The sequence below is a fragment of the Schistocerca gregaria genome, chromosome 2 (assembly GCF_023897955.1).
Source record: "Schistocerca gregaria isolate iqSchGreg1 chromosome 2, iqSchGreg1.2, whole genome shotgun sequence".
In the NCBI taxonomy this organism is placed as follows: Eukaryota; Metazoa; Arthropoda; class Insecta; order Orthoptera; family Acrididae; genus Schistocerca; species Schistocerca gregaria.
Genome location: NC_064921.1, coordinates 567358970 through 567419917, shown reverse-complemented (window position 1 = coordinate 567419917; position 60948 = coordinate 567358970). Strand labels below are relative to the sequence as shown.

The window sequence follows — 60948 nt, the reverse complement described above, 5'->3', positions numbered from 1 at the left end:
TAATTTCTCTGGTGTTTTCGAAATTTGCTCTTAACTATATATCCGCTAACTGCTAATTACTTTCTTTGCTTCTTGCGAGATATTGAGTCCGTGAGGTCTTTCACTGCAAAAACGCTGCTCAAAATACTTTGTGACATAAACAGGTAAACAGTATACTACTTAAATATTAGGCTAGGTTAGTGCAGGTAGTTTCATAAGTGAATTAAGGGTTTCGTATTGAGTTTCATTTCTCAATTACGAAGTACGTACTGTGTGAATCGCATATATTTTTACTAGAAATTTCAGTTTGGTAAGCTTTTGTACAAATGTCATCATGTGTTTAATAATATAGTAATAATGCAGATTCCAAAATATTTTATTGCCAATATTAAAATCCTTACAATGCTTCAAGAAATAATATGTAATCTAAAGAACAAGATCGAATAGTCCATGATGTTGAGCGATGTCGCTGTAGAAGTTATTATCATGTAGGAATGCTTTAAGCAATTTTGGCCTGAAAATAAAAAAATAGTATTTTAAAAAGTCATCGATGTAATTAAACAGTTCTACATTTACTTGAAACCTTGGAAGTTTCATTACAGGTGACGTATTAGCAAAATTAAGTATATAATAAACGTATATGCTGTACTGGAACGACAAGATAAAACTCGTACCAGCACACAAAAATCCGACAGGACCAACATCCTATATATCTTCACAACCAAAAATCGCACATGCTTTATACTGCTCCGTTGAGCACTACTTTAATGGGAGAAATTACATTTAATGGAAAAAGATTTAAATAATCTGTGCCTTTCCTATTTACTCCTACTTCTTTGTTGTAAATCAATTCCATAAATCGACTACTGTTTCAAGATTCCACTCTGTCGGCCATACAGCATTATATTGTCATAAGAAAGGAGCTACATGTGGGATGCATTTATCGTAAACCTTTCAACGGCTATACGGAAAGAGGTTTTCATCAAGAAGGTTGGTGTATCAAACATAGGATTAATCAGAAATATATTCTAACAGCAAACAATGCTACAACAACACTCTTACATTATGGAAGGCACATGGAATTTCCTAATTCTGAATATGGTATGGAAATTATAAAATATGAAAATGGAAATCCTAAGGATGGGTCTAGATTATATGAGGGTCAATGAAGTGATATGGAAGGAAAACAAGAATATCTGGTAAGACGAATACAGAGTAATATCAACAGCTGAAAGTGGCGTAATGGGATTGCTAACAGGAAGATAAAGCATTATTGTGAAAAGTTCAGTTATTGAATAATTCTGATCAGAATACACAATCAACCAATGCCAACAATTACAGTTCAATTACATGCCCATATCTCAGTTATAAGATATTGCGTCTGTAAGCACTGTAAACGTTCACTACACATTTTTAACATCTTTGGAAATGAAATTTTCGATACCATGATTTGCAATTGGATCTCTACCCTAAACTAGTCATTGAATGAATGTTGTTGTTATGTTGTTGTGGTCTTCAGTCCAGATCCTGGTTTGATGCAGCTCTCCATGCTACTCTATCCTGTGCCAGCTTCTTCATCTCCCAGTACCTACTGCAACTTACGTCCTTCTGAATCTGCTTAGTGTATTCATCTCTTGGTCTCCATCTACGATTTTTACCCTCCACACTGCCCTCCAATACTAAATTCGTGATCCCTTGATGCCTCAGAACATGTCCTACTAACCGATCCCTTCTTCTGGTCAAGTTGTGCCAAACTTCTCTTCTCCCCAACCCTATTCAACACTTCCTCATTAGTTATGTGATCTACCCATCTAATCTTAAGCATTCTTCTGTAGCACCACATTTCGAAAGCTTCTATTCTCTTCTTGTCCAAACTATTTATCGTCCATGTTTCACTTCCATACATGGCTACACTCCATACAAATACTTTCAGAAATGACTTCCTGACACTTAAATCTATACTCGATGTTAACAAATTTCTCTTCTTCAGAAACTCTTTCCTTGCCATTGCCAGTCTAGATTTTATATCCCCTCTACTTCGACCATCATCAGTTATTTTGCTCCCCAAATAGCAAAACTCCTTTACTACTTTGTCTCCGACTTAATTCGACTACAGTCCATTATCCTCGTTTTGCTTTTGTTGATGTTCAGGTTATATCCTCCTTTCAAGACACTGTCCATTCCGTTCAACTGCTCTTCCAAGTCCTTTGCTGTCTCTGACAGAATTACAATGTCATCGACGAATCTCAAAGTTTTTATTTCTTCTCCATGGATTTTAATACCTACTCCGAATTTTTCTTTTGTTTCCTTTACCGCTTGCTCAATATACAGATTGAATAACATCGGGGAGAGGCTACAACCCTGTCTTACTCCCTTCCCAACCACTGCTTCTCTTTCATGTCCCTCGACTCTTATAACTGCCATCTGGTTTCTGTACAAATTGTAAATAGCTTTTCGCTCCCTGTATTTTACCCCTGCCACCTTTAGAATTTGAAAGAGAGTATTCCAGTGAACATTGTAAAAAGCATTTTCTAAGTCTACAAATGCTAGGAACGTGGGTCTGCCTTTCCTTAATCTTTCCTCTAAGATAAGTCGTAAGGTCAGTATTGCCTCACATGGGTTCCATTATTTCTACGGAATCCAAACTGATCTTCCCCGAGATCGGCTTCTACTAGTTTTTCCATTCGTCTGTAAAGAATTCGGATCAGTATTTTGCAGCTGTTCTTATTAAAGTGATTGGTCGGTAATTTTCACATCTGTCAACACCTGCTTTCTTTGGGATTGGAATTATTATATTCTGCTTGAAGTCTGAGGGTATTTCGCCTGTCTCATACATCTTGCTCACCAGATGGTTGAATTTTGTCAGGACTGGTTCTCCCAAGGCTGTCAGTAGTTCTAATGGAATGTTGTCTACTCCCGGAGCCGTGTTTCGACTTAGATCTTTCAGTGCTCTGTCAAACTCTTACGCAATATCGTATCTCCCATTTCATCTTCATCTACATCCTCTACCATTTCCATAATATCATCCTCAAGTACATCGCCCTTGTATGGACCCTCTATATACTCCTTCCACCTTTCTGCTTTCCCTTCTTTGCTTAGAACTGGGTTTCCATCTGAGCTCTTGATGTTCATACGAGTGATTCTCTTATCTCCAAAGGTCTCTTTAATTTTCCTGTAGGCAGTATCTATCTTACCCCTAGTGAGATAAGCCTCTACATTTTTACAGTTGTCCTCTAGCCATCCCTGCTTAGCCATTTTGCACTTCCTGTTGATCTCATTTTTGAGACATTCCTTTTTGCCTGCTTCAGTTACTGCGTTTCTATATTTTCTCCTTTCATCAATTAAATTCAATATTTCTTCTGTTACCCAAGGATTTCTACTAGCCCTCGTCTTTTTACCTACTAGATCCTCCGCTCCCTTCACTACCTCATCCCTCAAAGCTACCCATTCTTCTTCTACTGTATTTCCTTCCCCCATTCCTGTCAGTTGTTCCTTTATGCTCTCCCTGAAACTCTGTACAACCTCTGGTTCTTTCAGTTTATCGAGGTCCCATCTCCTTAAATTCCCACCTTTTTGCAGTTTCTTCAGTTTTAATATGCAGGTCATAACCAATAGATTGTGGTAGAATCCACATCTGCCCCTGGATATGTCTTACAATTTAAAACCTGGTTCCTAAATCTCTGTCTTACCATTTTATAATCTATCTGATACCTTTTAGTATCTCCAGGGTTCTTCCATGTATACAACCTTCTTTCATGGTTCTTAAACCAAGTGTTAGCTATGATTAAGTTGTGCTCTGTGCAAAATTCTACGAGTCGCCTCCCTCTTTCATTTCTTAGCCCCAATCCATATTCACCTACTACGTTTCCTTCTCTCCCTGTTCCTGCACTCGAATTCCAGTCGCCCATGACTATTGAATTTTCGTCTTCCTACACTATCTGAATAATTTCTTTTATTTCATGATACATTTCTTCAATTTCTTCGTCATCTGCAGAACTAGTTGGCATATAAACTTGTACTACTGTAGTAGGTGTGGGCTTCGTATCTATCTTGGCCACAATAATGCGTTCACTATGCTGTTTGTAGTAGCTTACCCGCGTTCCTATTTTCCTATTCATTATTAAACCTACTCCTGCATTACACCTATTTGATTTTGTGTTTATAACCCTGTAGTCACCTGACCAGAGGTCTTGTTCCTCCTGCCACAGGACTTCACTAATTACCACTATATCTAACTTTAACCTATCCATTTCCCTTTTTAAATTTTCTAACCTACCTGCCCGATTAAGGGATCTGACATTCCACGCTCCGATCAGTAGAACGCCAGTTTTCTTTCTCCTGATAACGACATCCTCTTGAGTAGTCCCCGCCCGGAGATCCGAATGGGGGACTATTTTACCTCCGGAATATTTTACCCAAGAGGACTCCATCATCATTCAATCATACAGTAAAGCTGCATGCCCTCGGGAAAAATTACGGCCGTAGTTTCCCCTTGCTTTCAGCCGTTCGCAGTACCAACACAGCAAGGCCGTCTTGGATATTATTACAAGGCCACATCAGTCAATCGTCCCGATTGTTGCCCTTGCAACTACCGAAAAGGCTGCTGCCCCTCTTCAGGAACCACACGTTTGTCTGGCTTCTCAACAGATACCCCTCCGTTGTGGTTGTACCTACGGTACGGCTATTGTATCGCTGAGGCACGCAAGCCTCCCCACCAACGGCAACGTCCATGGTTCGAGGGGGGATTGAATGAATAGAAGGTAAAAATTTGCAACTTTTACTGGTCTTCCTTCTATTAAAAAAATAAAGTCTAATCAAAGTATATGACGGTACAGAACGTATAATGCAGTACTTAAACAAAGATGAGAGTCTAATTGCTGCTCTGTATTAGTGGAAGGTACAGCAGACAGGAGAGAATGGGCTTGATAGTGGGAACGAGACAGGAGAAACGCTAATAGACTTCTGCAACAGCCAGTAATAGCAAATATGCTGTTGGAAATCAAGAATGAAATATTCTTGGGAAAGTCCAGAGGTACAACATACTTACGAGATGAGACAGAGGAACTGTAAGAAAAAGAAAGGCACTCGACCACAATCTAGAAACAACGAAGAGTGAAACTTATGAGAATTATCGGGAAGAACCAAATTGGAATTAATTGGTTCTCCAAGGCTAAAGGAACTGCGATAGTAAATCCTAGACAGAGATTTCAGTTGACGAGAAATGGACATCTCTAAAAAGAGAAATTACAGAAGATGGATAGATATACATTGACGGAAAGAAACAGCAACACCAGTTGTGAGACATAAATAAAAGTGGGTGGGCGTATTTATACATCTGAAAGATGATCTCTGTTCAGCTATCGTGCCACTCTCATAAGAGCTACTCTAGTAGCGCTGCTATGAGGACGGAAATCAGCGTTAGTTATCTTCAGACTGGATGTGGCGTGTCGGTGTTACTCAACATCTCATAGAGTTCGAACGATGGCGTGTAACAGGGTTGAAAGAAACTGTATGTTCCTTCTGTATTATTGCAGAAAGGCTTGACAGAAAGCAGCCACGGTATGTGATTGCTGGCAGTGACAGTCACAAGAAACTACGGTCGCAAAACACGGTCGAGACAGAGTGGAGGTCTGTTGTGTTTCATATTGAAAGTTGGTTCTACCTCTGTGCAAGTGATGCGGTATGTTGGTTAGAAGGAGGCCAGTTTGGGGTCTGAAACCATACTGTCTGCTTGTTACACACTGGACCTATGCCCCGTTCTTGGGTGCGATTTCGTATGACAGAAGAAACACTCTTCTGTTATCCCAAGCACGCAGACTGAACTCGGTGCAGGAAAAATGTTATTGTTCAACCTGTTGTGCTGCCGTTTACGAACAGCCGAATATATCCCGTCCATATGTCACTACTGTAACCCAACACGCTCTACAGAGTGTCATACACTAATGGCCATTAAAAGAGCTACACCACGAAGATGACGTGCTACAGACGCGAAATTTACCCGACAGGAGGAGATGGTGAGATATGCACATGATTAGCTTTTCAGAGAATTAACACAACGTTGCCGCCGGTGGCGACATCTACAACGTGCTGACATGAAGAAAGTTTCCAACCGATTTCTCATATACAAGCAGCAGTTGACCGTCGTTGCCTGGTGAAACGTTGTTGTGATGCCTCGTGTAAGGAGAAGAAATGCATACCCTCACGTTTCCGACTGTGGTAAAGGTCGGATTGTAGCATATCGCGATTGCGGTTTATCGTATCGCGACATTGCTGCTCGCGTTGGTCGAGATCCAATGACTGTTAGCAGAATATGGAATCGGTGGGTTCAGGAGGGTAATACGGAACGCCGTGCTGGATCCCAACGGCATCGTATCACTAGCACTCGAGATGACAGGCATCTTATCCGCATGCCTGTAACGGATCGTGCAGCCACGTCTCGATCCCTGAGTCAACACATGGGGACGTTTGCAAGACAACAACCGTTTGCACCAACTGTTCGACGACGCTTGCAGCACCATGGACTATCAGCTGGGAGACCGTGGCTGCGATTACTCTTGACGCTGCATCACAGACAGGAGCGCTTGCGATGGTGTACTCAACGACGAACCTGGGTGGACGAATGGCAAAACGTAATTTTTTCGGATGAATCCAGGTTCTGTTTACAGCATCATGATGGTCGCATCCGTGTTTGGCGACATTGCTGTGAACGCACATTGGAAGCGTGTATTCGTCATCGCCATACCGACGTATCACCTGTCGTGATGGTATGGGGTGCCATTGGTTACACGTCTCGGTCACCTTCTGTTCACATTGACGGCACTTTCAACAGTGGTCGTTACATTTCAGATGTGTTACGACTCGTGACTCTACCCTTCATTCACCCTGCGAAACCCTACATTTCAGCAGGATAATGCACGACCGCATGTTGCAGGTCCTGTACGTGCGTTTATGGATACAGAAAATGTTTGACTGCTGCCCTGGCCATCACATTCTCCAGATCTCTCACAAATTGAAAACGTCTGGTAAATGGTGGCCGAGCAATACAACAGTCGCTACTCTTCATGAACTATCGTATTGTGTTGAAGATGCATGGGCAGCTGTACCTGTACACGCCATCCAAGCTCTGTTTGACTCAAGGACTAGGCTAATCAAGGCCGTTATTACGGCCAGACGTGGTTGTTCTGGGTACTGATTTATGAGGATCTATGCACCCAAATTGCGTGAAAATTTTATCACATGTTAGTTCTAATATAATATATTTGTCCAACGAATACCGGTTTATCATCTGCATTTCTTCTTGGTGTATCAATTTTAATGGCCAGTAGTGTACGTTGCCTTGGTCTCATCCATCACCAGACCTGTCTCCAGTCGACCTCATAGGGAGCATCATCGGACGACAAGTACAGCGTCGTCCACAGTCAGCAGTAACTGTCCCTGTACTGACCTAATAAGTGCAACAGTCATGGAATTCCATCACCTGCACAACACAATGCATGCACAATTACATGCTCACATTCTGGCGGTTACACAAGTTATTAATGTACCATCATTTCACACTTGCAATGGCTTATCTTGCATATCAACCTACGATCTTGCAATGTTAATATTTACATGCGTTACCTGGTACAGGTATTCCCGAAATTTCGATACACTACATTAATTATTTTTTGTGTTACAATTTTTTCCGTAAGTGTATTTGCAGGAAGGTAACTGTGCTGTGACCTTGAGTTATCAGAAGAAACCTGTTGATCGACGAAAGAAGGAAATGCAAAAATAGTTCGGGAAAATACAAGAATAGCGCACGACAAATCACTTAGAAATGAAATAAATTAGAAGTGCCGGGAAGCCCAGGCAATGTGTCAGCAGGAAAAAATGAGAATAAATCGAAAAACAAATCGTTGTCGGGAGTACAGCTTCAGCATACATAAAAGTCAAAATAGTATTAAATGAAATTAAAAGCAAAGACGTCAACATTAAGAGTGCAATAGGAATTCCCCTGTTTAAGGCAGAGTGAGCGAATAGGTGGAAAGAACAACCGGAAGACCTCTCGAGAGAGACAGAAACTCTCTGATGACGAGGTAGAAGAATAATTGAGTGAATATATGGTGGAAAAGGTGTTATGGTATCAGAGAGTATGTGACAAAGCTTTGGAACAACTGCAATCAAATAATGCGGAAGGCAAGGATTATATTACACCATACGTAGGATTTGTCGACGGTAAAAAGAATCAGACATTGTAAAATGGTGCTACATGTACGAAATTCTGAGGAAAATACATGTAAGTTAAACGGAGAAATGGGTAATACTCAATAAGAACAAGAACCAGTGTTCATTCAGTGTATATATCAAAGAAGCAATGACGGAAAAGTTAGAGAGATTAAGGAGTACACTTAAAATTCATGGTGAAAAGATAACCACTGGTATCCACTTATGTCATTGCTGTCCTCTATGAAAGTAAAGAAGAAGTGCACGACCTGTTGAAAGTAATGGACAATCTAATGAGAAAACGCTATGGACTGAGAGTAAATCGAAGAAAGACGAAAGTCATGGGAAAAATTAACAATGGCAACAGCGAAAACCTAACATTAGAACTGGGGGCCTTGAAGCAGACGAAGTGAAGAGATTCAGCTATCTCGGAAGCAAAATGGCACTTGACGAACAAAGCAAAGAGGAGATAAAAACCATAATATCACAGGGCAATAGGGAATTAATGGTAAAAAAAAGTGTTTTACTATCAAACATCGGCCTTAACTCGAAGCAGAAATTTATGGGTACGTTTGGAGCACAACAATGTAAGGAAGTGAATCATGGACTGTGGAATAATCGTAAAAAAATTAAGCGGTCCAAATGTGATGCTGCAGGGGAATATTGAAAATTGGTCGAACTGATCAGAAAAGAAACGAGGAAATTCTCCACGGATGTAATGAGGAGAGGAACTTGTGGAAAACATTGACAAGAAAGAGGAACAGGATGACAGAATATGTGTCAAGACATTAGGGAATAACCTCCAGGATACTAGAGGGAGCTCAACAGGGGAAGACAGAGACTGGAATGCTACTCTGAACTGAAGAGGTTGGCGTAGGAGAGGATTTCGTGATGGGCTCATTAAACTAGTCAGAACGCTAATGAGTAAAAAGGTCATATGTGCTTTGTTCCTGTAAAACACAGTCAATAGCGCTATAGTAAAGGCGCTGTAAAATTTTTGCAATGAAATTATTTGTAAAATAAATCAATATCGTTCTTGCTTCAAGTCTTAGAAATAACTCATCCAATGCTTCTGAACTCCGTCACGTATAAGGTCCATCATAGTTTCATCAAAACGTACCTGAGAGAAAATGTGTACTATAAACTAAGTCCCACATCTTCCAAACTACCTTAATGTCTTATCTGTTTCCAAAATACTTGACTGACGTACGAATATGTGTCTAGACTTAAGGAAACGTTTTTGATTTTTAGTTTCCAAAATCTTTCTAGTCACAGAAATAACATCTTCCAGAAGCAGTACTGAGGTGTCTGTTTGCCTTACAACATATGTGCTTGCTAGAGCTGTTGAACTTACTCCTGTGTGGATGGCAACCACGCCGTCATCGGCAGACGTGAGGATCTCGATGTAGGCCGTACCGTCACCATTGACGGTGATGGTGGAGCCGGTGCAGCTGTTTCCGTTCACATTACCAGATATGACGTCACAGTATTTACCACCCGGCAGACCAGTCTGTCAGAAAAAAGGTATGTATTACAGTCTATGGCATGGTTTTGGCATGGGAAAAAAGCGAGTAATAAGGGAGACAAACCTGGAGAGTCTGCTTCAGGTCGGAGTTAGCTTCGTTGTTAATGGCAATGAACCCGGTGTTTCCTCGAGAGAAGGCTATCTGATATCCGCCGTTGTCCCACCAGTTCGCCTTATCAGTCACTGCGAACATTTTTGGGAAATCTTATATTCTCTGGATTTATCATAAACTTGGTACTTCTTCTTACTGTGCATATAAAAAACGTAAACAATCATACTCTTCACTATGCTACAAGGTGCGTATAGACAAGCTACACGGCACGTGCAGTGAAATATTTAGCATTTGTTAGTAAAAACCTAACGGCTTCAAAAACAAAATGGTGAAGTTATCTCTTGAAAGAACAAACCAGATCTAATTACTACATGATAAAATCTGAAAACATGCAGCACACTATAGCAGTTAGTTACTGCGGTAGTATTCAATTTGGAAGGTAACGTCATCTACAAAGATTTCTAAGACGATAAGGAATGTAGGCTGTTTGTTACGTAATAATGAACTGATGATATTCGGCACTCAGATATACGATATTCGCATACTGTGAAGTATTACCACTTAATCTGAGACAGAAGGACATTAATGAACCGTAGAAAGAAAGTAATATCTTATTATCCACTCTGTGACTTACGCATCGTAATACAAATATAAAATTAGCCCTCACAGATTAAAAGAAAATTCACATGCATAATAATTCACTCTACAACCAAATACATATATTTTTATTGCAGTAGTTAAAATTATATGGACGCCGTGAAACGAACCGTAGAAATTGCTCCAACATGCAAAGTCATTGTGTTCATATTCAGCGACTGCGACAGTGTCTCATTTTGAATAATTTACCGTAGATTTTGCTGCCGGCATTCCGCAGAGCCACTTTTCGGAAGTTGTCCTTATATGTATAACTTCGACTAACTTGTATACAGGGTATGAGCAGTTGTTTTGAATGCAAACCATTGTTTGTATGAACATCACATAAACGTTTTATCGTTAGTGGCGTTGTGGTTTGAAATAAGTGTAAAACGCACACATAGGTACTTTATCCTATTTAAATAGTATAATTGTGAAAACAACTTCTACTTCACCCTCTACCTGAGCGAATCTTATCACTGATAACCTTTCACTTCGAAACTTAATCGCACTTCTGAATTTTTATTTCATTATCGTCATTACTGCTTCTACGTGTAAGTTGAACAATTTAGGGAAAAAAGCCAGAAACACGTCTTACACACTTTTTAATCCGAGAACTTCTCTCTTAACCTTCGATTCTTCGGTCTTGGTCCTTGTACATATTTTCTATTAGCATTCCCCTCCATCTTAATCTATTTTCCTGACCCGCACAGATAGCCGGACCCAGATAGCCGGAAGCATTAACGTGCCGCTTCCAGGACGAAGGTAGGTGAACATGACCTGCACCGAATCCGTCTCGCGGATTAACGACGATGGGTGGTGAGCCAGCTAGCCTGATTGTGATGTTTAAATGTTCCTCACATACCCTTCGGTAAATACCGGTGTAATACCTACGTCCCGCCTCAGATACACGATATGGGAATATGTGGCAAATGTTTCCATAGTTGCACATCAGATTTACTCTAGACGCTGACAGTTGGGGTACACAGATTCCGCCCTGGGTTGGTGAGGGAGGGGGGAGGGAGGGGGGGTTAATAATGTACCGACGATCACAGATGTTAAGTCCAGTTAAACCCATAATTAACATCGCCTATTTTCCTTAGTATTCCAAACATCCAGTTCCCTTATTGAGTTGTCGAATGCTTTTTCTAGTCCGGCAGTATTATGAAAATGTATTGATTTTTCTTGAGTCTTTTGTCCGTTATGAGACGAAACGTCAGAACCACATCTCTGTAGTCTTTAGCTTCCCTAAAATCCAATTAATGGTCTGTTAACAAATACTTAATTTTATTTTCCATTCATCTGTACAATATTTTTGTTACCAGCTTGGATGCATGAAGAGTTAAGCTGCTTGGACGATTGTTCTCACATTCAGCTTTATCTAAGCTTGTTTTCTTCGGGATTGTGAGGGTGATGTTCATAAGCAGGTCCGACAGCGTGTCATCAGTCTCAGATTTTCTACACTGACATGAATAATTGTTTTGTTTACTCATCTCTTACTAATGTGAGGAATTCCTTTGGGATGTTATCTGCCACGTTTGACTTCAGGTTACCTATGTTCTGTCAAACTGTAACTTTAATAGTGGTTGTTGTATCTTTTCCATTGCGACATCAATTTCTTCTTCTATGACATCACCAAAACAAATAATCTCTGGACTTGCCACATTATCTCTGCTCTTTAAGTGAAATTGCATACTGAAGATTGGCATACATCTGACAATTTGATATGAAGGATTGCCTGACCACGCCTGAAAGAAATAACTCAGTTTCCCATTTTTGACGTCGCTTTGGTGCACCTGACATTGTTTGAAAAACCATTAAGCACTTTTACCCGTTCCTGATGCAAATGAAAAGACCGTACACAGGGGTTTTTATTGTAGTCTTTTGCCCGAAGTCTGAGTTTGCCCCTCACTGCTCTAGTCTTCCCTGGGCTCATTCCTCTCCAGTTCGAAATATCTATTGCAGTCTATCCCTGTCATATGAATCTGAATATTTTATTCAAGCCTTGGTCATTGGCAACAATGTTTACTTCCGATACGTAACTTAATTTCCAAACTCACGAATGCTTGATACGTATCAACGATCATCTCTTTTAATTAAGTTTAGCCATAAATTTATTATTTTCACATTTCGATTCAGTACTTCTTTATCAAATACTTGATCCATCCACCTAATCTATAGCTTTCTTCATTCTTCTTCAACGCCATGTTCCAGTTGCTTCATTTCTACTCTTGCATGTATTATTTATCTTCCATATTACACAACCGTACGAGGTTACTTGCGAGGCAAATAACTCCAGAAATAACTCGTTATATTTAAATAAATATTCTACGTCAACAAATGACCAGAATTTCTTTTGTTGCTTTTCCCAGTCTGCATTATATCTTATTTCCTTCGACCATCGACAGTTACTCATACCTTTCTCCGTTTGGTCATTTTGTTGACAGGGAACCTGCATCATTAATAATATTTCATGAAGCGTTGATTAACGAATCTGTCAACAGCTACAGTACGTATGTTTGGCGACTAGTTTCGTATCAGCAATTTCATTTTGAAGCCTGCACTGAGGCTGCACTGAAAGTGTTAACAACAAACATCAGAACGGCAAGAGATGCATTATAAAATGTTAGCATACCGACTGTCACAATCCACATGTGCCTCTTAGTTTGATTTTGACTTGGTAAGATTCCACTTCGTCTCCCTGAAGTTTAACTCACTTTCCAAATTGCTCCTTGGTTTCCTTTACTGTTTGCTCACTGAACAGATCCAGCAACATCAAGGCGAGTATACAAACCTGTCTTACTGCCTTCTCAACTACCGCTTCTCTTTTGTGTCAGTCAATAATTATAACTTCTGTCTCCTCTCTGTGCAATTTTCAGATACTTTATCACTCCCTTTATTTCATCCCTCTTACCTTCAGAATTTCATAGAGTTTCTGCAACCAACATCGTCGAAAGCTTATTCTATATCTAAAAATGTTATTGCAGGAAATTAGCTTTCCATCAGTCTATCTTCTAAGATAAGTCATAGTGTCAGCATTGCCTCTCCATGTCCGCTTTTATCGGTCACTCCATTCTCCCACAGTGCGTGCTAGTATTTTGCAACGATTACTTATAAAACTGATAATTCGCTGCAATTTCATACTTATCAGTAGCTACTTTTTTGGAACTGGTACACAGAATGCACGTGTCTGCGATTTTAGAACGTCGCAGAAGTTAGCGTTAAGGACCAACGTGAGAAACGAATTTTTTGTTTAAAAAATGTCGGTGCCAGATGGGCGGCTTCCAAATTAGTCAGACAGACAAACTGTGATTCTATGTTCGTTACAACGCTAATCATGATAGAAGCATTAATTCCACAAGTTCGTAAAGGTTGCAATTCTCGTATAAATATCTACACACTTCCTCAAAAATTACATGTTGCTGAGGGATCTGTGGTATCCAGAAATATAGGGACGTACTGACTTGGACATGTTCGTCTCTGACCGGGTTCACACACAACCATCTATGGAAGTAAATGCAGGCAGAAGAACAAACGAGTTTTTGGCAAAACATGCGTAATTGTTATTACTACTTCGTTGCTTCTACACTAACTAAAATCTTACTTACGCCCTGCGTTGTTCCTGAAGCCAACCATGTTGTAGATTTGTCTCCAGCGGTGCTCGCACACCCACGGCCTAGCACAAGAATCGTCTGAGTTGATGGTGGGAGAGATGATGTTGTTATTGGAGTCCTGTGGAGGTCCGTCCTTGTCGAGATTGAATTCGTAGCTGGACATCACTCGGGGGAAGCCGTAAGGCCACGCCAGCATAAAGGCTGTCGCCATCTGTAACGGTGGACAAGGCAATAAAACTATACACTGTAACAGGGTCTGTTTTGGCAAGTACAGAATGTAAACGAAAATAGTCTTTCTAACGTCTCCTGAATTGTCAGTACACAAATTTCATAAAATGGTAATAACAATTATGCGGTAACTTACACGGCAATGCATCAGTACAGTTACTAGAGTGAACATTGTTATAAAGATTTCGTCTAGATTTTTGTAGGTGTTTACGCTCGTCAAGACGCTGCCAGCACATATGCTTCTCTTTTCGAGGAGCAACAAATGTGTTGCTTTGGTTAACGCCTACAATTACATCGACAGGTACACACATACTTCGCAAGTCACTCGGCAGTGTGTGACTTCAAGTGAATGAAAATTAGCCACTCTCTGCTCTCTGACGTATGGAGTATGCCACTGTAAGTTCCCCAGTCTCAGTTACGTTATTCTCACAATCCCAAAACGAGATTATCCTGGAGGAAGCAGAACGGTTGCCTGGTGTGTTTCAAGTAGAGGTAATCAAAATTTTCCAAATAAGGTTTCCTAAGAACAGTGTTAGCATTATAAAACGATTCTCATCTTTCAGTCATGGCAATTTCCTCTACACAGACGCTGAATGTATCTCTCAAATCATCTACGTGCTTGATAGCGGGGGCTGTGTCGAAGGGACTGGGAAGTTTTTTAGGTCAGAGGGTCTCAGGAAACCACAGAAAGTGCGTCCGTCTAAAAGGGGGCAGATAAAACACAGTAAGGTAGTTTTAGAAACGATCGGTAGTGTAGTTGTAACTTGTCGTAGCTGTAGGGAAAGAACCTGAGCTCCAAGCCCCAATAGCCGAAATAGTTATAGGAACAGAACGCTGGTTAAACCTGGAAATAAGTTCAGCTGAGTTTTTTTCAAACGACCTAACAGTGTTCAGAACGGATAGATTAAATACAGTTGGTAGTTGAGTAATTATTGCTGTCAGAAAGAGTTTATCTTGTAGTGAAACTGAAGTAGATAGGTCCTCCGAAGTAGTATAGGTAGAAGTTGCCACTTGATAATCGGACTAAACTATTAATTGGATCGGTTTACCGATCCCCCGGCTGAAGATATAGTTGTTGAACAGTTCAAAGAAAACTTGAGTCTCATTTCAAATAGGTAACCCACTCATACAATTATAATCGGTGTGACTTCAATCCAAACTCGATATGCTAGAAAAATTATACATTTAAAGCCGGCGGCAGGCACAAAACCTCATCCGAAATTGTACCGAACGCTTTTTCAGAAAATTATTTTGAACAACTAGTCCATGAGACCATTTAAAGCGTAAACGGTTGCAAAAGCATACTTGACCCCTTAGCAACAAGTAATCCTGGATAAATAATGAGCATCATGAGGAATAAAGGGATTAGAGACCACAAGGCAGTTCCTGCTAGGCTGAACACCATGACAGCCACAACATAAAAAAGACACGCAAAGTACATCTATTTTAAAATCTGATAAAAATGCTCTTAACGCCATTTTAAGAGACAGACTTCACTTCTTCCTGTCTGATCATGTACACATAGAAAAGATGTCGAACGATTTCAAAGAGATGTTATCGACGGCAATTGACAGATACACATGACATAAATTAATAGGTGGTGGTACTGATACCCCATGGTACACCAAACGGGTCAGAGTTCTGTTGCAGAAGTAACGAAAAAAGCATGCCAAATTTAAAAAGTACGGAAAATCCCCAAGATTGGCAAACTCTTCCAGAAGTTCGAAATACAGTGCGTACTTCAATGCTAGATGCTTTTAATAATTTCCACAAAGAAACTCTGTCTCGGAAACTTGCTAAAAACCTAAAGAGATTCTCGTGATACGTAAAACACATCAGTGGCAAGGCGGAATCAATATCTTCACTGCGTGATAACAACGGTGAAGTCGCTGATGATTGTGCCACTAAAGCAGAGGTATTATACGCGGTTTTCCGAAACTGCTTCACCAAAGAAGACGATGTAAATATTCTTGAAGTCCAATCAAGAACTACGGCCAAAATTAGAAACATAGAAGTACATATACTCGGTGTAGCAAAGCAGCTTAAATCACCTGTAAAGCCAAGGCCTCCGGTCCAGATTGCATACCAGTTAGTTTCCTTTTAAAGTATGCTGATACAACAGCTCCATATTTATCAATTATACGCAACCGCTCCCTCACAGAAATATCCGTGGCTAAAGACTGGAAAATTGCTGAAGTCACACCAACACCCAATAAAGGAAACAGGAGTAATCCCCTGAATTACAAGCCCACATCACTAACGTTGGTTTGCAATAGGGTTTTGGAACATATACTGTGTTCAAATATCATGAATCATCTCGAAGAAAACACTTTATTGACACATGGCCAGCACGGATTCAGAAAATTCTCATGAAGTACTTAGTGCTATCGACAGGGGATGTCAAATTGATTCCACATTTTTAGATTCCCCGAAGGCTTTCGATAACGTTCCTCACAAGCGTCTTCTAAACAGACTCCGTGCCTACGGACTATCGCCTCAGTTGTGGTTTCCTGTCAGAAAGGTCACAATTCGGGGTAATAGACGGAAAGTATTCGAGTAAAACAGAAGTAATTGTCGGCGTTTCCTAAGGAAGTGTTACAGGCCTTCTATTGTTCCTGATCTATATTAACTACATAGGAGACAATCTGAGTAGCCTTCTTACATTCTTTGCAGATGATGTTGTTATTTATCGTCTTGTAAAGTCATCAGATGACCAAAACCAATTGAAAAATGAATTAGATAAGATTTTTCTATGGTGCGAAAAGTGGCAATTGATCCTTAATAAAGAAAAGTGTGAAGTTATTCACGTGAGTACTAAGACCGCTAAATTTCGATTACACGATAAGTCAAACAAATCTGAAAGCTGTTAGTTGAAGTAAATACTTAGGGATTACAGTTACAAATAACCTAAATCGGAACGATCACATAGATAATGTAGTGGGTAGAGCAAACCAAAGACTGCGATTCATTGGCAGAACGCTTAGAAGGTGCAACAGGTCTACTAAAGAGACTGCTTACATTACTATTCTGTTGTATTGCTGTACTGTGTGGGATCCGCATCAGGTGGGACTGATGGATGACATAGAAAAAGTTCAAAGAAGGGCAGCTCGTTCTGTATTATTGCGATATATAGGAGGTAGTGCCACAGACATGATACGTGAATTGGAGTGGCAATCATTAAAAGAAAAGTGTTTTCGTTGCGACGGTACCTTCTCTTGTAATATCAATCACTGTTCTCCTCCGATTGCGACAACATTCTTGTAGTACCCACCTAAACTGGGAGAAATGATCATCATGATAAATAAGAGAAATTCGGGCTTGTACAGAAAAAATTAATGTGTTCGATTTTTCCGCGTGCCATTCGAGAGTGGAACGGTAGAGAGACAACTTGGTCCATTGAACCGTTTGCCAGGCACTTAATTGTGAATAGCAGAGTAATCACGCATATGTAGATGTAGACGTTTGAGAGGATACAACGTACCATCCTGTTGTGGTCATTTGCTATGTGAGAACGGAGGAGGCAGCCTTTTGGAGTCCTAGAAAGAGAGTGCATCTACTATCTGCAGCATATTGTAAGTAGAGGAGAGATAGTATTTCAGATGAGTGACATTTAGGAACTAGCGTTGTTATTCGATCGAAGAAGAGAGGTATGAATACTAACCACCATCCGCCAGTTTGCTTGTCACAGGAGGGACATATTTTGTTATGGGGGCGAATTCCAAGTTTTCCAGGAAAAAATACAATGTTAAAAGAACTTCACGTAGACCCATCATACAGGTGTGCTGATAGTGTAGCATAAACAAGGGGTCTCTTGAATGATGTCGGGATAATCTGGATTAATCATCAGTCACGAGGGGGTACAAGGAGTTCTAAATAATAATGACGTAGTTCACAACTTCCGTGGTGGGTTTTTTGGCAGCAGACATTTTTGGGGAGAGTAAATGAATGTCTTCCAGTAGAGAAACAACTAATTCAGTTTCGTGCGTGACCTGTGCTACATGTTTTGAACACCACCTAGAAGATGACATAGGCTCACACCTCTATTGTGGTGTAACAGGGGGAAAGTAACTGGTTAACGTGTTCCATTTGTCAGTTATCATTCTCTTGGGCCATTACAATCAAAGTTGAATGTTTTTTTTTTTCGGATTCCTCTGTGGACCAACCACAACGTGCATTAACTTTATAAGGCAACTGTTCGGACGTCGATGTGGTCGTCCACCTTCGGTGACGGAGTCTTATGGTAATTGTTCAACACTGATAACGGTTATCGCTTAATTTATTCCTCCATTCTCAGCTTGTAATTACTATATATAACGTGTTTTTCCCCATCAAACATCTTATCGATTTGTGGTAGCTGCGAGTAACACAATTATCAAAATAATTCCTCATTCAGTTATTCTTCCTCCACGTTTTACTAAGCGGCAGTACACTGCTACTAGAATGTAAGAATGTTCAGAGGACAGCTTCTTTCAATTTTGCCTCCTACATAGAAATCCAGAAAATACAGTGCTCGTTCAATGCTGCCTAAACAGGGTAGAGGAAACAATTGCAGGAAGGCTTAAATAGGTGATTTAGTCGACCAGAATGTCCAACTTCTAAGGAAGTTCCAGTGTTCTGAGATATCCATGCAGAAAATTTAAAGTCTTTTACAGTTATTTTTTGAAGGTAGGTGCGAAAAAGTCTGTGATTCTTTTAGATTTTTAAAGGTTGTTTTAATCAACTGACAGAAGGCGGACTAGACTGAATGGTGTGGAGAACATCAGTGCTTACCTTGTAAAGCCTTGGTTCCCGGAAGGTGAGGACGTCACCACCACCACCGTGACCCCGCTGGTTGTCATGGTTGTCAATAAACACCAGAGCGTTGTTTCCGTTAACCATGCCCCACGCCTCACCTGAGAAACGATAGATTGTCTGATTTCAAACCATGCGATAACTATTAATTACTTGAGGGTCTACTCTGGTTGAAAGAAAGTGAAAAATAAAAAAGTAGAAATGGGAGTACACACTTTCCTCTATACTATAGACTGCTGAGTAAAACAACTGTTTTCGGACAACTAATAATGACTCTGTAATAAGGCTCCCATGTGAAGCTATCAACAGCAGAACTGAAATGAAAGCTACAAAATTAAACTTCATATCATTATTTGTTACCGAAGTTGTACAGATATTTCATGAGGTTCTTCCTCCGGAAGCATGGTGCAAGCTGGGAACCATACGTAAATTCGCAGACTCTTCCCATCCCGATGTATTCCGTTTTCTTTACTGCTTCAGTGCCTGCTACAAAATATATAGACTTTAACCAATGTGAATCAACTACCTAATGACAATATTAGTAAGTGATTCGGTTTTGCTTACCAGGGTCGATCACTTCCTGATAAATAAAGGGCCTCTTCCCGCTGCCGAAGTAGTTGCTATTGAGATTGCTCAGTGCACCATAGATCTTGGCAAGATTGTTGGGCCACATGTGCTTTGCAGCATCGATCCTGGAAGATAAGAAGTCATCGTACACCCACCTGTAAAGGTCTATATTTAATTTCTGGCACCATTAGCAGGAAACGCAAATTATCTCCAAGCAGTGTGCCTATGAATTTCTGATTGCGTCAAGGAACTACACTGAGGCCATCACATTACGGCAGACAGTTCCGCTGAATTATCTGCACTGTTGTGGTACTCAATCCATCAACCACTCACTATCCACGTCAGATGAAACCAGTACACGCAGTAGCGGTGGAGTGTCTCATCTATTTCTGTGACGTTCATTACGTCGAATCACTTATCAACAGCACATGTTTTCTGTAAGACCAGAAGCATTTGCTTTAATTTATTTGGCCAATTTTGTTACCTGTTTCCAGTATTCAGATCACCATCTCATTTTTAAATACTATGGAACTTTATTTCTCAACGCCTACAGTGCGCAATTAATGATCTAACAGGAGCACGAGGACATGCTCTAAAGTAGTGCCTCCAATTTTTTTATGTAGAAACGTTTAAAGATTTTAAAACAAAACAAATATTATTAATCTATTACATCGTAATTTTTCATGTCAACATATCTGTTTCTCAACAGTCACCCGAACATATTACTCCCAACGACAGACTAATTTGTTGATACTGTCACTGTAACATGTCTGATTCTATTGGCGGTGCCATAACCGTATCTCTGCTTGCACCGCTTCATCAGTATCAAAGTGAAGTCTTCGAAGGTGCTCTTTAAGTTTTGAGAACAGATGAAAATCAGATAGTGCCAAGTCGGTAGTGCGCACATGACGACCGATGCCAGTGGAACAAAGGCGTAGGCTTGTTGCAGCTGTCGCAGAGCTCGTGTGTGGTCTGGTTCAAAAATGGCTCTGAGCACTCTGGGACTTAACTTCTGAGGTCGTCAGTCCCGTAGAACTTAGAACTACTTAAACCTAATTAACCTAAGGACATCACACACATCCACGCCCGAGGCAGGATTCGAATCTACGACCATAGCGCTAGCGCGGTTCCAGACTGTAGCTCCTAGAACCGCTCGGCCACTCCGGCCGGCGTGGTCTGGTATTGTCACACTGAAGGAAAGGATGCCCTTTATGTGAACGAACTTTTCGAATCAGAATGTCGATTATAGCACAGTCTCACGCACCGAGTCTGTTACATTACACGCCGACACGCTGCGGTTTGGAGTCTTTTAAGGCAGAAGATTGAGAATTTGTAGTTGTGATGAAAACGATGTAGAATGTAATAACTTTTTTTTTTTTTAGAAAACTTTATGAGTTTTCACATAAAAATTCCGGAACTACTACTTTTAACCACTCCTTCGTATCAAAAGGTATTTCGTGTATGTTCTATGTTTTCGTTATTTTGTTATACATGCATCTCGCAAACACCTGTTGTGTCTATGAAGATCTTCACGGTGTGTCAATGGAAAAAATATTTGTGGCTTTCTTGCCGCGTTACCCGTAGTGTGAGCACGACGTTTACGAAAATCTAGTGTCTCTTCCCAGCTTCTGAAGACATGCCGGTGTCTCCCACTTATACAGTTACCGACGCCCGCTGATACCGAGTAAGTTTGCAAGGAGACCAAACGCTAAAGGATATGAGTATCTTATTCACCCTCCTGGTGTACAAGGTCTGAGCACAGGATAAAGCCTTTGTGCAGGGTCGGGAAAGTGTTCTAAATGTTTGCGTAACTTGTACCTGAGGCGGAACAAGGGCACGTGCCACATGTTTATCTAATGGATGTGGAAAACCGTCCGAAAACCACATCCATGCTGGCCAGCAAACCGATCGGTCACCGTTAATCAGCCAGACAGATACGATCCCGTGCCGGCATACCTCCCAGTCGCGGAAGCGGCTCTCTCCGACGCATTTTAACAGGGGCCTGGCCGGTTGTTTTCGTAGCTGACCAGTCACATACGCCATCCACTCCTGTCCTACATGATACAAACCGCCGTCTGTCACGTCCGTTTGCTTCTAAACTTGGTTGCTAAGGTGTTATTAGGGCTGTTTATCTACCTGAGGAAGTAATATAATTACATACATAGTGGTCCAATGTATTATTCAGGATACGAGACAGAACTGATTAAAAGAGTTAATAATGTTATATGAAATTTTATGTAATATGGTCCAACAGCAGTTATAATTTTTTTAAATGAGGTCGCGTTCAATTTATACGAATCTTCAGTCCATACATGTGTTCTGCTGTTTGCTTCTTCACTGTGTTAGATAATGGACTCCAGCGCAATCTCTTAGTTACTTTCATAGTTTTCAAAGGACTCATGACAAAATTAGTGACGTAAAAGTGACTATTATAAAATCAGTTTTAATTTACTTTTCTTGGCACTTCCAGACTCAGTAAGTTAATCATTCAAAACCGCCATGTGGACTGAGGAAATCAACGCAACTAAGCATCATCCGTTCGGTAAAACACCGTGTCCCACTACAAGAAGAAGTACGAAACTGCCACTGCCTGACCTTAGGGCGGGTGCTCGAGTCCTACCACTTGAGTCGGTGCAACCTCTGGTTTAATACGTTTGCGATATGGGGGCGAGCATTATCATGAAGCAAAGGCAGCCCTTATCGCGCACCATTACGCAACGACCGTTTTCGACGGACATAGTGCCCCAGAAACATTCTTCATTCTCAGAGAGACGTCAACCGCTGATACATCCTTCAGCACGTTGGTTCTATTTGCACACATTTGGTAAAAACGTTGTCGCATGCACTTGCGTGGGAAACACCCAAATGCTACGCTAATCCCTTGCCATGCGGACGGTTCGAGCCGCAGCGTCACAAAGAAGTTCCCTTTGTCAAAAATGGCTCGTATGTTCGCTATAATCACTGTCCACTCATTTGTCTTCCACCTACATTCATTCCTTACTGCGTCACATGTTCCCAAGACCACCAGGAGGCATTCAACGTGGCGGTGGGCAGTGGTCGTAAAGTTTTGGCTCATCAATGTATACGCTGCAGCAACAACCTCAGACGCAAAGTTTTAGGTCACTCCTGATAATTTAGTAACCGATTGGCCAACCAGCGACCCGTGTGCCGCATCCAGCCTGCGACTAGTTTCCATCCGACCAGGGGGAGAAAGCCCAGGTGAGGCAGCGTTACTCTCGCATTGTACTCCACCAAAGATGCATTTTCGGCTATTTCCGGCGATGCTGGCTCTCCTCGGGATTGCAGTTGATGACACTTGCCTGTGAAAAGTGCCGCTTACGAAACCATTTCGTTCCCAAAGCATATAAGCAACATTCGAATGTCGTGCCTGGGGCTAAAATTCGGTAAGTTACTCCTTTTCTCTTGGCGACTGGGATTGCCAATCTCATTCCCATATTTGGTTTCGCTATTATTTCCCATATTAACATTAGTCAATAATTATTATCCGTTATGGATCCATTAGAACACTGCAGCTGTTGCAGCTGAAAGTAATTTATAAGGAATTATCTGCAACCAGTACCTTTTACAGGCATCTATTTTTCCATAATGACGTTTCAGGGAACCTGGCATCTCATCTTCAGTTGTTTACATTTACTTTCATCACCTGAATATTGTTTCTTTACTAAAGCTGTTGCAGAATTTAGCAATTGAAGATTTTTACACAGGTATTGTAAAAGTGATGAGTTAATAATGTCCACGACTCGTAAATAAATATAAGCTTCTGAAGATGGGGTGGACGTAAAATGATAGTACTGCCAAAAAAAACGTTTGATTTGAGGCGTGGGTTGATGGGAAAGGTGGAGGCTCTTATATCGAGCTTAAGTCTATGAATCAGGACGCCATGTAATCAAAGGTTGTGCGTGCCTGTTTAGTATTATCGGACGAAGGTTGGCACATTTTTCACGATAAACGAGTAGCGATCTTAGTTCATAGATCACTGAGAACCCTTCCGTTGGCGTCGTGAACGACCGCTCTCACATGCATCTAGTACCCGGCTACCCGATACGGCCCGAGGATCGGATTGTGTGGGATTGTCGGAGGAGCTTATATGAAATAATCAGAGGGAAGCTAATCGCATATTACGTAATAGTTGTTACTTCTCTTTTTGGTGTACCGATCAATACAGACTCTTATCGATAAATAAAATGTACCGTTCATTAAGAATGCACAAACTGTAAATTCTCTATAAGTTTCTACTAAACTAACACAGATGTTCAAGTGTATTACAAGAAGAATTCTTAGTCACATCACAAAGACACTCTGACTATACACATAGCTAACAGCTGGACCAGTTTTCAAATGTCCCGCTCGAAGAGTGCGCTCTGTGCTAGCATTTTGAGTGCTTGGGAAGCAGCATTAAATATGTGTTATACATCGTTTTTGATACTCTCTGATGTAAAATTACACGAAAGACCGATGAATGAAAAAAATATTTGCACTTTCATGTGCATTTAATTGTGTGAGTGTTTATCAGAACTGAAAGACGTAATCTGAAATTTATCTTCAAAGGACATAGCTATGCGGGATTCTTGAAACTTGCACTATGGTGCGTGCTAGAAACATTGGCAATTCCTTTCCTTATAAGGATGGGAAAGGTCGTCCGTATGAACGTAACACTGAGAAAGAGATTGCACAAGCTGAGAGCATCGTTCCGTTACATCATTTAACTGGTGTGTTGAATCCTACTATGTCGGGGCTTCGCATAGGTCACATATAGTGGTTAAGCCAGCATTTTCCAAGTCTTCTAGACCTAGAGACTGCTAAAGTAGTGGAAGACTACCCCAAAGTTTAATTTCATTTACTTAGAAAAGTATAATTGTTGTTTGTTCATTTAGGACTCACTTATGATGGTTACGTATTTGTCAGACATTCAGCTAGTGCAAACGTTGTTCTCAAGCAGTGCCTCATTTGAAAAGTAATTACAGATTGCCTACATCAATATGTTTCAAGTCGTTGTAGGATTTTCTAGTGTATACACTTATGAATGACCTGACTAACTTAAATATTTATCTTGACACAAAGTTGAAATTTGTCCTACTGATACAAACAGTTTTCATTAAAACTGATTGGAACAGTACCTGAACCCAGCAACACCGATACCGATGAGCTTATTCATGTATTCTGTGATCTTCCCACGTACGTAATCTGATCCATCGTTCAGATCCTGAAGTCCAGTCAGTTCACAGTTGCGAACCTGAAAGTAAGACATAACAAAACAAAATCATGCTTATGTTTCATTTATTGGTTTCTGTCGTCCTAAATTGGTCATCGAAGTGGTGTAAAAAGGATATGTAAGAAGTGTAGCTGACACACTCAGTTAGACTACTGGTTCTATCCGTCGTAAGAAAGGTGTATGTTAAACGAGACGTATGGTTTTCATGTAACTTCTGCTTAGTATTAATTTTTGATCTGCATTTAGGAATCATATGAAATCATATTTTCAAGAAAACTATAGAAAAAATACAGACTTTCGAAGATTCCTTCGACTATAAAAAAAAAGACAAGTGTGAACAAAGAGAGAGGTTTGCTAAATCACTTCGTACTCTCAGAGCTTGTCGATAGATTCTCTTCGTTGTAGTATTACGAAACAATTACTCTGGTCTTCGATGTTTTCCCTACAGTATCGAAGAGGGGTTTTCTTGTTCTTGCCTGGACACGGAAAGTAAGTAAGTCTTGCAGCACTGTTCTTCATGGTGCGAAACTTCAGAGAGTATCATAGAGGCAAGTAAATTGAAAATTTTGAAATTTGTGGTAAGGTCTTATGGGACCAAAGTGCTGACGTCATCGGTCCCTAAGCTTGTAGACCACTTAATCTAACTTAAACTAACTTACGCTAAGGACAACACACACAACCATGCCCGAGGGAGGACTCGAACCATCGGCGAGGGGAGGCGCGCGAACCGCTGCAAGGCGCCCTAGATTACGGGACTACCTCACGCGGCAAATCAGTGGACACCAGATCGACGATTCTCAGTCAAGTCTTTCATATCCAATTTTACTAAAGTTTGGTACACTGATGAGCCATACCATTCTGACCACTGCTTACCGTGACGTTGGATGCCGATTAGTGGCGTTCTGGGCACGTGACGCGGTATCAAAAGTATGTAAACGGAGCAGACACCCTAGCAAAGATACAGGCTGCAAATGGGGAAATCCATTGAGGTTAGGGACTTTGACAAAGGGCACATCATTATTACGCAGAGCCCGTGAACGAGTATTTCGAAAACGTAGACGCTAGTCGAATGTTCAAGTACTGCTGTCGTGAACATCTACTGAAAGCGGCAGAAGGACTGTGAAATTACCACTAGGTGCTAGATGGTAGGACGTCCACGACTCTTCACAGAACGTGAGGATCGGAGGTTTGTCTGCTTCATAAAGTAGAATAGATGATGATCTGTGAAATGTCTGCTGAAAGAGCACAATACTGGTGCACGCCCAACTACATCGGAACACAGAGTACATGATAAATTGTTGAACATGGAGCTCCGCAGAAAACGACACCTACGTGTTCTCATGTTGATCCAGAGACAGAATCAATTAAGATTGCAGTGGCCTCAGCACCATCGGGATTCGACCGTCGATCCATGGATACCCGTCGCCTCTTCGGGTGAATCACATTCTTGCTACACTAAGTCGATGGTCGTCTCCACAAAAGCCGCCTCCGACGTGAACGGCTTTTCGAAACGTGCACCGCACCACGGACACAGGATGGTGGGAGCAGTATTATGCTATGGCAGACCTTCTCCTGCACTTGCATGTAACCTGTGATAGCAATCGAAGACCGCTAACAGCTGCAAAGAACCTGCGTGCCTTCATATTTGATGTCTTCCCCGAAGGCGATGTAATTTTTCAGCAGTGTAGCTGTCTGTGCCTCGGAGCCAGAACCGTGCTATAGTGTTTTGAGGAGCGTTATAGTGATCTCGCGTTGATATTTAGACCTTCAGATTCGCCTGATGTAAATCCTGTGGAACCCACCTGGCTCGCTATCGGGCATCATCACAGCGTACGCAAAACCGTTATTTACGTGAATAACAAGACGTGCGCGTGGGCATCTGAAGCCCCAAGCTTCCACAAACGTACCAACAAACTGTGGGATCCCTGATACGCAGGATCAGTGATGTATTTCGATCCTAAGTCCGAATAGTAAGCTATTAAGCAAGTCTTAATGTTTTGGCTCATCAGTGTATTTGCATTTATTACTCTTATTTCCGAATGATTTTGAATTGATCTATGGCATAATATCAACCAAATAATCAAACCCAGTTATGCAGCTTTAGACGGAGAAATAGCTTGCATCGGGAAGAAATCAGCAGAGCAGTTTCATACTTGCCGAGTATATTCGAAAATTTAGTGGAAAGGAGGTAATGTGAGAATGACAAGTTCAATGGGACTGTAACAGGATATAAATACGTTTAAATATCACTGTGTCATGTAGTATATTAACATCTTTTCTCCAAGCAGGAATTGCAATGGAATAATGTGGAGTATCGCACTATGACTAGAAATACACTATCTGATAGAAAGTATCCGGACATTCCCACGTAAGGCGAAACTGCTCAGTACATATCATGAGAGACGAACCTGAAAGTACAGTATCAAAAGTAGTGGGGAGTATTGTCACTGAGAAGGAGTAACAGCACTATGGCTCGTGCAGGAGACATAAGTGACATTGTCTCGGTCAGCAGAGCTCCGTGACGACATTTGACGTCACCTGAGTAACAAATCCATCATGAACATTTAAGCGATGCTATAGCTCCCCAAGTCGAGCATTGGTACCTGTGAAGTGGAAACGCGAAGGAGTAGCCACAGCGAAACCAAAACCAGGCAGATCTCAAACAAAACCAGACGTATCTCATGGACGCCTACAGTGACCGTCGAGAATTGCGAAAGGTGATTGTTGAAAACTTATGGAAATCAGCGGAAGGACTCACTCGTAAGACTTAAGGTGCTACCAGCAGTTCAGCTAGCACAATGACTGAGCTAAACCACACATAAGTGTAGTCAGTGCTACGAATTGTTCGAGTCGCTGTAAAGAGCGAAGCCATTGGGCAGTGGATGACTAGGAACGAGTGGTTTGGAGTGATGAATCACACTATACCTTTTGAAAATTCGATGGAAGTGTTTGCGTTTGTCGAATGCTAAAAGAACGCTATGTGCCATCATTTGTAGTACAAACTATGAAGTACAGAGGTGGTGGTGAAGCGTCATGGCAACATTTTACGTGATTTTGCTTACAAATCCTTACATGTGGAAGGATGTGAACACATTTTATACACTGTTACTGTGAACAGTAGAGGTAGTTTTTGTATCAGGATGACAATGCATACTGTCATAAAGCAGCAGCTGTGAAGCTATAATTTGTAAACAATAGCATTCCTGAAAGGACTATCTTCCCCAGAATGCAGATCTGAACAAAATAGAACATCTTTGGCATGAGTTAGAAAGTCGAATTCGCTCCAGAATTATGGAACCTTCGGTTCTTGTGGAAGAAGGGGCTCTCATTTCTCCACAGATATACAGACATCTCATTCAGCGTTCCTGGCAGAGTAGCTGTCGCCTTAAAGGCGAAGGATGGACAGCACCTCCCCCCTCACATCCACGTCCGCTGAGAGGTGTCCTGATATTTCTGCTTATACAATCTAAACATCGGGCTGAACCCGCCTGTAGAAGGCTTAACCCGTTCACTTCAGTAGCTGATCGTCTAGAAATGAAAAACCTGTAATGAATGAGGTAAAGATTCGGTGAGATAAATTTTTCGCTCCACAGTAAGGATTCTAAAAGAGTTCAAGAGTGACAACACAGGAGAGCCGTCATCTTTACGTTAGAAAAGACAGTTGCGCACCCATTCCACACACACACACACACACCAGTTTAGGCAATCAGATATTCGTACTGCATCAAAAAATCCTTCACGACGGATTCGATAAATGATCATGTCCAGTAGGCAAGGGACATCTGCACATATACAGTCACAGAAAACGCGAATTCTCATAGCGAAGGTGGGGAAAAACATTATTTGTTTGTGTTTGTGTGTGTGTGTGTGTGTGTGTGTGTGTGTGTGTGTGTGTGTGTCTTTTTGTGTTTTAGAGTGGGAAAAGATTTACGCAATAGCTATAAAAGTTGCAAAATAATTCCTTTAGCGATATTAATATGCTGAACTGACCACACGCACAGGGAACTTGGCACACCACTAGGGGAGAAATGCTTCAGATGAGGTACATTTCGCTGCTAGACACCAGAGAAGAGACTCTGGTGCAGGCCTTGGTACAGACACACGTAGCTGCAGCTAAGACGTCACTGGAAACTTTGCTTTTGACCGCAACGAGAGTCAGTGGTAGCTACATCCACAGCCACTAATGCCGACGCCCAAAACTAGACCGGGACGCGAAGACAACGCCCAGCGCCTGCGGACGCAGTCGAACGGCCACACAGTTGCCTGCCGCATAATGCCTTCAGTAACACCTTAATGTCAACATCATTTTCTGTGGCCCTTGTCCCACTTCAGAGCGGGGTCGGCCTTGTTACTATGGATTTGGCAATTTTAGTGTCGGAGGGTGGCCGGATGACCTACTTGTCGCCACCCTGTACACCCCGGGACGGAATTAGTGTATCCCAGCTGTCTTCAGTGTATTGTAAGACATGAAGTAGTGCGAATGCATTCATATGTCGGCAGTCGTGTAACCGTGGTGGCATATGGGGACCAGCCCGGTATTCAACTAGTGGGATACGGAAATCCGACTATAAAACCACATCCAGGTTGGCCGAAGCACCGTTTCTCGCCGTTAATCCGCCAAGAGGATTCGATCGGGGCCCGGCGCGGCTACCAGACTCCAGGAAGCTGCGCATTAGCGCCCCTGGCTAACCTGGCGGGTTCAGTAACACCTTAGAGTTATTTACGTTTACAATCAGTGTTCTTACAGTTACATTTAGTAATTGATTTATCACTGTTTTACGATTAAGCATTAATGGTGAAATTATATTAAATGTTTTGTAATTGCATTTTGTGAAGGGTAGCTGATTTATTATTAATTTATAAATGCCTTGCTAAAAAGTAATTATATCACTTTAGTTAGTTTAATAAACATTAATCTTAAAAACACGCAATCTTAGTCTGAGTTAATTCCATCACTGAGAACTGTAGGTGTAGGGTCTTACGTTGTTGGCGTCTTGGTAATTGGTGACGCTGCAGGGGGGCCAGTGGAAGTCGTTCTGGCCGTAGGGCACGTCTGGGTAGTTGTAGGCCGAGGGTTTGCTGCCTCCCACACCCGTCTGTCCGCCTTGCGTGGCGCTCATGTGATTGATCACAGCGTCCACGTAGATCCTGCAGTATGAGATGACAGGGTCAGAAACAAATGTAAACTGCCAATTATCTTACCGCTAAAGGAAAGCATCATCAAGAAATTTCATTATATGGAATCTTATGCGTAGGTTTTCGTTCGGTCAGTTGTTTGGCAGTGGCAGAAGCACAGTAGCACACTTTACTTCGAGATGTAGTACACATGTTTGTAGACGTTTAAATTAGTTACTATAATCCAGAATGAGATTTTCACTCTGCAGCGGAGTGTACGCTGAAATGAAACTTCCTGGCACATTAAAACTGTGTGCCGGACTGAGACTCGAACTCAGGACCTTTGCCTTACGCGGGCAAGTGCTCTACCAAGCACGACTCACGCCCCGTCCTCACAGCTTTACTTCTGCCAGTACCTGGTCTCCTACCTTCCGAACTTTACAGAAGCTCGCAGCAGAGCTTCTGCAAGACAGCATTCTGTGTAGGTATTGCATTTGATGACAGTAATAAAAAATTGTTAACGGAAGACTCCATCGGGTTTACCTGAAAGATCTCAAATATGTAATGTCTTTACTGAAGGAAATGTTCAAATGGGACTTAACTGCTAAGCGTACACACTACGTAACCTACATTGTCCTAAGGAGAAACACACACACACACACACATCCATGCGTGATGGAGGACTCCAACCTCCGCCGCGATTAGCGGCACAGTCCATGACTGCATTTGTGTTATTGGTGGTAATGGTCACGCGCTCAACGACGGGACACACCAGTGTTTTGCGTTGGATAATGGGGAGTAAGGTCATTATTATTAGTAGTAAATGTATCACTGCTTGAAAAGAAATTTCACGTTACGGAAGTGTGTAGCTTACAATAACTATAATTTAAAAGATACTATTGAAAGGATATTAATAGGACACATAGGAAAAGACTTCTAGATGGCATGCTTCTGCTACTTGGCATATTATTCATGACGAAGAATGTTCGTGACAAATGATCTGGGATGGGTCGGAAATACTACCCGGAACCTTGTGTACCAACTTTAGAAATGTCAGTCTAAGGACATACTGAGGGAGCCTCTACGGACCACAGAGAGAGTAGCCGGTGGGGGACTGTAGACATCAAACGGTCAATGATTCGTCCTCCTATGACACATAAAAGAAGGCTGTATACATGGAAGAAGCCTGGAGATACTGACAGGTTTCAGATAGATTATATAATGGCAAGACATAGATTTAGGAAACAGGTTTTAAATTGTAAGACATTACCAGGGTCAGATGTGGATTCTGACCACAATCTACTGGTTATGATCTGTAGATTAAAACTGAAGAAACTGCAAAATGGTGGGAATTTAATGAGATGGGACATGGATAAACTGAAAGAACCAGAGGTTGTACTGAGTTTCAGGCAGTGCATAAGTGAACAATTGACAGGAATGGGGGAAAGAAATACAGTAGAAAAGAATGGGTAGCTTTGAGGGATGAAGTAGTGAAGCAGCAGAGGATAAAGTAGGTAAAAAGACGAGAGCTAGTAGAAATCCGTGGGTAACAGAAGAAATATTGAATTTAATTGATGAAAGGAAAAAATAAAAAATACAGTAAATGAAGCAGGAAAAAAGGAATACAAACGTCTCAAAAATGAGATCAACAGGAAGTGCAAAATGGCTAAGCAGGGATGGCTAGAGGACAAATGTAAGGATGTAGAGGCTTATCTCACTAGGGGTAAGATAGATACTGCCCACAGGAAAATTAAAGAGACCTTTGGAGATAAGAGAACCACTTGTATGAACATCAAGAGCTCAGATGGAAACCCAGTTCTAAGCAAAGAAGGGAAAGCAGAAAGGTGGAAGGAGTATATAGAGGGTCTATACAAGGGCGATGTACTTGAGGACAATATTATGGAAATGGAAGAGGATGTAGATGAAGATAAATGAGAGATAGGATACTGCGTCAAGAGTTTGACAGAGCACTGAAGGACCTGAGTCGAAACAACGCCCCCGAAGTAGACAACATTCCATTAGAACTTCTGACGGCCCTGGGAGAACCTGTCCTAACAAAACTCTACCATCTGGTGAGCAAGATGTATGAGACTGGCGAAATACCCTCAGACTCGAAGAAGAATATAATAATTCCAATCCCAAAGAAAGCAGGTGTTGACAGATGTGAAAATTACCAAACAATCGCTTTAATAAGACACAGCTGCAAAATACTGATGCGAATTCTTTACAAACGAATGGAAAAACTGATCGAGGCCGACCAAGTGGAAAATCAGTTTGGGTTCCGTAGAAATGTTGGAACACGTGAGGCAATACTGACCCTGCGACTTATTTTAGAAGCTACATTAAGGAAAGGCAAACCTACGTTTCTAGTATTTGTAGACTTAGAGAAAGTGTTTGACAATGTTGACTGGAATACTCTCTTTCAAATTCTGAAGGTGGCAGGGGTAAATTACAGGGAGATGAAATGGGAGATACGATACTGCGTGAAGAGTTTGACAGAGCCCTGAAAGACCTGAGTCGAAACAAGGCCCCTCTGAGTAGACAACATTCCGTTTGAACTACTGACGACCTTGGGAGAGCCAGTCCTGACAAAACTCTACCATCTGGTGAGCAAGATGTATGAAACAGGAGAAATACTCTCAGACTTCAAGAAGAATATAATAATTCCAATCTCAAAGAAAGAAGGTGTTGACAGATGTGATAATTACCTAACTATCAATTGAATAAGCCGCGAATGCAAAATACTAACACGAATTCCTTACAGACGAATGGAAAATTGGTAGAAGCCGACCTCGGGGAATATCAGTTTGGATTTCGTAGAAATGTTGGAACACGTGAGGCAATACTTACCCTACGACTTATCTTAGAAGCTAGATTAAGGAAGGGCAAACCTGTTTCTAGGATTTGTAGACTTAGAGAAAGCTTTTGACAATGTTGACTGGAATACTCTCTTTCAAATTCTAAAGGTGGCAGGGGTAAATTACAGGGAGAGAAAGGCTATTTACAATTTGTACAGAAACCAGATGGCAGTTAAAAGAGTCGAGGGGCATAAAAGAGAAGCAGTGGTTGGGAAGGGAGCGAGACAGGGTTGTAGTCGCTCCCCGATGTTATTCAATCTGTATATTGAGCAAGCAGTGAAGGAAACAAAAGAAAATTCGGAGTAGGTATCAAAATCCATGGAGAAGAAATAAAAACTTTGAGATTCGCCGATGACACTGTAATTCTGTCAGAGACAGCAAAGGACTTGGAAGAGCAGTTGAACGGAATGGATAGTGTCTTGAAAGAAGGATATAAGAAGAACATCATCAAAAGCAAAACGAGGATAATGGAATGTAGTCCAATTAAGTCAGGTTATGCTGAGGGAATTAGATTAGGAAATGAGACACTTAAAGTAGTAAAGGAGTTTTGCTATTTGGGGAGCAAAATAACTGATGATGGTTGAAGTAGAGAGGATATAAAATGTAGACTGGCAGGGGCAAGGAAAGCGTTTCAGAAGAAGAGAAATTTTGTTAACATCAAGTATAGATTTAAGTGTCAGGAAGTCGTTTCTGAAAGTATTTGTATGAAATGTAGTCATGTATGGAAGTGAAACATGGACGATAAATAGTTTGGACAAGAAGAGAATAGAAGCTTTCGAAATGTGGTGCTACAGACGAATGCTGAAAATTAGATGGGTAGTTCACATAACAAATGTGGAAGTATTGAATAGGATTTTGGAGAAGAGAAGTTTGTGGCACAACTTGACCAGAAGAAGGGATCGGTTGGTAGGACATGTTCTGAGGCATCAAGGGATCACCAATTTAGTGTTGAAGGGCAGCGAGGAGGGTAAAAATCGTAGAGGGAGATCAATAGATGAATACACTAAGCAGATTCAGAAGGATGTAGGTTGCAGTAGGTACAGGGAGATGAAGAAACTTGCACAGGATAGAGTAGCATGGAGAGCTGCATCAAACCAGTCTCAGGACTGAAGACCAAAACAACAACAATGACACAACTCTTTGCGCACTCTCTGTCAATGACAATACCCCTTTTTTCTATTTCAAGTCCATTCCAAAAATTTAGCTTTTATCTAAAGTTAATCATATAGTTTTTAACATAGTACAGTTCCAGAGACCACGGGGTTGTTCATATTTCTAAATGGAAAAATCACACACTTTTCGTCGTATTGGGGTAATTGAGAATAAACGAATTCTATCCAATACAAAATCAAAGATCTCGTAATAAAATAATACCGAATTGCAATGATGGCAGGAATTTAGCGTTAATTATCCCTGATAAAAATCGCGATGTGAAATATTCTGCATATTTAGTGGTACGTGTTCGAAATTGTTTCAGTAATAGTTACATAAATGGAGCGTTGACCTTTGATATATAATCGAAGAACAGCTTACAATATATGCGTTGGAGACGCGCGCAGAAAACAATGCTTTACATCTTATGAGAGTTCTTGCATTTTCCATTTCTCACTTAAACTGTTCTGTAACATTTTTGTCACGTTGAATATGAAAGGTGTTGCTCAGGAAAGTCGTGAACGCGGAGTTCTGAAATGAAATCGCTTTTTGCCTATCGTCATTTTTGAAAGCAATGCATATTGCTTATTCTGTGGCGTCTTAGTTAAATTATTCACTCACATTTTTGAAAGTTTTCTAAACGTGCACATGGAATTTCCTTACCTGACAGTTCAGAAACACAGCTCTGGGGAAAGGAAGTTCAGTCTATTGCTGACGAGTCATCATGGAACACGAAGAATAGCGTTGTGCTGATTTATGACAACTACTGTAGAAACTTGCTGCTTGCTGTTACAGGTTTGTTATGTATTTAATGTTAATTCTGGGGAAATGCTTCATTTCTGTGTAAATACAATTGATATACGTGAGAAGCGTTATCCCCAAGTCTACATTAATGAACACTGATAGTATTTCTATTCTTAGACAGGAGCGACCGGGACAACAAATGCACTCGTACTCCTGCCTTCCATCTTCCCCCACGAATGTCCTACTTTCCTGACAAGCTGGTGATAAACATTGCGTCATATATCTTTTACTGTTCAATTTGTTGGAGGGTACCGAGGTATTACACAAAAGACTGGATTTTGAGTGGTAAAAATTGTTATTATGACATCTAAAACAACTAATGAACTGTAATGAAAGCACTACGGTATACTAAATTAGCACTTGCTTTGTATCACAGTGACGAATTTCAGGTACCACCGTTTTCTGGGAATGACGGCGGATAAAGATGAATACTACGACCAGAAAGCTGTGATTGCCAAGTTATTTACTTTCTATCTGTTTGAGACGAGTCTTATTGAGATAATGCCAGTGTTACGATGTTGTAAAGTGAGCTTTAAACTCACCGCACTCCTACGTTGTTACAGCGGTTGACCATGTCGGTGAAGGCGGCCTCGTCGCCAGAGCGGGTAATGAGCCTGTAGGAGACCGGCTGGTATCTCTCCCACCACGGACGGTTGTCGCTGGGGATGGCCAGGTTCTCGTTTGGTGGAGACACCTGAAAAATGTCTCGAATAAACATCTCTGACCCCCAAAAAATTTTACCAAACTACCACCAGATGCTTTGTATCTGCATCTGTTTCCTCCACATAAGACTAATACTGTAGTACGATTTTGTAGTTTTTCACAATATCCAGTCACGTTCCGTACAAGCTACAAACACTACAGACTAAAGTGAAAAACATAGTTAGAGAACTGCATTGTAACTGTCAGCTGTACAAACAACCCTTATTCTCCATCGGTTTCGGTCCCTCAGACTCTCATCAAAGGAAAAAAAACCATAAGTTGGAAAAGCAGGAGAATGATGAATTGCTAGAGCTGATGTTTTTGCCTTTTCTTCCCATGCATGATGGGCTGAGAGACAGAAACCGTTAGAGAATAATTGTTTATTTGTATAGATTTTGGATAACAATTTAGCACTTTAAGCGTCTCATGGCTACAGAAAGCTACCACGCTGAAACATTACTTGAAAACCATAGTGCCTGCCAGCTTTCTTTCATGATATTACAGTTGCAGACTGTGCTAACTTGGATGAGATGTCACACTTTTCTCACTACCATCCCGCGTAACTTACCCTTAGTCCCTTCGCATGCAGATATTTAGAGGACAGAAGTAGAGTTGGATGGTTTGTATGGTTTCGACGATGGTTCCGATGCTAAGCAGTACCGCACATACCAACCTCAGGATGCAAACCCCAGCTTGCAACTTGTTGTTAATGGGTAAGGAGAAAAGGCTGGCAGGAGAGTTTTAAGGGTATTAAAACGGAGGCGGAATTTTGAATTTGAAAGCTAGCGGCGATATATGGTCATGTATGAAAGGCCACTACCCTTTCTAATATAAAGTCACAAATTTCCCTGATAGTTGAAAATTAGCAGTCGTGAGATTATCAGATGTAGAAGTACGAAACCTGAATTTAGTTGCAATAATTACACGTCTGTTGTTTGAAACTGATAAACGAAATTTTACTCAAATTATCCGCTTCAGTTGTAAATTTCTTTTATTATCACGACCGGTTTCGGGCTCTCATAAGCCCATCCCCAGGTGTCGCACATGTGCTGTGGCTCCCGATCACCACGGTGGTCGTGAACTAGGCGCGGTGTGCTACCTATGAGCATTATTCAAAATAATCTCCATTGATATTTATACATTTCTCCCACTTCTACAGGAGGTTTTTCTTTTGAAGCGAACTAGTCTACCAGCCATTTTCGTACATTTTCATAAGAATGGAAGCGATGGTCAGCGAGAGCGTGTTCCAGTGATGCAAATAGATGATAATCGGACAGAGCCATGTGTAAAGAATAATCCGCATACCCCGGAATTTTCCAACTGAACGCCTCGATCATTTCCCTGGCCCGTTTTGCTATGGGTTATGGGGCGTTATCATGGAGCAATATGATTTTCTGTCGCCCGATTCCATATTCCAGTCGTTTTGCAAGTAATGCTCGATTTAAATCGATCACTTCCTGTTGGTAGCGACCAGTATTAAGGGTTTCACCAGGTTTCAGCAGCTTATAATAGATGACACCCTTCTGAGCCCACCAAGAGCATTGTCTTCTTTCCAAAGCGATTTAATAATGCAGTGGATGTCGATGATTTCCCTGCATTCGCCCAAGATTTACAACGCTTAGGATTCTGAATATATATCCATTTTTCGTCAGATGTCACTATTCAATGGGAAAACGACTTTGTTTTGTATCTGGCGAGCAGCATTTCACAAGTGGTCTTTCGATTTACTTGCTGTCTTTCATTGAGTTCATGCGGAACCCAGTATCCCACTTCCTGCACGTTTGACACAGCTTCCAACGGAATAGAGACGGCTTTCTGCGTCACATTCCATTGTTCCGCGAGTTCCCACTGAGTTTGAACATCATCGTCACCCAATAAGGCCCGCAACTTGTAGTCCTCAAACTTTTTCGGTGGTTTCCCGCGCTTGTCGTTTCTCATGTCAAAATCACCGCTTTTGAATATTTTGAACCATTAGAAACACTGTGTTTTCCCAAGAGCATATTCGCCGAAATCTTCGACAAGCATTCGATGTGATTCTGCATCAGTTTTCTTTTAAATGATAACAGAAAACCAATGTCGTCCGCAAATTGTAGCTGTTAGGCGCAAAGCTCGACATGTTTACCGGTTTGAAACGGATATCGATGTATGTATCTTGGGTTACTGTGTGCTGACATTCGTCGTCAGCCGTTACAGGAAGCAGATGGCGCTGCAGACGCGGTCTCAAGGACCCTACACTGACGGCTAGCGCCATCTACAGATTTCATCCTTCTACACCAGGTAACACAAAGATGCCAGTAATAATTTCATAACTAACGAAGAAGCAAAATAGTAGCATAACAATAAAAACAAGAAAGAAACGTATGGGTTTGGAATTCAGAGGACACTCCGTGATATGGAGGAACGCTGGAAAACAAAACTGAACTTATATTTAGAAACATGCTGAAAGTAAGAATGTCTACCAATGTTTACAAACTATGTCAGTGCTATTAAACGCAAAGACAAACCTCATATCATGTCCTAGTAAAGAAAATTTTCCCATTTTATCATACTTCTTACAGTAAAAAATCGATGCAAACTGAGTTACATGTATCTATATATAGGCGGGACCCCAGGACACACACATATAAATTACACCTTCTCATAAGGAATTACTACTATCACAAGTAAAATTCATTGACGAGTACTTTCTTTCAGTAACTGTAGGTGTCGTCAGTTGAGCAGGAAAAGTATAGGAGGTGTCTTGCAATAACGAAGTGTGAACAGAACCATTCTAAGCGTAATACGAGCTTGTGGTGATGTAAGTAGTAAGTGCTAGTCACGTTTATGCTTTTATAATTAAGAAACACTAACGATTTTTATCTGCTTGAAGATACTTTCCGATTTACTTACAAAGTGTACCCACAGATAGTCTGTTCAGCATTCAGGACTAAGCTCTTCATCACACATTCTCGCTTTGAATTTTGACATAATATTACTCATTCTCACACTACCGTACGATAGATGGGTTGCAAGAAAACTTCAGTAGAATTGCGCGTTGTGTTGAGAAAGCGAGATTCGAATAATGTTTAAGCTTGTTTCAGAACAGAACAAAACTGTGAATTGCTTGCTTAAGTATGGTCAGAATTTGAACCCTTAGTAACAGGTTTATTTGTAAGTCTATAAACTATGTTGGAAGAGTGTGCGTTAGTTGCAGTACATGTTTGAGAACACTGGTACATTTGAGTACGCAATGTGTGTTCATCAATGGCAGCCGCAGTCACTTGGACCAGTTCTGCCACTCACACAGTGCATAAGTAGTTATTTCGTCACCTCATAAGCAAAGTTCAATTTACAAATGAATGTTGTGTGTTATAAAATCAGGTTAAAGAGCTTATAGCATGTCGACTGTATTGGGTCCAAAACTACGCCACAGTGGAAGTGAGCTGCAACACAGCCAGCCACAGGCAGGCAAGATTGTTAAGCAATGCAAAGAAAAACACAGCTGACAGGCGTTACCAAACAGAGCCAGGGGTGCTGTATAGAAACAGCCAATGCTGCAATATGCTTGTGGAAGGACAGTAGCCTTTCCTTACTTGCCACCATGGACGTGTTCGAAATACATGCCTTAAGACGTAAACGAACATAGGCTGGAGCATATAAGTACTCAGCTATTTATGTACTAAAATATTCTCATCTCAGTGTCACAGTCTACATCATAAGCCTGTGAAACCCAGAGCGACATCCTTGAATGCATTAAAGGATCTGCTGTTTGACCACGGGATGGGGCAGCCTGCCGTGAGTCACGAGAGCGGTCACCACAGGAGCAGAGAGCCACTGGTTTGCTGGAAGGAGGTCACGGCTGCCTCCAGGTGATCGCCATCTGTGTTGCCACGGTGTCATCATGGTTGCAGCTGGAGACATAACTAACAGCAGATTCGAGTGACACCACCCTTGGTTCTGCTGTTTCTGGTGTCAGCAATGATGGACGTCAATTATTTCGCATCAGAGGCAACTGGACACCTCCACCAAGCTGTTCCTGGTGTACTATAGCTGAGGGCCAGAATAAAGATGTTAATTAACAAAATATACTGTGATCCTGATGTCTCATTTCACTCTCATGGGTGACAATACATGGGCCATCTAAATCCGGTGCCAGATCATTGACGTCGCCTTCTTGGAGCAATGTCAGAACCTACAGTCTATGGTACAGTGAGTACAAAAAAAATTTCGTATGGAGAAAAGATTTGACAGTGAGCTTTTTGTAAAATACATTTTATTTGAATAGAGAACCACTTGATTTGTCTAGTTTCAGAGGTAATGGAAGTCACAATTGGTGAGTGCCTGTTAGATGTTCACAGTGTAACCTTGAGGGCCACTCAGCTCCATGTACGGAATCAATTCCACTAAAATGTTGTTCATGTAATCGTCAGGGGCCTATGATTAGGCATTTCAAAAGATGATCTGATTAAACCTCGAACAAACACTCTAAGAGTTGATTCACACAGCTGTGTGCTTAAGAATACTGAGAAATCACTTTGGGTCACTGTTGAGCCTAGCTTGCCAGTAGGAATTTTGTGTGTGGTGGAAGTGTTAGAAGAAAATGAAGTTATATTAGGTGGGATGTTGTGGTGGAAGCGTTAGAAGAAAATGAAGTTATATTACGTGGGATGCTTAATTAAGAAAGGCATTGTATGCATATAACAAATACAGGCTAAAAAGAAGGTAGCTGTTTTTATAGACAGTTTTGGTGCAGAGAACATAAGATTAACAAAGGGGTTGTTAATCGCAAAAAAAATATATACGCTGGAGGAAAAGGAATGGGACATGAGTCGTGTCAGCCATGTACAGTCACCGGACACCATTGACATTGCGTTACGGGGAAAGGTGAAGCACCCAGAGGGAATCAATAGGGAACGGATTGGAAAATTACTTTTGGAATTTAAAGATATATTTTTTCCAAAATGGCCATTACCAGCTATGCGTATTACACAGCACTGCTCCTGCAACTTTTCAGAGATTATTGCGTGGAGTAACCAGAGGTTTAAAACCACGGCAATGCTTAGTGTCTCTCAATGGCACAGTAGTCTACTGGAGTGACATGAAACAGTATATGCAGGGATCAAGGGTATTCCTATTGATAAAAGCAGCGAAGTTAACATTGAGTACACAAAAGTGTAATTTAGTGATAGAAGACGTAGCATACATCGGTCATAAGTAAAGAAGGGATAAAAACAAACCCAAGGTTAATTAGAGCTGTACGTGAATCTTCTGTACCAGAAACTGTAAAGGAGTTGCAATTGATCATAGGCGCCGTGAACTATTTCCACCGATTCTTAAAAGGATTTGCGGATATTTCCAGACAATTGACAGAGTTGTTGAAGAAGGGTACTATATTCATCTGGTCAGAAGTGTGCCAGCATGCTTTTGAGGAGCTACAAAAGCTTTAACATACAGTCTGATATTGATATTTCCGGATTTTAATGGGGAACTTGTTTTATCATGTCATCCATCAAATGATGCACTTCTCTGTATGTTGTCATAAGAGGTAGAAGGAATAGAACATCCGTTAGTTTACGCTAACGTCTGCAGAAGGAAATTATTTCACAACGGAGAAAGAGATTTTAAGCCTTATTTATGGAATCATATATTTCAAATGTTATATGTAAAGTAAAAACTTTAGTGTAATAACAGATTACGTGGGATTAAAATGGTTGTTGTGGTTAAAAGATCCTTGTAATAGACTGACGCAATGGGCATTAAGACCAAGCAAATTTGATTTCGAAGTGACACGTAAAGCTAGGAAGAGGCAAGGAAATGCGGATCCTTAAGCAGAAAACTAGCAGTAATACATATTGGGGGGTAATAAGCGCAGGAAATAGCTGATAGCACAGAGAGAGGATGGAGAATGTAAGCAGTGTTTCAACGAATCACAGCTTTGTATGCTGGTTGGGATACTATGCGGAGGAAACAGGCAGGGACTGTAATTAGTGTTACCAGAGACGCTAAGGAAGAGTGTTAGAAGAAGCTCGTGATCACATATTAGCGAGCCATGGAGATTCCAGATCTACCAACAGAAGGGTAGCAGACAGATATTGGTTGAGGAATAGGAAGATGGACGTAAATTATTGTGGAGGGAATTGCGTAGACTGCGCACAGAGAGCGGATTTGTGTCGAACAAGAGTATCACTGCAGAGGTTACTTAAAGCATTAGCACAATTCGAATATCTGGGTAAGATATTTTAGGTCTACCCAATAAAACACCTGGAATAATTATGTACTCTCAATCATAGATTATTTTCCAAGATACGTAGAAATAGTCGCGATGCCAGACCAGCAGGCACTAACAGTGGCACCAGCACTTGTGAAGAATTGGATATTGAACCTTGGGAAGCTTGAAACATTAGTAACAGACCAGGGAACGAACTTCGTGTCAGATCTACTCCAAGAATTGTATAAGTTAATAATAACAACTTTAAAATGTGCTGGACGAGTCCTCTCCACCCAAAAGCCAATGGAAGAACTTGCTTGACTCGCATCATACCAACTGGGATGTCTATTTAATATATGTAGCCTCTGCCTAAACTGAAAATAGCTTACGAACACAAGATTATTGCCATTTGAAGTAGTATATGGTCGTAAAATGCCATCACCGTTCGACATATTGAAAACGAAGGAAGGGAAGACTGGAGAGTCTATTAAGAAATTTTCCAGAGTGATTAGGGAAATCTGGAATAGACGATGGAAGGCAAATACAACAACACTGGAGAAACAGGAAGAAGCAGTAAGCCGTACGGCAAGAACGCCACAGGAAACGGCTGGTCAGTGGATGATGCTAGCGACTTCGCATATGCCGAAGCGAAAGAGAAATAAATTTTTTGCAAAGTATCAGGGGCCATTTCAAGTGGTAGAGACTATGTCACCAGTAAATGGCAAGATTTAATTGAGGCGTTCTACGGAAAAACGACTTAACGTTCATTAAGTCCTTCTTCCGTTTCCTGCTGTAACTGCATCAGCACGAACCAGTCTTTGCGCTCACTCTCCGACAGACGCAACGGCCTCTAGAAAAATTTGACGGCCGTGCTGCTCCAAGTCGTTGTTCCACCAACCGCCAAAGACAGCAGACAACTTCCCCGCAGCTCGTTCCATTCTTGCTTCTGCGCTGCGCTGAGACGTATTTGTCAGTGACGTGGAATTTACGTTTCCTAACATCACATTTGAAGGGAATTTTGACTGTAAACAAAATATGGGTAGTGATTGTGACGGTATATCGTTTGAATATGGAAACACCTAACTGGAAGGACACATAAAGTGAGCAGTATTGCGTAATTCTGTAAGAAGCTACTGTGGCTCTACGTATTTAATGTTCACTGTCACATTCACCAGTCGAGTACATTTTATTGGTTTCTCGACGGTTGAGCAAAAAAGAAAAAAAGATTCAAATTCTGCTTGTTCCTTTCTATACGACTCCACATGTAGGAAATTCCAGGAGCCAAACAATATTAACACTATTATTCTTCTATAGGATTCGTGTGGAGGACAAAAAATAATTTGCGGGTGGTACGAGTTTGTACATGGCTTTCAGAATCAAACAACGTAGCCATAGAACACGTATTCATCTTTTGGATTTGAATCTTATTTTGCTGAACCTTCGAGAAACCAATAAAATGTACTTGACTCGTGAATGTAACAGCGAACATTAAATACGTAGAGCCACAGTAGCCTCTTACAGAATTCCGCAGTAACGCTTACTTTAGGCAGATGCAGATTCTGTGCGTAATCAGACTCGTACACTATGGTTTCTGTGTTGTCAAGTTTTTCCGACATCAAATACTTGTCCTTTAGTTTATTCTATTCCTCAACTATTAATTTGGGTTCTTCATGTATGTCTTAACGAAGAGTATTTGCTTTGACACTCACATAACTTCACACCACCGGCTGAAATCACAGGTGTCAACGAATTCGGTCTATTCTCCCTAAAGATCTTACGGTAACTTTTATACTTGGTCTGGAGTACCGTATTCGTCTCATGGAGAAAGTTATTTGTGAATGACGTGAATCCACACACATTTCCATTTCGGCAACACTCATACGCTCAATGCGACCATGACTTGGGCCTGTATGGAAAAATGATAGTGAAAATTGAAAACACTGAGGAGGTACGCCAGTATATACCAGTGCTTCAGAACTGCAGAAAAAATCTAGCACCCTTTCACGTGGTAAGAGGAGTGGACACTATTGAGGACTGAGCATCATCTTTATCATCGTGCTAAGTCACAAAAACCAAAGAAAAAACCCTTTTTGGAATAGAAAAATGTGTCATTTTGTATCACAACGGAAACAAACTTTCCGTCTCTTCTATATCTGCAGGAACATTCAGTCCTTACCAAATAAAGAAACGAGGATGTACATTGCCAATGCGGAAGACAGACTTGGTGATGGCGAAGAAGTCTCATCCTGGGTTATGGATGCAAAGAAGGAAGGTATTTTGACACTACTCAAGTTCCTTCGAGAGAAAAATGCAGAAATGCTCAAGAATATTGTCAAATTTCTGCATCCGCAACAGACAACGACGGCTCAGGACACGAAACAGACGCTTGATCGGTAGTAACCTCGCAAAGACTTTTGCAGATCACTGTTTTGGAATAAAAGCATTTCTTATACTTCGTGGATGATTCTGTTAAAACTAAGTTTCAGGAACATCTTACAGTGTATTGTTGCTTTCAAAAGTAATTATGTTTGTCGCATAAAAATATATTTTGTTACTTTACGGTCTGAATAAGCAACTTTTAGATTTAATGACTGTTTACTAGTCAAATTATGGAAAATTTCGTTTTATTATTCGTGTTATACAGTGATCTATGGAGAAACAATTTTAGTGCGGTACTGTATTATCAGTTCAAATCAGTATGTTAGTCGTATATAGTATACTACAGCGTCATTTATTCTCAAACAGCAATACTTGTTTCATTTCACCGGAATTTTATCCATGTATGAGCGATTGAAATAAAGGAAAACACGATGTCAACTATTTTATGCTCTGTATCTCGACTTCCATATAATGCAATTAAGTCTTGTTCCAGAAAACGCCTCAGTTGCAGACGGAAACAACAAATGTTCATGTAGGACGGCTGAAACCTTTTTAAGGAAGTCTAGAAGTTATTCCAGGGGTAGTAGTTGCCGATGTAGTGTGAGGAGAAAGGTATTGGAAGATAAACAAGCGGTTGTGACAGAAACTGTAACGAGGAACCCGTATTGTTTAAGGCCTAGGTGATATTCATTCGATATTAGATTTTAGACTATGTATAGATTTAGCGTCATTACCATAAGCAGTTGCCGAGCAGCAATGAATTTAAGAGAGAGAAAACTGTTAGATATTCCTGCCCGTAGGTGATGTGCAGAGAAGACGAGATGACGCTGTTCGTAGCGGGGCTACTGATCTTCATCCGGGTGGAAGCTTACGGAACCAAGACCTGGAGGTGGGGAGTGGTATTAGCCAAACAGGAAGACGTAGTGATCACCACTCACCGCTGGATGGTACAGATTGTATTCAACAAATGGGAGATGTATAACGAGGTGAGAAGTTTGCATTCGAGCATTCGAATAATTCCGTCAGGAAACGGTATGGCACGAGATACTCAAACTAAATACCAGGGCGTTCGAGAGAGTACATGGAGCGTACGAGAATATAAGGAGAGAGATGGCCCAGGTACTGGGTGTTATTCCACGTACACGAAGCAAGATGGGTTGGGTCGAAACTGGCGTTCGGCTTCTGGAAACAATATTTGTCACTGCTGATGAGGAAGACATTTTTTTGTTTTTCTTTTAAGCCATCAATCTTCTGACTGGTTTGGTGCGGGATGCCACGAATCCTCTCCTCATTTAACAGTAGAGCCAAATGAATTCATCAGTGTGTTAAAAAGTACTATCTTAGCTGCTCTGTCCCTATACGACTCTTTTGTTTCACACCATCAACTTTTCGATATCATCAGCGTCAAATATACTATCGGGAAAGATTTAAAAGGAAATCTACAAGAACAGTCGGGTTGCTGATATGAAAAGACCAAAACAAAGAGTTTGTTGAGAATATCAAGTAATACAATACATATATTTTATTGTTTATGTTGGTCAATATTAGGATTGGTCCTTATCAGTAAACAGGTTGTTTTGAGATATAGTTTCAATTCTCCGATGAAACTAACCCTGAAGCTAATCCTTTCATATTTTCTCGGTTTTCCTTTGTTAAAATGTGCACGAACATTCACTATTCATTACGCAGTTGTTAATCCAAGTTGTTGCAAAATAATAACCTCAAGAAAATTATGGTAATGGCTATAGGGCAACCGCAGTTACTCGAAAACAAGTTACCAGGACAGCTTCACCTTATCAAATAAGAGATCCCTTCTTATGTATGTCCACTTTATTGTCTTAATAGCAACTGGTCTTGAAAGCACGAAGCTGTTGGTTCCCCTCCGCGAGAGACAATGTTAAGAAAGCAGACGGCAGTTACTGGCAGCCCACTTGATGTAAGCGGCTGAGGCTTATAATTATTTTTATCCATCTCAAATCTTACCTAAGAGTTTTTCTTTGATTGAAGTGAATGCAGGATGACATGAAGAAAGCCCTGCATTGCGCTTACATGTAAGTGCTGTTACGTCTAGGCTTCAGTGTGGTAGAAACGCCTAAGAGTCGTCATTAACAAAGCACAAGCAAATCCTCGTGCTCATTCTTCCAGGGAAAAAAGCTAGCAGTCAATTACTTCGCAAGAGAAGGAATTTATAAGAACAAGGTCTTACCATCAGAAGGCAGAGAAAAATGTTGACGTCTTGAGCCGGCAAAATATACTGCAGCATAAAAGAGGTAAATAATGTAATTCCTCAAACAATTATGTTACGCAGATATACACTCATGCTCATAAATTAAGGATAATGCTGATACATGGTGAAACAACGCTCTGGTGAGTTGAGGGTTTAGCTCACCTCGAGGTCTGAACATGCGGTGCATTTCACCTGTGGTCGTCGCACGGTGGCGCTGGCAGCAGTCCACATACACAGAAGTTTGCCGGTGCTTGTCAGAGTACGGTGCAGCGAATTAGTTTGAAGACATTTTCAAACGTGCTAATGGTGACTGTCTGTTGGCTCAGAGAACACATATTGATGACAAAATGAGGGGTAGAATACTAGGGCGACTGGAGGCTGGTGAAACACAGCAAGTCGTAGCACGGGACCTCCGTGTACTACTAAGTGTGATCTCAAGATTGTGGCAACGATTCCAGCAGACAGGAAACGTGTCCAGGCGCTACAGTACAGTGTACAACACCACAAGAAGACCGATATCTCACGATCAGCTCCCGCAGGCGGCCACGAAGTACTGCAGGTAGCCTTGCTCGGGACCTTACCGTAGCCACTGGAACAGTCTCCAGACACAAAGTCTACAGACGACTAAACAGACATGGTTTATTCGTCCAGTGACCTGCAAGCTGCATTCCACTGGTCACGGGAGGGCTCGTAAAGCTTGGTAATTGGAACAGTGGCCCCAGGTTATGTTCACGGACGAGTCCCGGCATAGTCTGAACAGTGATTCTCGCCGGGTTTTCATCTAGCGTGAACCAGGAACCAGATACGATCCCATAATGTCCTTGAAATGGACCTGTATGGAGGTCGTAGTTTGATGGTGTGGGATTATGATTGGTGCACGTACACTCCTGCATGTCTTTGACAGAGGAACTGTAACAGGTCAGGTGTATCGGGACGTCATTTTGCACCAGTATGTCAGTCTTTTTAGGGGTGCAGTGGGTCCCACCTTCCTGCTGATGGTTGATAATGAACGGCTCCACCGAGATGCCATCGTGGAGGAGTATCTTGAAACAGACGAAATCAGGTGAATGGAATGGCCTGCCTGTTCTATTGACCTAAACTCCATCGAGGACGTCTGGGATGCTCTCGGTCAACGAATAGGTACACGTCTTCAAACCCCTATGACAATTCGGGAGTTCCGACAGGCACTGCTGCACGGGTGGGAGGCTATATCCCAGCAGCTCCTCGACTACCTGATCCAGAGTATGCCAACCCGTTGTGAGGCCTGTGTACGTGGTGCATGGTGACCATATCCAACATTGATGTCGGGGTACATGGGCAGGAAACAGTGGCGTTTTGCAGCACATGTGTTTCGGGACGATTTTCTCAACTTATCACCAATACCGTGGAATTACAGATCTGTGTCGTGTGTGTTTCCTATGTGCCACTGTTTTTAGCGCCAGTTTTGCGTAGTGCCACCTTGCTACGTGGTTGAAGTAGTTCTAAGTTCTAGGCGACTGATGACCTCAGTAGTTAAGTCGCACAGTGTGCAGAGCCATTGGAACCTTTTGAACCAAGCTTGCGCTGTATTCGTATGACAATGAGACGAGGAAGAGGGTGAAACCTGGCGCCCGTATTTAACCTGCTCCTCTCGAATAGTAGCCAGGGAACATCAGAGCCTAGCATCCATATTCGACAGACAGATCACCATCAACAGTGTCGCATCTTCTCACTCCATGAGGCACTGACGAGAGGTTTGAAAGTTAATAAAGCACTTTGGAGCACTGTCTGGTCATCAAAAACTTCACGACACCACTTCGGCACCCTTCCATAGCTGAAAATTTATTCCACTATTATTATGTGGACAGGGTACATCAGAGTCGAGCGACCCTTCACGGTTGGACTTGGAAACTTCGGGATTTTACCAAAGAAAAGAACATAATACTCGAATATGAAAACACCGTCCAGCCGCAGAAACTGATACAAGACCGATTTTTTTAAGACTGCGGTACAGACGGCGGCTTAGCATAAACACCACTAATTTTTTCTTCAATGATAGGAATTGCAAACGTCACGTTGAAAGTAAAGGAAGAGGAGAGTGAGAGAAGGAGTAGTTGGCTTTATTAGAACATCTGGTCCAGGTTATTCCATTTTAGGAGAAGGTATCTGGCGTGGAGTGTAATTCATTATTTATTCACCATAATGAAAAGTAAAGTTTTCGTTACCTGCACACCGGCGTAGCCTTTAGGAGCGAGGAAGCGCTCGCACTCGGCGGCGATGTCATTCCACTTCCACTCGAACAGGTGGACGATGGCGCTGCGGCCGTTCGCCACGTTGGGCTCCCATTGCGCACTGGCCGCTCCCAAGACTGCCAGGAACGTCCACAAGGCCCACATCGTCGTTTTCTTTTCCGATCAGAGTACCTTGGGGACTTCTTTGGTCTCTATTTATACAAAATGTCAATGTTAGTGTTGCAACATCACTTCCCATTGATAACTGCGAATTAATTGAGATATGAACTGATATTTAGGGTCAGAGTACAGGTTAGTGTGGTTTAGTGATATTCTGTTTACAGGAAATCAATCCAAAGGTAATTATACAAGATTTTAGCGATGATTACATATTTCTTAAGCAATGTAAATTTTTAATATTTGAAATGCTAATGTGTAAAGAGCACCGAGACATCATGGAGAAGCAAACAAATTTTTCAGTTAATTACTTTTGTCAGAGTGTCTAAGCAAGTAACATGTCTCGATACCAGAAGGAAGGAAGCAAGTTCAGAGTTCAACGTTCCGTCGACGTCTAGGTCCTGGGAGACGCTCGACGCGAGAGTGGTCACTCTCCTACTTAACGCATTGCCAATTAGTGATAATGTCAGATGTTGAAACGTCCGAAAAAATACAGCGTATTTCAGAATGTTTTGATGATTTAAAATTTGAGAAACACAAGCTACAAACACGATAGAGCAACGGTGGAACCGTCTATTAGCAGTGCGGAGAATCAAGTTTGACCCCAAATACAGGTCAAAAATCACCTCGTACTGGTCGAAACAACATTGCGCATTCGCAGTCGAATGCTATTTTCACTACAGCGAATCTGTCGTGGGCGTTCAGGATGCCTTTCGTAAGAATTCCAAGATTTAGCCACCTTATCCAGTTGCTGCTAGTGAAACAATATTGAAATGGGTAAGAAACTTCCGTACAACTGCCGGTGCATCGAAGCGGAAGTCAACCGGCCCTCGGAAAACCGTGTGAACTTCCGAGAACATCTAACGTGTGCGTAGCAGTTTACACGCAAACCCTCGTCGTTCCTTACGAAAATGTGCCGAAACGACCATACCGAAAAGCTTGAAACAGTTAAGAGATCGAATTCATGGTTTAATTTCCAGAATTACACGAGTAGTTTCGAAAGATGTGTTCAAAAACTGGGTGAAATGGCTCGAGTGTTGTTTAGCCTCAATCGGTCATCATTAATCCAATGTAATAAGTATATATGAATACATTATGTATCCTGTGTAAAAAGTTCAGCTCGTTTCATGATTAGTTTGTGTGTTATTCAGATTGGAAATCGTCCAAACAATGTGAAACAACCTGTCTTACACACCTCGGCGTTTAGTTTAAAGTATGATGAAGTGCTTTCCAAAAGAAAATTCTTGCTACTCGTATCAAAAAAGAAGAGTAAAACCCAAATTTAAGAGACATTTTCAAGATTTTTTCCCCTCTTAAGATTTGGAGTGAAGGACGACGGGCCATGTAATTGGATGTTTCGTTTTCTCTAAAAAGATGTTGATGTTCTCCTGAGTGATTTGTAGGGAAACCAAGGAAACCCACATCAGATCAATCGACGAAGGCGCTAATAAATCAGTGAGATTCATACTTCATCTGCAGCACACTAATTTGAAGGTCGACCTGTTTGCGGCACGGAGAAGCAAATGAAACACAGGGGGCTCATGGAGGCGACTCTGCACTACATCACAGCCAGAGTCAGCAGCAAGCTAGCCCCTTCGGGAGTATACAACTAGTACACTCCAAACGATACACTTAATAAGACATCAGCCTGCATTTATACACACGTTATAGTGACAACTATGACACAAGCATTAACATTTTACGTAGCTTAACGTTTTGTCTTTTATTGCATGGAGCTGGAATCACTTTATTATAACGTAACTAAGCAACTCGTTTAACATTTTAGACTGTCTCGATAATTAAATTCCCATGCTATGAAACAGTAGCATCAGTTTAAGAAAGTGTGTACTTCACAAATTTTTATTCGTGTTTTAGCCTTTGTAATAAATGTACTTGTAAGACAATAACACAGGTCAGTACATACGATTTTGTGCTACTATTCTTACATGATAATAACACCAAGTTTGTTATACACTGGTATATATAAGCTCGTAACGTTTTGAGTTTTCTGACCTTGTCTTGTTTATAGGTAACCTTGCACATTTATATTTTTGTCTTTTTAATATACATTGGTGCGCAAAACGTAAGGTCGAAAGAAGCCTTCGCATGATGTGTCACTATCGAATCTTGGACCATACATGGACCGACCTACTATAACATAGTAAATAAGGTAACTGAAAGAAATACGTAATGAGATGAAGAGAAATGAGACTTTTATTGACGAAAAATTACTACAGTGAAGTTGCCGCGATTTATGAAGACCTTTAGGACATTACAAAAGGCGGAAAATGGTTCTTAATAGGAGGCGTCGTCGCCACGGACGACAGTACATGGCCTCTAACGTGCTCCGATGTTGGCCACGACTACAGCCGTCCTTATGATTTTATTTATTGTGTAGCTCCAGTTTCAGCGCTTGACTGCCCCATCTTCATGTTGCAGTTGATGCTGAAGGGGTTATCACGATCTATATCTACGCTGCATCAGTGACCGACATAACTTGTTTACGTGAATTATCTGCAACCGGCAGTTGATCATTGGAGTTACATATGATCTGCGCAAACGTGCACCAGCTGAGGTCTGAAGATGTCGCACTGTGTCTTTGAAACTGGTAGCCACAAAATAAACAAGAAGGACGGGTGTAGTGAACGACCGCTGTCCCTAAGACCTTCAGTCAGACGGATGGACATACGAAAACTTCGGCGAATGGGCTGACCTACTCTTTCTCCCTGCTTAAATCCAGTTGAGCACGTGTGGGATGCTTGGGGGGACACTGCAGCACGTACAAATGCACCAACGATCATCCAACTGTCGCCATTCGCCCTGGTAGAGGAATGGAACGCCCTATCACAAGAACTCGTTACCAATGTTGTGGCTAGAATGGGATAACGTTGCAGGACATGCATTGCCGTCCCTGTTAATCACCCTATTAAGAACCATGTACCGCATTTTTAACGTCCAAAGCACCATTACTAGTCGTGGTAACTTCACTGTAATTACAGTCTGAAGGAAAGTGTCATTTCTGTTTCATTTAATGAGTACGCTACACTGTACTATACTGTACTGTAACAGTTCTTTCTACATTTGGTAATAGTTTCATCGAACTATGTTATTTCGCAGTGACACATCATGTGAAATTTACTACCTTCCTTAAGTTTCACACTTTAGTGTATTTCCATAAATAGATTAGAAAAATTAGAATAAGCAAAGATTTTGTTTTTCTTAATTCAAGTGTTATATCTGAGGTTGGCCTAATTTGCCTGAAACCTTTCATAACAGTTACAAAAACCGCGATCTACAATAATAAAGATGACATTGGAATGTGTTTCATCCGCAGAGACGTCAAGCTATTCTAGTAACTGGTGACAGAAAAGAGAATCCATGGGGTCACACATGTATTTCTGGAACCATCCAACAAATTTGATGAAACTTTCGTAGTCTTAAATATCAGTGAGTACTCACTTTAGTGCACTAAATAACGCATCTTTAGATTTCCTTCACACAACACATACCCACTCCGGTAGCTTCGAGTGCTAGCACACCACTTCAGGTTTTTGGGGACGTGAGCCGGATCGGGACCGAAACTGCCCGGCAGACCAACGACAATGGCCGGAGAGCCGGCCACCATGGATGAGATTTTCAGGTGGACTCTGACAGCTGACTACAGGAATACCGGACGAATTCTCACTACACAACTCAGTTATACGATTCTCAAAGATTTCGAAAACGTCCTCACACTTTAACATGGGAAAACACTAGACGCACAAGAGGGGCACAAATTCCGTCGTAGAGTGGAAGACAGGAACAGCATGCGGGCATCCTCTACTACTAACGTCGTCAAATCCACAGTAACAAGCCTATCCCGTGCAGACACGTGAAAATGGCAATGACAATTCATAATATACTAAAGTACATCTGTTACAGTTTTGGACCCAGAGATTCACTCCAAAGCAATTGAGTCGGCGATTTTTAAACCTAATGACCCTGGAAGTATGTGGACGACATCTTTGTAGTATGGCCACATAGGGCAGCAACCTTGTTTCCTTCCAGCCTATATCTACGAGCTATGAACTGCCATCGCCAGTCCCATGGCAGTCGTGTACTACAGACTCTCGCTCGTAGATCTAGTTTTAGAACGAGGAAGCTTATCAGCAGATCTTAGCAACTTTCACACTGTGTTTGTACAAAACGGGTACTCTGATAAGCAGTTTCGAAATGCATTTCGACCTGCACGCACTAAAACTCAAGAACAGACACAAGCAACGGAGAGCTCCAGGATGATGGTTTTTCGTAACCTACGTTGGTGTCGTGTCCTTTACGATACGTAGACAGCGAAAGAAATATAAAATAAAATGTGTCACGTGCCCAACTGCGCGAAGGCAAAAGATGCTTGAAGACAACACAGAATTGTGGAGACCAAGTATATATAAAGCTCCGAGTCAGCGTCGGTAATCATACAATGGCCAGACGTGTCGCACTGATAAATCCGCTGAACATAGACGTTACACCAGGTGAGGTCAGCCATAATAGTCTGATGTTGCTGAACACTTTCTCGACATGGAACATATCATGAACTACGGAGAGGCAAAGATCGTTTCGTCCACCTCCACGTACAGAGATCCCTTCATTAAAGAAGCAGTCGAAATACGTGTAAGTAACGTTCTGATTAATAGAGTCTCGGTATTTCAACTTAGGACGGCATGGGACTGTTCAACTGTGTGTGAAATCTTATGGGACTTGACTGCTAAGGTCATCAGTCCCTAAGCTTCCACACTACTTAACCTAAATTATCCTAAGGACAAACACATACACCCATGCCCGAGGGAGGACTCGAGCCTCCGCCGGGATCAGGCACACAGTCCATTACTGCAGCGCCCCAGACAGCTCGGGTAATCCAGCGCGGCGACGGCATGGGAAGCAGTATTAGTGGTACCAAGTCATCGTTGGCCCCAGACGTACGAATCCAGCGAGACAATACAGACAGGGAATCGAAGTCAGGACTTTTAAACTGGGTGCCAACAAACAACCCGCGCAAGCGCCTGGCCGTGATTTGCCGCCGCGCTTTCCCGCGTCGCGTATTCGAAGACCGTTTCAAGTTTCTCCGGTAAGGGTCACTGGATGTCGATGTCCTCTACTGTTCGTAATGCTGTAGCCCCATCCCTTCGTCACTGCGCTATTATAGCGAGCCAGTGCAAATATTGGCGAGCCACTGCAGCTACACGTCAGAAAGCACCTGAAAACTACGAGCAGCTGTCTCACTGAAATATTGTGCAGGTTTCACAACAGTATTCGATGCAACCATCGCGAAACACTGACACACTCAAGGAACAGTTCGGCTAGTTGCACGAGAAGTAAAGTATGGGAATTGTCCTGCTGCAGGGAATACACCCCCTCACTTTCAAGAGATAGTTGCATGCTCTGTGTACTGTTGCCTGAATGTATACTGAGGGCTATGGCCACTGAAGACTAGGATTCCCTACCCTGTTAAGCCCCAGCCAACCATATTGTACTGTCGACGTCTCGAGAGTGGTAGAATCGACTTGACTTGATGCGTTGTCGTAATCAGGAAACATAATTATTAATCATTCATTTTACTGGGGAAGGAACTACAAGTATCATAAGACTTTGTGTAGGCAACGCCCCCTAGGCGTGTACTGACGACAGAGCGCGGTTTTGCTCATGCAAAGATACAAAACCCTATGTTGTAATGCATTAAAGAAAACATTTTCTCAAGTCAGTAAAATGTAGAGACCTTGCATATAACGTAAAAGCTTTTTTAAAAAGAAATTCATTAATATTTTGTTATATTTATAGGATCAACATAACGTGAAATTAGAAGAAGAAATACTAGCTGCCGTCTGTCGACGAGTTGACACCCGGAACTGCCTGCGGCGAAAAAAAACGACCCATCAAAATGTATGGCTGGTGGTTTTATCTTCAATGATATCTGCAGTTTTTATTATTGGCTGCTTTTCTTCTAACCTTTGAGACCTTTTCGTTTCAGTTACAAATTTACATTTTTCAAACAGTTTTAGCGATCAATGAATACATTATTTTTTAAAATTCGACAAAATGTGAAACTAAAATTTTAAAGTTCCTTCTGTTATTTTTTCGGGTGAAACTGATTTGACAACGTATAAAGTATTATGTAACTTGTTTTCGCGGAAATGCGCTATCAGGTTTACTCTCTTCATGACGATGTTTTTTCCTGTCTTCTCAAGATAATATCTTCCGACCATTCATGCGGCGACTGGAGCGTGCGCAAGAGATCTTAATCTGTCCACAAAAATTCATCCTATTTTAATGGGCACTTTCAGAAGATTGAAAGGTATAGGTAACCTAGATACAGCCGTGATCAGTGAAGTGAAATGGAAAGAAGGTAAGCATTTCTGGTCAGATCAATGTAAGATCATACCAACAGCTGCAGAAAATGGTATAACAGGAGTAGGACTCGTTATGAATGGGGAGTTAGGGCAGAGAGTGAGTTACTGTAAACTGGCTCTGAGCACTATGGGACTTAACTTCTAAGGTCATCAGTCCCCTAGAACTTAGAACTACTTAAACCTAACTAACCTAAGGACATCACACACATCCATGCCCGAGGCAGGATTCGAAACTGCGACCGAAATGCCTAGAGCCGCTCGGCCACACCGGCCGGCTTACTGTGAACAGTTCGGTGACACAATTGTTCTCATCACATTCGACAGGACACCAACGCCGATATTAACAGTTATGATATACACGACAAATTCTCACGAAGAAGATGTGATAGAGAAAGTATAAGAGGATATTAAACAGGTAATTTAGTATGTATAGGGCGATGAACAGCTAGTAATAACGGACTTCTGGAATGCGGTTGTAGGGGAAGAACAGAAGGAAGATTTTCTCGAGAATATAGGCTTTGTAGTAGGAATGGCAGACGATAAATTCTAATTCAGTTCTGCTACAGTTTCCAGTTACTAATAGAAAGTACACTGTGCAATAATCAAAGAGGAGAAGATATTCTAGAAAAGAACCTGGAGATATGAAAGGATTTCAGTTGGATTACATCATGGTCAAAGACTCCAAAAGTTGATACAGACTCAGATCACAATTTGGTGCTGTTGAAAAATAGACTGAAGTTCAGAAAAATCAGTGTGGAAGAAAGTGGGATACTTAAGTACAGTAGAGCGTTGATTATCCGAACGTCGGTCAACCGAACGACCGCTTAACGGAACTGTGTACTCGCTCGCACCTGTTACTCTCCCACCCTACCGTCCGTCATCCCCCTCACTCCCAAACCAAGTTTCCCACAGTAGTCGCCACATTGGGCCACCGCTGGCGGAACATTGCTTCTAATGGGGCCTTCACAAGGCGCTGCTCACCGGCCAAGCCGCCAGTCGCTGTGTTTCAACAATCAGCACACTTCTGTCGGCTTGGCACTGGCAGTTAAAGTAGCGGCAGTATCAAAGCTGTACACAGCAACAGCCGCGCCAGCTTGGAGTTGAGGCGTGCCGCTCCACGCAGTTTGAAGGATTGCTTGCCCCCAAAAAGAGCTTCTCACGATGCAAAAGTCACCTTCTGGTTTCTGTTACGACCACTTGCATGCTGCTGCGTGAAGAAGTGAACTTGACGATACAAAACGCTTAGACGTAAACGTGTTGTCCTTTCTATGAGAGACAAGTACGAGATTGTTAAAAGGTTAGAAGAAGGTGAATCTGAAACCACTTTATCCAATGAGTACCAGGTGGGGAAGTCGACAATTACGGATACAAAATAACAAAATACGAGCATAGTAAATTTTATAGCTATGCTTGAGTCTACTGATGGATCAACAAGCCGTAAAACTATGAAGTTCGCCACTAACATAGACCTAGATGATGCTGTTTACAAGTGGTTTACACAAAAGAGATCGGAAGGAGAACCTATCTCAGGTCTCATTCTGTGTGAGAAGGCAATGCAGTTCAACGAAAAGCTTGGAGGGCCTTCGAACTTTATAGCGACAACGGGCTGGTTAAAACACTTCAAGTCAAGACACGGTATTCGTGAGCTTACAATACAGGAAGATAAACTGTCGGCTGATTCTTCAGCAGCTGATTCTTTCAATGTCAAACTAAGGGACGTATTAAGGGAAGAAGATTATGCTCGTAAGCGTGTAGGCTTGCTTAGACAGACCGAAATGAATGATTTTTTTTAAACGTTAATTTTGTATACTGTGTGTATTATTCATGCAAAATGCGTATGTAATATGTATATATTTTTGTTTAATAAACTGCGCCACATACTATATATTCCTACTGAAGTAGCCTTTATATGTTACTTTGTATTACTAAAAGAGATTCCTGTTTTTATGAATAAATTTACTGTGCAGTACTTCTTTTTGGCAAATAAACATGTACAGTTCGATTATCCAAACAAACCAGTTTTCCGAACACCCATGTCCCCCAATTACTTCGGATAATCGACGCTCTACTGTACTGTGAAATGATGAAACACATTTGAAGGTCGCCGAAGATATGGTTACTGCGATAAGGAATACCACAGTAGCAATAACCTTCGAAGTCAGTGCAGTCCAAAATTCATTTGCCAATCACGTGAAATCGCCGTAAGCGTTGACGTAATCATCCCACCTACGCATCAGTTTGAAGATACTCGTTTCGTAGAACACCGTGTCTTGCTGCGAGGAGACATGCGTAATCGCCTGCTGCAATCCTCGTCCGACAGGAAGCTCGACCCTTCAGGCGCTTTTTGGAAGGGCTGGATACATGATAATGACATGGAGTGAGATCTCAACTGTGGGATGGGTGCTAGAGCGTCACCTACATGAGTTGGCGTACCTTCTGCGTTACGACATTCGCGATAGGGGGACGTGTGCTACCATGAGGCAGTTGCAACTCTTATCGCAGTTTTCCCTGGCTTTTCACCTTAATTGCAAGCCGTAATTTCCCTAGTGTTGCTAAGTACTTTTCCCCAATGATTGAGACATCATCAAAAGGTAGCGGAGACAGGGAATCTCACTGCTTAAGTCCGTTCATTATTACAAAATCTTCTGACTCGAATTTCCCCACGCGTACTCTACCTTTTGTGTTTTTCAAACTCTCTTCTGTAAGTCTAACATACTTCTTTGGAACTTGGAATACCAAAGAAGTATGTTAGACTTATTGGAGCGAGTTTGAAAAACACAAAAGGTAGAGTATGCGTGGGGAAATTCGAGTCAGAAGAATTTGTAATAAAGAACGGACTTAAGCAGGGAGATGCCCTGTCTCCACTACTTTTTAATTTAGTCCTAGAATATATTGTACGAATGGCAGCAGATAATTTAGAGGGTGTGGAGTTAAATGGAAATATTAAGATATTGGGGTATACAGATCATCTAAACATCATTAGCGATAGGAAATAACCTGTAACAGCAAATGCGAATGCGTTAATCAAGGCTGGTGAAGATGTGGGTAGGTCTAAGGATAAGTGTAGACAAAACTAAATACCTGGTTACTACTAGAATGCCAGCAGTAGTAGATTAGGAAATGTTAATAGTTGGAGACATGCACTTTTAAAAAGTGAACACATTTAAGTATCTAGGCCTGGACAACACTTAAAAAAATGAGACTGAATCCGAACTGAAGAAGAAAAAATGGTTCAAATGGCTTTGAGCACTATGCGACTTAACTTCTGAGGCTATCAGTTGCATAGAACTTAGAACTAATTGAACCTAAGTAACATAAGGATATCACACACATCCATGACCGAGGCAGGATTCGAACCTGCGACCGTAGAGGTCGCTCGACTCCAGACTGTAGCGCCTAGAACTGAAGAAGAGATTACGGGCTGGAAATGCGTGCTACTTCTCACTGAATAGATGACTTTCATCTCGGATATTGTCTAGGAATTTAAAGATTAGAACATACAAAACTATTATTTTACCTATTATGCTGTACCGGTCTCTCCCTGTGCAAAACGAAGAGCTGTTTCGAGTATTTGAAAACAAAATTTTGAGGAAAATTTCGGAGCAAAAAGGGATGACATTAGCGGAGAGTAGTGAAAACTGCATAACGAAGAGGTTCACGAACTCTGTTCAAGCCCTGACGTAATCAGTATTATTAAATCACATAGGCTGCAATGGGCAGGTCACGTAGCTCGAATGGATGAGGGTAGCGCAGCGCGCAGAGTACCGGTAGGGCACTTAGAGGGAAAACGTCGTGTGGGGAAACCAAGGCGTAGCTGGGAGGACAATTTGAAGGCTGATTTGAGGAGCCTAGGTATTGAAGGTGAATGGAAGGAAATAGCCCAAGACAGGGACAGATAGCGAAAATACGTTGCTGCGATAATGGACTCTCGAGTCCGGTATGACCAGTGAGTGGTGGTGGTGGTGGTGGTGATAGTGCTGGTGGTGATAGTGCTGGTCGATTGAGACACAGGTTTCCTAGAAATCAGTAAGTAATGGCCCCTGTTAAAGATCCTGGTGAGCACCTCTCTTCCAGCAGGTAGGTAGATCTTGAATTTTTTGCGACGAGGGTACCATGGATGAAGCCACTTCATAGTAGACGCTTTCAACTGCCGTCCCCAATGGTAGCACTAACTTCGGTTATTGACAACAATGCGCTTCCCAAGACGATCGGCGTCTTGGATCGAATCACACCGGCACGGAACATGGCGCGCCATTCCACAACGGCGTCTTTTGACAGACATAAACATTCTTCAGTTTTCGATGAATGTCTAATGGTGTTTGTTCTTCGACATCCAAAAAAAGAATAACAGCATCTTGGTCCCGTTCGGATGAACTTGATAATAACATCGCTCGTTTCCTCGTTTACCACACACACACACACACACACACACACACACACACGGACACGGACACGGACACACACATACACACATACGTCGGAAACACACGAATGCCACAAAAAATGCCATGCCGGTACTTATATATCAGTATCGGAGTCAGCCTACGTTGCGTGTACGTAAACATTTTGATCGCACCTTATACACTCTGAGACAAAAAAATGACGCACCACAAAGGAATTATCAGAATGAGACAGAAATCAGTAGATGTGACGTACATGTACAGACCAATAAATGATTTCATTTTCAGAAAAACAGGAAGATTCATTCAAGAGAAAGATTTTCACAAACTGAGCAAGTCAGTAATGCATTAGACCACTTGCGCCCTTTAGGAGAGCAGTTTTATGGTGTGCTCCTCAAGGATGTCGCGCTATATTTTGTCAAATAGGCTCTTTAGGCCGTCAAAATCAAGAGCTGGGTGGAGGGTCCTATCCATAATGCTCCATCCGCTCTCAATTGGAAGGGGATCTGACGATCTTGCTGGCCGAGGTAATCTTTGGTAACCATGAGGACAACCAGTGCAAACTCCGGCCCTGTGCAGACGGGCATTATCTTGCTGAAATGTAGTCCAGGCACCCTTACAGACAGCGGTACAATGAAAAACATAAATGAGTCACAGGACCAAATAGGAAGGTACGTTTCTTTGTGCAGATGGCATAAACCAAATCAGCACAGTCACAGTGTAATAAGAGAAAGATCTCCTTCTGTATTATGAAAAATACTAATCAATCATGACCACTGTGAGCAGTTAACAAAATCAAAATGGGTCCCTCCATTAGAGAACAGATTCACATATCATGGATGGCATCACAGAACGACCTTAACATGTCGAATTATAACCACTTCCATGTGTAACATCACTTCTAACCAGCAACCTCGACGTACCGTTTGTGCTCTGTACTGTTCACTATATTTGATCACTTACCTTCCAAGATACAGCGGTTGGCTATTAAAGCACATAGCCAGTGCTCCTTTTCAAGCGCAGAAGCCCCTTCTTTGACCTCCCACGGCATCACAGTCCTGTGTATCGGGAAACGACACCAAGTGCTGCACCATGTGGCCACGAGCAGCGACGAGCGTTGGCAATGTCCATTCGACAGCTTGTTGGTGTATCATCTTGCACAAGGCTTCTCAGTCTTCCCCATTTACCAACCTACTACAAGTCCCTCAATCACTTAACTGCCGCCACTGTGACAACTGCGGTCAGTTGCGCTGATTTGAGACAAGACAGACCAACACCCCAACAGTGCCACAGCGCCCCTGCACGACTCGTCAGCCTCAGGCAGCTCTGTTCTCTGAGGTCCGTCTTGTTGTCACCGCATCTCTCGCTCAGCTATTGGCATCTTCAAGGCTAGCGCGTCTCATCAACCACGGCCGATGCTCCGTGGCCACGGCACTCGCTTCCGAGAGGTATGTTCACCGGGAGAGCGAAGCAGGTCACTGAGATTCCTCCTTTCAGGGAAAGAAAGAGAAGGAATGTGTGAGAAAGAGA

General features: G+C 41.7%; 1 protein-coding gene across 1 annotated transcript; it reads right to left on the bottom strand.

Annotated features, from left to right (window-relative positions):
* Positions 1-478: 478 nt before the first annotated feature.
* Positions 479-48648, bottom strand: LOC126335876 (alpha-amylase 2-like). The gene is made up of 11 exons (XM_049999348.1): positions 48456-48648; positions 35299-35450; positions 29810-29975; positions 24733-24848; positions 19592-19719; positions 19388-19510; positions 19007-19128; positions 14003-14219; positions 9774-9892; positions 9539-9694; positions 479-493 (listed from the first exon to the last, which is right to left on the bottom strand). The coding sequence occupies exons 1-11, from the start codon at positions 48624-48626 to the stop codon at positions 479-481; spliced, it is 1485 nt and encodes a 494-aa protein (XP_049855305.1). The 5' UTR covers positions 48627-48648.
* Positions 48649-60948: the final 12300 nt, after the last annotated feature.

Excerpts from the sequence above, each read along its gene's own strand:
- LOC126335876 (XM_049999348.1), bottom strand. The coding sequence starts at position 48,626 with ATGTGGGCCTTGTGGACGTTCCTGGCAGTCTTGGGAGCGGCCAGTGCG. Across the intron at positions 19,129-19,387 it reads GAAATATCTGTACAACTTCG|GTGAGGCGTGGGGCATGGTT; the intron begins GTAACAAATAAT and ends ATCGTTTCTCAG. Across the intron at positions 9,893-14,002 it reads CTTCAGGAACAACGCAGGGC|TGACTGATAAGGCGAACTGG; the intron begins GTAAGTAAGATT and ends AAATGTTCGCAG.